At 43.1% G+C, this 72089-nt stretch overlaps 3 protein-coding genes across 3 annotated transcripts; all 3 read left to right on the top strand.

Annotated features, from left to right (window-relative positions):
- Positions 1–30776: 30776 nt before the first annotated feature.
- Positions 30777–35282, top strand: LOC109762436 (uncharacterized). The gene is made up of 6 exons (XM_020321288.4): positions 30777–31085; positions 31937–32179; positions 32854–33027; positions 33385–33491; positions 33933–34258; positions 34450–35282. The coding sequence occupies exons 1-6, from the start codon at positions 30939–30941 to the stop codon at positions 35046–35048; spliced, it is 1596 nt and encodes a 531-aa protein (XP_020176877.1). The 5' UTR covers positions 30777–30938; the 3' UTR covers positions 35049–35282.
- Positions 35283–39205: 3923 nt separating this feature from the next.
- On the top strand, positions 39206–39880 carry LOC109762444 (uncharacterized). Its single transcript, XM_020321306.4, has one exon. The coding sequence runs from the start codon at positions 39341–39343 to the stop codon at positions 39701–39703; it is 363 nt and encodes a 120-aa protein (XP_020176895.3). The 5' UTR covers positions 39206–39340; the 3' UTR covers positions 39704–39880.
- A 5340-nt stretch (positions 39881–45220) lies between these two features.
- On the top strand, positions 45221–64553 carry LOC109762438 (protein FAR1-RELATED SEQUENCE 5-like). Its single transcript, XM_020321290.2, has 8 exons — positions 45221–45353; positions 45469–45617; positions 45930–46423; positions 46561–46747; positions 46882–46942; positions 47082–47479; positions 63921–64182; positions 64285–64553. Exons 1-8 carry the CDS (start codon positions 45221–45223, stop codon positions 64551–64553), a joined length of 1953 nt encoding a protein of 650 aa, XP_020176879.2.
- Positions 64554–72089: the final 7536 nt, after the last annotated feature.

The raw sequence follows: 72089 nt of genomic DNA, 5'->3' as shown, positions 1-72089 counted from the left end.
AAGTGCCATCAAGATTTCTCTCAACCCGGTGCAACACTTCAAGACGAAGCATATTGAGATCCGGTATCACTTCATCCGAGATCATATTAGGCGAGGGGAGATCGAGCTCAACTATGTCAACACTCATGATAACCTTGCAGATATCTTCACGAAGCCTTTGGATGAAGCAAGATTTCGTGAGTTAAGGCATGAGCTAAATATCATTGATTCGAGCAATGTTGCTTGAACCCTTGCACACCCCACCATACTCAACTTGTTATCTTGTTTAGGTGTAGGCATGGACATAGGGGGAGTGTTGTTCTCTCAATGAACTCTCCCTCCCCCCATTATGCATAAATTGATCAACTCTTTCACATTAGCCATTTTTTATGGTACTTGTGCTTCAAAGACGAGTTTTGGTCATGGGCCCAAGGATAATTCTTTGCGGTGCCATACCAATTAACTCAAACATAGGTGGCTCCGGCCACCGCCCTCTCTTTGGAGAGGTTGTGTCTCGTGTTTGGTCCTTGTTGTCTTTTGCCTTTCTTTCTTCGAGCCGAGCTTGTGTTTGAGTTGCCTCATGTGTTAGCTCTTTGGTGTGTCCGTTCGCGTGAAGATTGCATTGCAAATGCCATTTTTCTCTCTTGTTTACGAAACTTGCATTTTCTTGGGTCTACGGTACTACCGTGGCTTGCCACGGTACTATCGCATGAGCTGTGCACGGTACTACCGCAACCAGCACGGCAGTAAAAATTTACTGCCGCTGGAAGAGCGGTACTTCCGCCCGGGAGGTACTACCGCGATGACCCGCGGTACTACCGCACAGTCGCGAGCGCGTCGGGGTTAAGAGCGGGTGGGGGAGTTCCAACTCCCCATACCCATTCAACTCCTTTTCCCCATGACGACGGCGCCGAGAACATCGACGGATCTCCGTCTCCGGCCGCTCTCCTCGCATTCTGTCCGGTGGGATCGTTCCCCACCCCGCCCTCTTGCCATGGAACAAGGTTTCTCCCCAAATCCTCCCTTTTTGCCCCTCCTTTTGCCTAGTTCTTTTGTCTTTAGGTTTTGGGGAGATGCATGTTGTTCTTGAGATTTTAGGCCAATTCTTTGCAAGAGTAGGTTGTAGGAGAGCAGTATTGCAGTAGAGATGCTATTTGGTATGTTGCTACTTGGCAGATTTGATCAACCGTAGTACCGCTCCTTTGTTGCGGATGTTCCCAGATCTGATTCATTTCGGATCTGACCCCGATCGGTACTACCGCACCTCCCGTACGGTACTACCGCTCTGGCCGCACTCGCCTCGTATGGTACTACCGCTCCTCCGGCGCGGTACTACCACGCGTGGCGCGGAAGTAAAATTTTACTTCCGCTCTAGGCGCGGTACTACCGTGCCATCCCGGCGCGGTACTACCGCGGCTAGAGCAGCAGTAAAAGTTTAGTTCCGTGTCATGGTGCAGTACTACCGTTGACTTCAAACCTTCCTCGTGGCCTCTACCCAATGTTGTTTCTACTTGTTTCATTTGTTCTTGATGTGGTCTTTGCATTGATCCTTCTCGCCTCGCTTGCGTGTTCTTGTGTTGTGTGTCATAGGTGGTGGCTCCGGTTCCAATGTCCGTCGTTCGAATCCCGTCCGCGACACGGGATCAAAGTGCCTGCGCAACCAAGATGAGGCTCCAGAGGGATCCAATGCTCCCCAACTCAGAAACAAGACCACCGCCACTAAGACCAGGGAGCCATCAATGGGCATGGATGAGATACCACTAGCTGAGTTTATCACTCGAAGGAGGATCAACCCCTATGTGAATCCCCGTGCAAACTTCAGAGGGAATGATTTGTTCTGGACCAAGCAGCAGAATCTTATCTTTCTGGATGTGATCAAGACCAAGCAGAACATCTACGTGGACGTGCACTGGATTGATATGGTTCATATGAGGCTGGATAAACACCGGGGTATTTTGGTGAGGCTCTGGACCTGGTGGAGCAGTTTGGCATTGAGCACCTGCTCACTTTCCACCTGGACTTTGACCCTGAGATTGTGGCCCAGTTCTTTGCTTCGGTCCACTTCCATACTGATGAGGAACGAACCATGACATGGATGACCAATGGACAACAGATGACTGCTAAGTGGAAGGAGTTCATGGATAAGCTACAGGTTCGTGATGAGGGGCTTAACAAGCCCATTGGTGTTCGCCCTCATGCCAACCCCGAGTCAGCCAGCAAGAACAAGCTTCAGCCCTAGTATGTTGAGAAGACGCTTCCCAGTGGCAAGAAGGTGTGGGTGCTGAACTCATTCCTTGACATCACGCATCGAATCTTTCGCAACTCCCTCTTTCCGCGCATTGGTGAGAAGTACAAGGTGCATGCCTATCTCGTGGATATGATGCTCATTTGTGAGGAGGCGCGTCATGCTCAGACGGAACCACTTGATGTCTCACATATCATGTGGTGTGAGCTACGGTTTGCGGTGTTCAACCGTAAGGTACCCATCTATGGACCTTAAATGTTTCTCTTGATCACGAGGACTTGGGAGAAGCTCTATCCCAATGATGAGTTTGTTGCCCCCGACTGGATTCGTCATGAGCACATCAAGCTCCGCATCAAGAGCCAGTGGGCTAACACCACTACCCGTGCTGAGGCAGCGGCTGCGCAGATGGATGTGGATGAGGATGAGATTGAGGAGGAGGAGGAAGCAATGAGGACAGCTCTGCCGGCTACTTGCCTTCATCTTCTGAGCCTTCTTGGGCTAAGAAGCTGAAGAACAAGATGAAGGCTCTATTCTGCATGCAGGCCAAGGGACAATACATGTCTCATGTTGCTCAGAAGGAGAGCCGCCATCACGACAAAAGGATCTTGAGGACGTTTGGCGAGGAGATATCAAGCGGGTCCGAGAAGCACATTACCCCAGAGGCAGAATGGATGGCGAAGCAGGGCAATCAGTGGACTAAATCTGAGGAGGAGCCCATCCCTGCTGCCGAGTCCGACGAGGAGCGTGACGAGTGATCACTTCAGCTTGGGCTACCACATGTGTCGTAGGTGTCCTCTCTTCCTTTTTGGTGTCTCGATGCCAAAGGGGGAAAGAGTGTAGGATTTGCGAGTCGTGTGTCGTCTTGTTTCGCTTTGTCGCTTTGCTTTCGTTCTGTTGGACCTCATTTGCTTTGGTTTGGCTTGTCCTCATGAGTCGTTTTTTCCTTATCTTATGGTGTAAGACATATGCACTCTCGCGTATCTTATTGTCTTTCGTGCTTAGTAGCCATGAGCTTATGCTATCTTGTGCCAGTTACTCTTTGCTCATGTTCATTATCTTGCCTCCTTGCTTAGTCTTAGTTATTTTATTGCAAGATATGCCGCGTCTATAAAATATAGGGGGAGTGTTGATCCTAGTATGTGTGCCATGCAGTCCAAAGCATTCCTCGAGAGTGCACACATCGAGGGGGGGGGCTCGTCTATATTTTATAGATGTTGGGTTTTCCTATGCTTCATTTTATATCCCTATGTGCAAATCCCATATTGTCATCAATCCACCAAAAAGGGGGAGATTGTAAGGGCATATTTATCCCTTAGTAGTTTTGGTGATTGATGACAATGCTTTTGCGGACTAGTCATGTGCATTGAGCATTTCAGATATATCATGCCTAAGCACAAGATGTTTTGGTGCCCCTCGAAGCTCATTAAAGACGGAGGTCCTCTACGTTTCTTTTCGATGGATTTGAGTCGTCGGAAAGTCGTACTATTAAGAGGGGGTCTGCGTTGGAAAGGTTTGGGTGGAATCATCACGTACACGTCTGTTTGTGTATGCACCACCTTTCCTTTGGCTCTTTGGAGCATCCTCCATTTCTCCGTGTCTCTGCAAAATGAAGGACTCCTAGTGTTGCTGAACTAGGGCATGCGGTAGCACTGCTCTTCGGAGTGGTAGTACCGCAGGTCCTTGTGGTAGTACCGGCCTCGGGCGCGGTAGTACCGTGGCCTCAGGCCAGGCACGGCTGCTCGAGCGGAAGTAGGGGCGGATGTAATTTTTTACATCCGCGCCCTACGCGGTAGTACCGCTCCAGGCTTGTGGTAGTACCGTGGCCTCAGGCCAGGCTCAGCAGCACGAGCGGATGTAATTTTTTACATCCGCGCCCTATGCGGTAGTACCGCTCCAGGCTTGCGGTAGTACCGTGTCGGATTTTTGCATAGATCCAAACTCAGTGGAAGTTGCCACAGATGTAATTTTATATGTCCGTGCCTTCCGAGCCTAGACTAACCCTGCCTTGCGGTAGTACCGCAAGGGGGAGCGGTAGTACCGCTCCAACGGTTCTACCGCTCTTTGCTTCAACGCAACAAGGCTGGTCTAGATCCTGTCGGGCCAACGGTAGTACCACAGAGCCATGCGGTAGTACCGCGGGCCTCTGCGATAGTACCGCTTGTCTGGCGCGGTAGTACCGCTTGTCGCAGGCTGAGTTAGTGGATAACGGTTGGATTTGTTCTATCACTATAAAAGGGGAGTCTTCTTCTCCGAGTTGACTACCTCTTCCACCCCCAAGCTCCATTGTTGCTCTAAGCTCCATTTTTGCCCGATCTCTCTCCCTAGCCAATCAAACTTGTTGATTTTCTAGGGATTGGTTGAGGAGGCCCCGATCTACACTTCCACCAAGAGAAATTTGATTCCCCCCACTAATCCCTTGCGAATCTTGTTACTCTTGGGTGTTTGAGCACCCTAGACGGTTGAGGTCACCGCGGAGCCATATTCCATTGTGGTGAAGCTTCGTGGTGTTGTTGGGATCCTCCAATTAAGTTGTGGAGATTGCCCCAACCTTGTTTGTAAAGGTTCGGTCGCCGCCTCCAAGGGCACCAATAGTGGAATCACGGCATCTCACATTGTGTGAGGGCGTGAGGAGAATACGGTGGCCCTAGTGGCTTCTTGGGGAGCATTGTGCCTCCACACCGCTCCAACAGAGACATACTTCCCCTCAAAAGGAAGGAACTTCGGTAACACATCCTCGTCTTCACCGGCTCCACTCTTTGTTATCTCGTACCTCTACTTGTGCAAGCTTACTTTGTGTTGCATCTCTTGCTTGCTTGTGTACTTGTTGTTGTTGCATCATATAGGTTGTTCACCTAGTTGCTTTTCTAGACAACCTACTTTGATGCAAAGTTTAAATTGGTAAAGAAAAGCCAAAAATTGTTAGTTGCCTATTCACCCCCCTCTAGTCAACTATATCGATCCTTTCACTCTAGTAAACCCTTTGGGTGTTGGTCACATGGCGGTGTGAACTATGGGTGTTAATCACATGGTGATGTGAACTATTGGTGTTTGAATCACATGGCGATGTGAACTAGATTATTGACTCTAGTGCAAGTGGGAGACTGAAGGAAATATGCCCTAGAGGCAATAATAAAGTTGTTATTTATATTTCCTTATATCATGATAAATGTTTATTATTCATGCTAGAATTGTATTAACCAGAAACTTAGTACATGTGTGAACACATAGAAAAAACAGAGTGTCCATAGTATGCGTCGACTTGACTAGCTCGTTAACCAAAGATGGTTATGTTTCCTAACCATAGACATGTGTTGTCATTTGATGAACGGGATCACATCATTAAAGAATGATGTGATGGACAAGACCCATCCGTTAGCTTAGCATAATGATCGTTAAGTTTTATTGCTATTGCTTTCTTCATGACTTATACACATTCCTCTGACAATGAGATTATGCAACTCCCGAATACCGGAGGAACACCTTGTGTGCTATCAAACGTCACAACATAACTGGGTGATTATAAAGATGCTCTACAGGTGTCTCAGAAGGTGTTTATTGGGTTGGCATAGATCAAGGTTAGGATTTGTCACTCCGAGTATCGGAGAGGTATCCCTGGGCCCTCTCGGTAATGCACATCACTATAAGCCCTGCAAGCGATGTGACTAATGAGTTAGTTGCGGGATGATGCATTACGGAACGAGTAAAGAGATTGAACTAGGTATGATGATACCGACGACCAAATCTCGGGCAAGTAACATACCGATGACAAAGGGAATGACGTATGTTGTTATGCGGTTTGACCGATAAAGATCTTCGTAGAATATGTAGGAACCAATATGAGCATCAAGGTTCCACTATTGGTTATTGACTGGAGATGTGTCTCGGTCATGTCTACATAGTTCTCGAACCCGTAGGGTCCGCACGCTTAACGTTCGATGACGATTTGAATTATGAGTTGTGTGTTTTCGTGACCGAAGTTTTGTTCAGAGTCCCGGATGATATCACGGACATGACGAGGAGTATCAAAATGGTCGAGAGGTAAAGATTGATATATTGGAATGTAGTATTCGGACACTGGAATGGTTCCTGAGTGTATCGGGTACATACCGGAGTACCGGATGGGTTACCGGAACCCCCCGGGGAAAGATATGGGCCATATGGGCCATAGGAGGGAGGCTAACCAGCCCACAAGAGGCTGATGCGCCCTCCACAAGAGAGGAGGCCAAATTGGTTTGGGGAAGGGGGCGCCACCCTGCTACCTCTTGAGCATGCGTTGGTTTTCCCTTGAAGAGGAAAGGGTGATGCAGCAAAGTAGCGTAAGTATTTCCCTCAGTTTTTGAGAACCAAGGTATCAATCCAGTAGGAGACTACACGCAAGTCCCTCATACCTGCACAAACAATCAAGAACCTCGCAACCAACACGATAAAGGGGTTGTCAATCCCTTCACGGCCACTTGCAAAAGTGAGATCTGACAAAGATAATAAGATAAATATTTTTGGTATTTTTGTTGTATAGATTGAAAAGTAAAGATTGCAAAATAAACGGCGACAGAAATAGCACGTTGGCAGGAGATTAATATGATGGAAAATAGACCCGGGGGCCATAGGTTTCACTAGTGGCTTCTCTCAAGATAGCATAATCTACGGTGGGTGAACAAATTACTGTCGAGCAATTGATAGAAAAGCGCATAGTTATGAGAATATCTAGGCATGATCATGTATATAGGCATCACATCCGCGACAAGTAGACCGAAACAATTCTGCATCTACTACTATTACTCCACACATCGACTGCTATCCAGCATGCATCTAGAGTATTAAGTTCATAAGAACAGAGTAACGCATTAGGCAAGATGACATGATGTAGAGGGACAAACTCAAGCAATATGATATAAACTCCATCTTTTTATCCTCAATGGAAAGAATACAATACGTGCCTTGCTGCCCCTGCTTTCACTAGGAAAGGACACCGCAAGATTGAACCCAAAGCTAAGCACTTCTCCCATTGCAAGAAAGATCAATCTAGTAGGCCAAACCAAACTGATAATTCAAAGAGACTTGCAAACATATCAAATCATGCATATAAGAATTCAGAGAAGAATCAAATATTGTTCATAGATAATCTAGATCATAAACCCACAATTCATCGGATCTCAAAAAACACACCGCAAAAAGAATTACATCGAATAGATCTCCAAGTGAATCGAGGAGAACTTTCTATTGAGATCGAAAGAGAGAGAAGAAGCCATCTAGCTAATAACTATGGACCCATAGGTCTGTGGTAAACTACTCGCACATCATCGGAGAGGCTATGGTGTTGATGTAGAAGCCCTCCGTGATCGATTCCCCCTCCGGTGGAGCGCCGGAAAAGGCCCCAAGATGGGATCTCACGGGTACAGAAGGTTGCGGCGGTGGAAATAGGGTTTCGTGGTGCTCCTGGATGTTTTCAGGGTATATGCGTATATATAGGTGAAAGAAGTAGGTCGGTGGTGAAGGAAATATGCCCTAGAGGCAATAATAAAGTTATTATTTATTTCCTTATTTCTTGATAAATGTTTATTATTCATGCTAGAATTGTATTAATCGGAAACAAAATACATATTTGAGTACATAGACAAACAGAGTGTAACTAGTATGCCTCTACTTGACTAGCTCGTTGATCAAAGATGGTTATGTTTCCTAGCCATAGACATGAGTTGTCATTTGATTAACGGGGTCACATCATTAGGAGAATGATGTGATTGACTTGACCTATTCCGTTAGCTTAGCACTGGATCGTTTAGTATGTTGCTATTGCTTTCTTCATGACTTATACATGTTCCTATGACTATGAGATTATGCAACTCCCGTTTACTGGAGGAACACTTTGTGTGCTACCAAACGTCACAACGTAACTGGGTGATTATAAAGGTGCTCTACAGGTGTCTCCGAAGGTACTTGTTGGGTTGGCGTATTTTGAGATTAGGATTTGTCACTCCGATTGTCGGAGAGGTATCTCTGGGCCCACTCGGTAATGCACATCACTTAAGCCTTGCAAGCATTGCAACTAATGAGTTAGTTGCGGGGTGATGTATTACAGAATGAGTAAAGAGACTTGCCGGTAACGAGATTGAACTAGGTATTGAGATACCGACGATCGAATCTCGGGCAAGTAACATACCGATGACAAAGGGAACAACGTATGTTGTTATGCGGTTTGACCGATAAAGATCTTCGTAGAATATGTGGGAGCCAATATGAGCATCCAGGTTCTGCTATTGGTTATTGACCGGAGACGTGTCTCGGTCATGTCTACATAGTTCTCGAACCCGTAGGGTCCGCATGCTTAAAGTTCGATGATGGTTATATTATGAGTTTATGTGTTTTGATGTAGCGAAGGTAGTTCGGAGTCCCGGATGTGATCACGGACATGACGAGGAGTCTCGAAATGGTCGAGACATGAAGATTGATATATCGGACGACTATATTCGGACACCGGAATGGTTCCGGGGGTTATCGGATATATACCGGAGTACCGGGGGGTTACCGGAACCCCCCAGAGGTTATTGGGCCTCATGGGCCCAAGTGGTGGAAGAGGAGAGGCGGCCAAGGGGCAGCTGCGCCCCCCCCCCCAAGTCCGAATTGGACAAGGAGGGGGGCGGCGCCCCTCCTTTCCTTTCCCCCTCTCTCTCCTTCCCTCTCCTCTCCTACTCCAACATGGAAGGGGGGGAGTCCTACTCCCGGTGGGAGTAGGACTCCTCATGGGGCGCGCCAAGGGTGGCCGGCCCCCTCCCCCTCCTCCACTCCTTTATATACGGGGAGGGAGGCACCCCCTAGAGAGACAACAATTGATCCCTTGGATCTCTTAGCCATGTGTGGTGCCCCCCTCCACCATAATCCACCTCGGTCATATCGTAGCGGTGCTTAGGCGAAGCCCTGCGACGGTAGAACATCATCATCGCCACCACGCCATCGTGCTGACGGAACTCTCCCTCAAAGCTCGGCCGGATAGGAGTTCGAGGGACGTCATCGAGTTGAACGTGTGCTGAACTCGGAGGTGCCGTGCGTTCGGTACTTGATCGGTCGGATCGTGAAGACGTACGACTACATCAACCGCGTTGTGCTAACGCTTCCGCTTTCGTTCTCCGAGGGTATGTGGACACACTCTCCCCTCTCGTTGCTATGCATCACCATGATCTTGCGTGTGCGTAGGAATTTTTTTGAAATTACTACGTTCCCCAACAGTGGCATCCGAGCCAGGTTTATGCGTAGATGTTATACGCACGAGTAGAACACAAGTGAGTTGTGGGCTATACAAGTCATACTGCTTACCAGCATGTCATACTTTGGTGGCGGTATTGTTGGATGAAGCGCCCCGGACCGACATTACGCGCACGCTTACGCGAGACTGGTTCTACCGACGTGCTTTGCACACAGGTGGCTGGCGGGTGTCTGTTTCTCCAACTTTAGTTGAACCGAGTGTGACTACGCCCGGTCCTTGTGAAGGTTAAAACAGCACTAACTTGACGAACTATCGTTGTGGTTTTGATGTGTAGGTAAGAACGGTTCTTGCTCAGCCCGTAGCAGCCACGTAAAACTTGCAACAACAAAGTAGAGGACGTCTAACTTGTTTTTGCAGGGCATGTTGTGATGTGATATGGTCAAGACATGATGCTAAATTTTATTGTATGAGATGATCATGTTTTGTAACCGAGTTATCGGCAACTGGCAGGAGCCATATGGTTGTCGCTTTATTGTATGCAATGCAATCGCCCTGTAATTGCTTTACTTTATCACTAAGCGGTAGCGATAGTCGTAGAAGCAATAGTTGGCGAGACGACAATGATGCTACGATGGAGATCAAGGTGTCGCGCCGGTGACGATGGTGATCATGACGGTGCTTCGGAGATGGAGATCACAAGCACAAGATGATGATGGCCATATCATATCACTTATATTGATTGCATGTGATGTTTATCTTTTATGCATCTTATTTTGCTTTGATTGACGGTAGCATTATAAGATGATCTCTCACTAAATTTCAAGATAAAAGTGTTCTCCCTGAGTATGCACCATTGCCAAAGTTCGTCGTGCCCAGACACCACGTGATGATCGGGTGTGATAAGTTCTACGTCCATCTACAACGGGTGCAAGCCAGTTTTGCACACGTAGAATACTTAGGTTAAACTTGACGAGCCTAACATATGCAGATATGGCCTCGGAACACTGAGACCGAAAGGTCGAGCGTGAATCATATAGTAGATATGATCAACATAGTGATGTTCACCATTGAAAACTACTCCATTTCACGTGATGATCGGTTATGGTTTAGTTGATTTGGATCACGTGATCACTTAGATGATTAGAGGGATGTCTATCTAAGTGGGAGTTCTTAAGTAATATGATTAATTGAACTTAAATTTATCATGAACTTAGTCCTGGTAGTATTAGCATATCTATGTTGTAGATCAATAGCTCGCGTTTAGCTCCCCTGTTTTATTTTGATATGTTCCTAGAGAAAACTAAGTTGAAAGATGTTAGTAACAATGATGCGGACTTGGTCCGTGATCTGAGGATTATCCTCATTGCTGCACAGAAGAATTATGTCCTTGATGCACCACTAGGTGACAGACCGATTGCAGGAGCAAATGCAGACGTTATGAACGTTTGGCAAGCTCGATATGATGACTAATTGATAGTTTAGTGCACCATGCTTTACGGCTTAGAATCAGGACTTCAAAGATGTTTTGAACGTCATAGACCATATGAGATGTTCCACTAGTTGAAGTTAATATTTCAAGCAAATACCCGAGTTGAGAGATATGAAGTCTCCAACAAGTTCTATAGCTAAAAGATGGAGGAGAATAGCTCAAGCAGTGAGCATGTCCTCATATTGTCTGGGTACTACAATCGCTTGAATCAAGTGGGAGTTAATCTTCCAGATAAGATAGTGATTGAGAGAATTCTCTAGTCACTATCACCAAGTTTCTGGAACTTCGTGATGAACTATAATATGCAAGGGATGACAAAATTGATTCCCGAGCTCTTCCTGATGCTAAAATCGGCGAAGGTAGAAATCAATAAAAAGCATCAAGTGTTGATGGTTAACAAAACCACTAGTTTCAAGAAAAGGGGCAAAGGAAAAGAAAGGGAACTTCAAGAAATAATGGCAAGCAAGTTGCCACTCCCGTGAAGAAACCCAAAGCTAGACCTAAGCCTGAAACTGAGTGCTTCAACTGCAAAGGAAATGGTCACTAGAAGTGGAACTGCCCTAGATACTTGGCGGATAAGAAGGATGGCACACTGAACAAAGGTATATTTGATATACATGTTATTGATGTGTACTTTACTAGTGTTTATAGCAACCCCTCGGTATTTGATATTGGTTCAGTTGCTAAGAGTAGTAACTCGAAACAAGAGTTGCAAAATAAACAGAGACTAGTTAAGGGCGAGGTGACAATGTGTGTTGGAAGTGATTCCAAGGTTGATAAGATCACCATCGCACACTCCCTTTACCTTCGGGATTAGTGTTGAACCTAAAATAAATGTTATTTGGTGTTTGCGTTGAGCATGAATATGATTGGATCATGTTTATTGCAATACAGTTATTCATTTAAGTCAAAGAATAATTGTTGTTCTATTTACATGAATAAAACCTTCTATGGTCATACACTCAGTATAAATGGTTTATTGAATCTCGATCATGGTGATACACATATTCATAATATTGATGCAAAACGATGCAAAGTTGATAATGATAGTGCAACATATTTGCGGCACTGCCGTTCAGGTCATATTGGTATAAAGTGCATGAAGAAACTCCATGCGGATGGACTTTTGGAATCACTTGATTATGAATCATTTGATGCTTGCGAACCATGCCTCATGGGCAAGATGACTAAGACTCCGTTCTCCGGAATAATGGAGCGAGCCACTGACTTATTGGAAATAATACATACCGATGTATGTCGTTCCATGAGTGTTGAGGCTCGCGGTAGGTATCGTTATTTTCTAACCTTCACAGATGATTTGAGCAGATATGGGTATATCTACTTAATGAAACATAAGTCTGAAACATTGAAAAGTTCAAAGAATTTCAGAGTTAAGTAGAAAATCATCGTAACAAGAAAATAAAGTTTCTACGATCTGATCGCAGAGGCAAATATTTGAGTTACGAGTTTGGCCTTCATTTAAAACAATGTGGAATAGTTCCACAACTCACGCCACCGGGAACACCACAACATAATGGTGTGTCCGAACGTCATAACCGTACTTTATTAGATATGGTACGATCTATGATGTCTCTTACCGATTTACCACTATCATTTTGGGGTTATGCATTAGAGACAGTTGCATTCACGTTAAATAGGGCACCATCTAAATCCGTTGAGACGACACCGTATGAACTATGGTTTGGCAAGAAACATAAGTTGTCGTTTCTTAAAATTTGGGGCTGCGATGCTTATGTGAAAAAACTTCAACCTGATAAGCTCAAACCCAAATCGGAGAAGTGCGTCTCATAGGATACCCAAAAGAAACTGTTGGGTACACCTTCTATCACAGATCCGAAGGCAAGATATTTGTTGCTAAGAATGGATCCTTTCTAGAAAAAGAGTTTCTCTCGAAAGAAGTGAGTGGGAGGAAAGTAGAACTTGATGAGGTAGTTGTACCTTCTCTCGAATTGGAAAATGGTTCATCACAGAAATCGGTTCCAGTGATGCCTACACCAATTAGTGAGGAAGTTAATGATGATGATCATGAAACTTCAGATCAAGTTACTACCGAACCTCGTAGGTCAACCAGAGTGCAGTCCGCACCATAGTGGTACGGTAATCCTGTTCTGGAAGTCATATTACTAGACCATGACGAACCTACGAACTATGAGGATACGATGATGAGCCCAGATTCCGCAAAATGGGTTGAGGCCATGAAATCTGAGATAGGATCCATGTATGAGAACAAAGTATGGACTTTGGTGGACTTGCCCAATGATCGGTAAGCCATTGAGAATAAATGGATCTTCAAGAGGAAGACGGACGCTGATGGTAGTGTTACTATCTACAAAGCTCGACTTGTCTCAAAAGGTTTTCGACAAGTTCAAGGTGTTGACTACGATGAGATTTTCTCACTCGTAGCAATGCTTAAGTCTGTCCGAATCATGTTAGCAATTGCCGCATTTTATGAAATCTGGCAAATGGATGTCAAAACTGTATTCCTTAATGGATTTCTTAAATAAGAGTTGTATATGATGCAACCAAAAGGTTTTGTTGATCCTAAAGGTGCTAACAAAGTGTGCAAACTCCAGCGGTTCATCTATGGACTGGTGCAAGCATCTCGGAGTTGGAATATACGCTTTGATAAGTTGATCAAAGCATATGGTTTTATACAGACTTTTGGAGAAGCCTGTATCTACAAGAAAGTGAGTGGGAGCTCTGTAGCTTTTCTAATATTATATGTGGATGAAATATTGCTGATTGGAAATGATATAGAAATTCTAGATAGCATAAAAGGATACTTGAATAAGAATTTTTCAATGGAAGACCTCGGTGAAGCTACTTACATATTGAGCATCAAGATCTATAGAGATAGATCAAGACACTTGATAAGACTTTCGATGAGTACATACCTTGATAATATTTTGAAGGAGTTCAAAATGGATCAGTCAAAGAAGGAGCTCTTGCCTGAGTTGTAAGGTATGAAGTTGAGTAAGACTCAAAACCCGACCACGGCAGAAGATAGAGAGAGAGAATGAAAGTCATTCCCTATGCCTCAGCCATAGGTTCTATAAAGTATGCCATGTTGTATACCAGATCTATTGTCTACCTTGCCATGAGTTTGGCAAAGGGGTACAATAGTGATACAGGAGTAGATGACTGGACAGCGGTCAAAATTATCTTTAGAGGACTAAGGAAATATTTCTCGGTTATGGAGGTGATAAAGAGTTCATCGTAAAGAGTTACGTCGATGCAAGCTTTAACACCGATCTAGATGACTCTGAGTCTCAATCTGGATACATATTGAAAGTGGGAGCAATTAGCTAGAGTAGCTCCATGCAGAGCATTGTAGACATAGAAATTTGCAAAATACATACAGATCTGAATGTGGCAGATCCGTTGACTAAACTTCTCTCACAAGCAAAACATGATCACACCTTAGTACTCTTTGGGTGTTAATCACATGACGATGTGAACTAGATTATTGACTCTATGTAAGGGCATATTTATCCCTTAGTAGTTTTGGTGATTGATGACAATGCTTTTGCGGACTAATCGTGTGCATTGAGCATTTCAGATATATCATGCCTAAGCCTGATACTGAGTGCTTCTACTGCAAAAGGACTGGTCACTGGAAGCGGAACTACCCCAAATAATTGGCGGATAACAAGGATGGCAAAGTGAACAAAAGTATATTTGATATACATGTTATTGATGTGTACTTTACTAGTGTTTATAGCAACCCCTCGGTACTTGATACTAGTTCAGTTGCTAAAGAGTAGTAACTCGAAATGGGAGTTGCATAATGAACAGAAACTAGTTAAGGATGAAGTGACGATGTGTATTGGAAGTGGTTCCAAGATTGATATGATCATCATCGCACACTCCCTATACTTTCGGGATTAGTGTTGAACCTAAATAAGTGTTATTTGGTGTTTGCATTGAGCATGAATATGATTTGATCATGTTTATTGCAATACAGTTATTCATTTAAGTTAGAGAATAATTTTTGTTCTGTTTACATGAATAAAACCTTCTATGGTCATACACCCAATGAAAATGGTTTGTTGGATCTCGATCGTAGTGATACACATATTCATAATATTGAAGCCAAAAGATGCAAAGTTAATAATGATAGTGCAACTTATTTGTGGCACTGCCGTTTAGGTCATATTGGTGTAAAGCGCATGAAGAAAATCCATGCTGATGGGCTTTTGGAATCTCTTGATTATGAATTAGTTGATGCTTGCGAACCATGCCTCATGGGCAAGATGACTAAGACTCCGTTCTCCGGAACAACGGAGCGAGCTACTGACTTATTGGAAATAATACATACCGATGTATGCGGTCCGATGAGTGTTGAGGCTCGCGGCGGGTACCGTTATTTCCTGGCCTTCACAGATGATTTGAGCAGATATGAGTATATCTACTTAATGAAACTGAAACAGTTGAAAAGTTCAAAGAATTTCAGAGTGAAGTGGAGAATCATTGTAACAAGAAAATAGAAGTTTTTCTGTGATTGATCGCGGAGACGAATATTTGAGTTATAAGTTTGGCCTTCAATTAAAACAATGTGGAATAGTTTCACAAACTCATGCCACCTGGAACACCACAGCATAATGGTGTGTCCGAACGTCATAACCGTACTTTATTGGATATAGTGCAATCTATGATGTCTCTTACCGATTTAGCACTATCGTTCTAGGGTTATGCATTAGAGACAGCTGCATTCACATTAAATAGGGCACCGTCTAATCCGTTGAGATGACACCGTATGAACTATGGTTTGGCAAGAAACCTAAGCTGTCGTTTCTTAAAGTTTGGGGTTGCGATGCTTATGTGAAAAAGTTTCATCCTGATAAGCTCAAACCCAAATCGGAAAAGTGCGTCTTCATAAGATACCCAAAATTTACTGTTGGGTACACCTTCTATCACAGATCCGAAGGCAAGATATTTGTTGCTAAGAATGGATCCTTTCTAGAGAAGGAGTTTCTCTCGGAAGAAGTGAGTGGGAGAAAGTAGAACTTGATGAGGTAACTATACCTGCTCCCTTATTGGAAAGTAGTTTATCACAGAAATCTGTTCCTGTGACTCCTACACCAATTAGTGAGGAAGCTAATGATGATGATCATGTAACTTCAGATCAAGTTACTACCGAACCTCGTAGATCAACCAGAGTGAGATCCGCACCAGAGTGGTACGGTAATCCTGTTCTGGAGGTCATGTTACTTGACCATGACGAACCTACAAACTATGAGGAAGCGATGATGAGCCCAGATTCTGCGAAATGGCTAGAGGCCATGAAATCCGAGATATGATCCATGTATGAGAACAAAGTATGGACTTTGATTGACTTGCCCGATGATTGGTGAGCCATTGAGATTAAATGGTTCCTCAAGAGGAAGACGGATGCTGATAGTAGTGTTACTATCTACAAAGCTAGAATTGTCGCAAAAAGGTTTTCGACAAGTTCAAAGTGTTGACTACGATGAGAGTTTCTCATTCGTATCTATGCTTAAGTCTGTCCGAATCATGTTAGCAATTGCCGCATTTTATGAAATCTGGCAAATGGATAAACAAAACTGCATTCCTTAATGGATTTATTAAAGAAGAGTTGTATGTGATGCAACAAGAAGGTTTTGTCAATCCTAAAGGTGCTAACAAAATATGCAAGCTCCAGCGATCCATCTATGGACTAGGGCAAGCATCTCGGAGTTGGAATATACGCTTTGATAAATTGATCAAAGCATATAGTTTTATACAGACTTGAGGTGAAGCCTGTATTTACAAGAAAGTGAGTGGGAGCACTACAACATTTTTGATAAGTATATGTGAATGACATATTGTTGATCGGAAATAATGTAGAATTATTCTGCAAAGCATAAAGGAGTGTTTGAAAGGAGTTTTTTCAAAGAAAGACCTCGGTGAAGCTGCTTACATATTGAGCATCAAGATCTATAGAGATAGATCAAGACGCTTGATAAGTTTTTTCAGTGAGTACATACCTTGACAAGATTTTGAAGTAGTTCAAAATAGAACAGTCAAAGAAAGAGTTCTTGCCTGTGTTACAAGGTGTGAAATTGAGTAAGACTCAAAGCCCGACCACGGCATAAGATAGAAAGAGAATGAAAGTCATTCCCTATGCCTCAACCATAGGTTCTATAAAGTATGCCATGCTGTGTATCGGATCTATTGTATACCCTACAATGATTTTAGCAAGGGAGTACAATAGTGATCAAGGAGTAGATCACTGAACAGCGGTCAAAATTATCCTTAGTGGAATAAGGATATGTTTCTCGATTATGGAGGTGACAAAAGGTTCATCGTAAAGGGTTGCGTCGATACAAGTTTTGGCACTGACCCAGATGACTCTAAGTCTTAATCTGGATACATATTGAAAGTGGGAGCAATTAGCTAAAGTAGCTCCATGCAGAGCATTGTAGACATAGAAATTTGCAAAATACATACGGATCTGAATATGGCAGGCCCGTTGACTAAACTTCTCTCACAAGCAAAACATGATCACACCTTAGTACTCTTTGGGTGTTAATCACATAGCGATGTGAACTAGATTATTGACTCTAGTAAACCCTTTGGGTGTTGGTCACATGACGATGTGAACTATGGGTGTTAATCACATGGTGATGTGAACTATTGATGTTAAATCACATGGCGATGTGATCTAGATTATTGACTCTAGTGCAAGTGGGAGACTGAAGGAAATATGCCCTAGAGGCAATAATAAAGTTATTATTTATTTCCTCATTTCATGATAAATGTTTATTATTCATGCTAGAATTGTATTAACCAGAAACATAATACATGTGTGAGTACATAGACAAACAGAGTGTCACTAGTATGCCTCTACTTGACTAGCTCGTTGATCAAAGATGGTGATGTTTCCTAGCCATAGACATGAGTTTTCATTTGATTAATGGGGTCGCATCATTAGGAGAATGATGTGATTGACTTTACCCATTCCGTTAGCTTAGCACTTGATCGTTTAGTATGTTGCTATTGCTTTCTTCATGACTTATACATGTTCCTATGACTATGAGATTATGCAACTCCCGTTTACCGGCGGAACACTTTGTGTGCTACCAAACGTCACAACGTAACTGGGTGATTATAAAGGTGCTCTACAGGTGTCTCCGAAGGTACTTGTTGGGTTGGCATATTTCGAGATTAGGATTTGTCACTCCGATTGTCGGAGAGGTATCTCTGGGCCCACTCGGTAATTCACATCACTTAAGCCTTGCAAGCATTGCAACTAATGAGTTAGTTGCGGGATGATGTATTACGGAACGAATAAAGAGACTTGCCGGTAACGAGATTGAACTAGGTATTGAGATACCGACGTTCGAATCTCGGGCAAGTAACATACCGATGACAAAGGGAACAACGTATGTTGTTATGCGGTTTGACCGATAAAGATCTTCGTAGAATATGTGGGAGCCAATATGAGCATCCAGGTTCTACTATTGGTTATTGACCGGAGACGTGTCTCGGTCATGTCTACATAGTTCTCGAACCCGTAGGGTCCGCACGCTTAAAGTTCGATGACGGTTATATTATGAGTTTTGATGTACCGAAGGTAGTTAGGAGTCCCGGATGTGATCACGGACATGACGAGGAGTCTTGAAATGGTCGAAACATGAAGATTGATATATTGGACGACTATATTCGGACACCGGAATGGTTCCGGGGGTTATCGGATATATACCGAAGTACCAGGGGTTACCGGAACCCCCCCCCCGGGGGGGGGGGGGTTATTGGGCCTCATGGGCCCAAGTGGTGGAAGAGGAGAGGCGGCTAAGGGGCAGCCGCGCGCCCCTCCCCTCCCCCCCCAAGTCCGAATTGGACAAGGAGGGGGGCGGCGCCCCCCCCCCCCTTTCCTTTCCCCCTCTCTCTCCTTCCCTCTCCTCTCCTACTCCAACATGGAAGGGGGGGACTCCTACTCCCGGTGGGAGTAGGACTCCTCATGGGGCGCGCCAAGGGTGGCCGGCCCCCTCCCCCTCCTCCACTCCTTTATATACGGGGAGGGAGGCACCCCCTAGAGAGACAACAATTGATCCCTTGGATCTCTTAGCCGTGTCCGGTGCCCCCTCCACCATAATCCACCTCGGTCATATCATAGCGGTGCTTAGGCGAAGCCCTGCGACGGTAGAACATCATCATCGTCACCACGCCGTCGTGCTGACAGAACACTCCCTCAAAGCTCGGCTGGATCGGAGTTCGAGGGACGTCATCGAGTTGAACGTGTGCTGAAAGGTGACGTGCGTTCGGTACTTGATCGGTCGGATCAAGAAGACGTACGACTACATCAACCGCGTTGTGCTAACGCTTCCGCTTTCGGTCTACGAGGGTACGTGGACACACTCTCCCCTCTCGTTGCTATGCATCACCATGATCTTGCGTGTGTGTAGGAATTTTTTTGAAATTACTACGTTCCCCAACAGGTGGAGCCACGAGGGGCCCACGAGGGTGGGGGGCGCGCCTCCCTACCTCGTGGCCGCCTCGTTGCTTCCTTGACGTCCACTCCAAGTCTCCTGGATTGCGTTTGTTCCAAAAACGATCCTCGCGAAGGTTTCATTCCGTTTGGATTCCGTTTGATATTCCTTTTTTGCGAAACACTGAAATAGGCAAAAAACATCAATATGCACTGGGCCTTCGGTTAATAGGTTAGTCCCAAAAATAATTTAAAAGTGCATAATAAAGCCCATTAAACATCCAAAACAGATAATATAATAGCATGGAATAATAAAAAATTATAGATACGTTGGAGACGTATCAAGCATCCCCAAGCTTAATTCCTGCTCGTCCTCGAGTAGGTAAATGATAAAAACAGAATTTTTGATGTGGAATGCTACCTAACATAATTTCCTAAATAATTCCCTTTATTGTGGCATGAATGTTCAGATCTGAAAGATTCAAGACAAAATTTTAATATTGACATAAAAAATAATACTTCAAGCATACTAACTAAGCAATTATGTCTTCTCAAAATAACATGGCCAAAGAAAGCTTATCCCTACAAAATCATATAGTTTGGCTATGCTTCATTTTCGTCACACAAAAATGCTCTCATCATGCACAACCCCGATGACAAGCCAAGCAATTGTTTCATACTTTAGTAATCTCAAACTTTTTTCAACTTTCACGCAATACATGAGCGTGAGCCATGGACATAGTACTATGGGTGGAATAGAATATAATGATGGGGGTTGTGCGGAGAAGACAAAAAAGGAGAAAGTCTCACATTGACGCGGCTAATCAACGGGCTAGGGAGATGCCCATCAATTGATGTCAATGCAAGGAGTAGGTATTGCCATGCAACAGATGCACTAGAGCTAAAAATGTATGAAAGCTCAACAAAAGAAACTAAGTGGGTGTGCATCCAACTTGCTTGCTCACGAAGACCTAGGGCATTTGAGGAAGCCCATTGTTGGAATATACAAGCCAAGTTCTATAATGAAAAATTCCCACTAGTATATGAAAGTGACAAAATAAGAGACTCTCTATCATAAAGATCATGGTGCTACTTTGAAGCACAAGTGTGGAAAAAAGGATAGTAGCATTGTCCCTTTTTTTCTTTTCTCTTTTTTTGGGCCTTTCTTTTTTTATTTGGCCTTTCTCTTTCTTTTTTTCTCTTTTTTTATTTGGGACAATGCTCTATTAATGATGATCATCACACTTCTATTTATTTACAACTCAATGATTACAACTCGATAATAGAACAAAATACGACTCTATATGAGTGCCTCCGGCGGTGTACCAGGATGGGCAATGAATCAAGAGTGACATGTATGAAAAATTATGCATGGTGGATTTGCCACAAATACGATGTCAATTACATGATCATGCAAGGCAATATGACAATGATGAGGCGTGTCATAATAAATGAAACGGTGGAAAGTTGCATGCTAATATATCTCGGAATGGCTATGGAAATGCCATAATAGGCAGGTATGGTGGCTGTTTTGAGGAAGATATAAGGAGGTTTATGTGTGATAGAGCGTATCGTATCACGGGGTTTGGATGCACCGGCGAAGTTTGCACCAACTCTCAAGGTGAGAAAGGGCAATGCATGGTACCGAAGAGGCTAGCAATGATGGAAAGGTGAGAGTGCGTATAATCCATGGACTCAACATTAGTCATAAAGAACTCACATACTTATTGCAAAAATCTACAAGTCATCAAAAACCAAGCATTAAGCGCATGCTCCTAGGGGGATAGATTGGTAGGAAAAGACCATCGCTCGTCCCCGACCGCCACTCATAAGGATGACAATCAAAGAACACCTCATGTTTCAAATTTGTCACACAACGGTTACCATACGTGCATGCTACGGGACTTGCAAACTTCAACACAAGTATTTCTAAAATTCACAACTACTCAACTAGCATGACTCTAATATTACCATCTTCATATCTCAAAACAATCATCAAGTATCAAACTTCTCATAGTATTCAATGCACTTTTTATGAAAGTTTTTATTATACCCGTCTTGGATGCCTATCATATTAGGACTAATTTTATAGCCAAAGAAAATTACCATGGTATTCTAAAGGACTCTCAAAATAATATAAGTGAAGCATGAGAGATCAATAATTTTTATAAAATAAAACAACCACCGTGCTCTAAAAGATACAAGTGAAGCACTAGAGCAAAATTATTGAGCTCAAAAGATATAAGTGAAGCACATAGAGTATTCTAATAAATTCTGATTCATGTGTGTCTCTCCAAAAGGTGTGTACAGCAAGGATGATTGTGGTAAACTAAAAAGCAAAGAATCAAATCATACAAGACGCTCCAAGCAAAACACATATCATGTGGTGAATAAAAATATAGCCTCAAGTAAAGTTACCGATGGACGAAGACGAAAGAGGGGATGCCTTCCGGGGCATCCCCAAGCTTAGGCTTTTGGTTGTACTTGAATTTTACCTTGGGGTGCCTTGGGCATCCCCAAGCTTAGGCTCTTGCCACTCCTTATTCCAAAATCCATCAAATCTTTACCCAAAATGTGAAAACTTCACAACACAAAACTCAACAGAAAATCTTATGAGCTCTGTTAGTATAAGAAAACAAATCACCACTTTAAGGTACTGTAATGAACTCATTATTTATTTATATTGGTGTTAAACCTACTGTATTCCAACTTCTCTATGGTTCATACCCCTCGATACTAGCCATAGATTCATCAAAATAAGCAAACAACACACGAAAAATAGAATCTGTCAAAAACAGAACAGTCTGTAGTAATCTGTATCAAACGTATACTTCTGTAACTCCAGAAATTCTTAAATAAATTAGTGGACGTTAGGAATTTGTCTATTAATCATCTGCAAAAAGAATAAACCTCAAATAACTCTCCAGTAAAAAATGGCAGCTAATCTCGTGAGCGCTAAAGTTTCTATTTTTTACAGCAAGATCATAAAGACTTCACCCAAGTCTTTCCAAAGGTTCTACTTGGCACAAACACTAATTAAAACATAAAAACACATCTAAACATAGGCTATATGAATTATTTATTACTAAACATAAACAAAAATCAAGAAACAAAAAAAAATTGGGTTGCCTCCCAACAAGCGCTATCGTTTAACGCCCCTAGCTAGGCATAAAAGCAAGAATAGATCTAGGTATTATCATCTTTGGTATGCAATCCATAAGTGGCTCTCATAATAGATTCATAAGGTAATTTAATTTTCTTCCTAGGAAAGTGTTCCATGCCTTTCCTTAATGGAAATTAGAATCTAATATTTCCTTCTTTCATATCAATAATTGCACCAATCGTTCTAAGGAAAGGTCTACCAAGAATAATAGGACATGTAGGATTGCAATCTATATCAAGAACAATGAAATCTACGGGCACATAATTCCTATTTGCACCAATAAGAACATCATTAATTATTCCCATAGGTTTCTTAATGGTGGAATCCGCAAGATGCAAATTTAAAGAACAATCATCAAATTCACGGAAACCTAACACAACACACAAAGTTTTTGGAATCGTAGAAACACTAGCACCCAAATCACACAAAGCATAGCATTCGTGATCTTTAATCTTAATTTTAATAGTAGGTTCCCACTCATCATAAAGTTTTCTAGGGATATAAACTTCTAATTCAAGCTTTTCTTCATAGGATTGCATTAAAGCATCAACGATATGTTTGGCAAAAGCTTTATTTTGACTATAAGCATGAGGAGAATTTAACACGGATTGTAACAAGGAAATACAATCTATCAAAGAACAATTATCATAATTAAATTCCTTGAAATCCAAAATAGTGGGTTCATTGCTATGTAAAGTTTTGACCTCTTCAATCCCACTTTTACCAATTTTTGCATCAAGATCTAAAAACTCTGAATCATTGGGACGCCTTTTAACTAAAGTTGACTCATCTCCAGTCCCATCTTTATCAAGATTCATATTGGAAAACAAAGATTTAATAGGAGACACATCAATCACTTTTAGATCTTCATTATTATTATCATGAAAACTAGAAGAACACGCTTTCACAAAGCAATCTTTTTTAGCACGCATCCTGGCGGTTCTTTCTTTGCACTCATAAATGGAAATTCTCATAGATTTGAGAGACTCATTGATATCATGCTTAGGAGAAATAGATCTAAGTTTCAAAGAATCAACATCAAGAGAAATTCTATCCACGTTCCTAGCCAACTCATCAATCTTAGGCAATTTTTCTTCAAGCAAAGCATTGAAATTCTTTTGCGAAATCATAAACTCTTTAACACTAGTCTCAAAATCAGAGGGCATCTTATTAAAATTTCCATAAGAGTTGTTGCACGAATTACCATAATTGTTAGAGGAATTACTAGGGAACGGCCTAGAATTAAAGTTTCCTCTATACGCATTGTTACCAAAATTGTTCCTACCAACAAAATTCACATCGATAGATTCATTATTATTCTCAATCAAAGTAGACAAAGGCATATCATTAGGATCAGAAGAAACACTCTTATTAGCAAACAATTTCATAAGTTCATCCATCTTTCGACTCAAAACATTAATCTCTTCTATCGCATGAACTTTTTTACTAGTAGATCTTTCGGTGTGCCATTGAGAATAATTAATCATAATATTATCTAGGAGTTTAGTAGCTTCTCCTAAAGTGATTTCCATAAAAGTGCCTCCCGCGGCCGAATCTAAAAGATTTCTAGAAGCAAAATTCAACCGGGCACAAATTTTTTGTATAATCATCCATAAATTCAAACCATGTGTAGGGAAATTACGTATCATTAATTTCATCCTCTCCCAAGATTGTGCAACATGCTCATGATCAAGTTTCTTAAAATTCATAATATCGTTTCTAAGAGAGATGATCTTAGCGGGAGGAAAATACTTAGAGATAAAAGCATCTTTGCACTTATTCCATGAATCAATACTATTTTTAGGCAAAGAAGAAAACCAAGTTTTAGCACGATCTCTAAGCGAAAACGGAAATACCTTCAATTTAACAATATCATTGTCCACATCTTTCTTCTTTTGCATATCGCACAAATCAACAAAGTTGTTAGATGGGTAGCGGCATCTTCACTAGGAAGGCCAGAAAATTGATCTTTCATAACAAGATTCAACAAAGCAGCATTAATTTCACAAGATTCAGCATCGGTAATAGGAGCAATCAGAGTGCTAATAAAATCATTGTTGCTGGTATTGGAAAAGTCACACAATTTAGTATTGTCTTGAGCCATCGTGACAATCAATCCAACACACAAGCAAACAAGAAGAAAGCGGAAAGAGACGGGCAGAAAAAGAGGGCGAATAAAACTGCAAAGGTGAAATGGGGGAGAGGAAAACGAGAGGCAAATGGCAAATAATGTAATGCGAGGGAGAAGAGTTTGTGATGGGTACTTGGTATGTCTTGACTTGTGCGTAGATCTCCCCGGCAACGGCGCCAGAAATCCTTCTTGCTACCTCTTGAGCATGCGTTGGTTTTCCCTTGAAGAGGAAAGGGTAATGCAGCAAAGTAGCGTAAGTATTTCCCTCAGTTTTTGAGAACCAAGGTATCAATCGAGTACGAGACTACACATAAGTCCCTCGTACCTGCACAAACAATCAAGAACCTAGCAACCAAAGCGATAAAGGGGTTGTCAATCCCTTCACGGCCACTTGCAAAAGTGAGATCTGATAAAGATAATAAGATAAATATTTTTGGTATTTTTGTTGTATAGATTGAAAAGTAAAGATTGCAAAATAAACGGCGACAGAAATAGCACGTTGGCGGGAGATTAATATGATGGAAAATAGACCCGGGGGCCATAGGTTTCACTGGTGGCTTCTCTCAAGATAGCATAATCTACGGTGGGTGAACAAATTACTGTCGAGCAATTGATAGAAAAGCGCATAGTTATGAGAATATCTAGGCATGATCATGTATATAGGCATCACGTCTGCGACAAGTAGACCGAAACGTTTCTGCATCTACTACTATTACTCCACACATCAACTGCTACCAGTATGCATCTAGAGTATTAAGTTCATAAGAACGGAGTAATGCATTAGGCAAGATGACATGATGTAGAGGGATAAACTCAAGCAATATGATATAAACCCCATCTTTTTATCCTCGATGGCAACAATACAATACCTGCCTTGCTGCTCCTGCTGTCATTGGGAAAGGACACCGCAAGATTGAACCCAAAGCTAAGCACTTCTCCCATTGCAAGAAAGATCAATCTAGTAGGCCAAACCAAACTAATAATTCGAAGAGACTTGCAAAGATATCAAATCATGCATATAAGAATTCAGAGAAGAATCAAATATTGTTCATAGATAATCTTGATCATAAACCCACAATTCATCGAATCTCGACAAACACACCGCAAAAAGAATTACATCGAATAGATCTCCAAGTGAATCGAGGAGAACTTTGTATTGAGATCCAAAGAGAGAGAAGAAGCCATCTAGCTAATAACTATGGACCCGAAGGTCTGTGGTAAATTACTCACACATCATCGGAGAGGCTATGGTGTTGATGTAGAAGCCCTCCATGATCGATTCCCCCTCCGGCGGAGCGCCGGAAAAGGCCCCAAGATGGGATCTCACGGGTACAGAAGGTTGCGGCGGTGGAAATAGGGTTTCGTGGTGCTCCTGAATGTTTTCAGGGTATATGAGTATATGTAGGCGAAAGAAGTAGGTCGGTGGAGCCATGAGGGGCCCACGAGGGTGGGGGGCGGGCCTACCCCCTGGGCGCGCCTCCCTACCTCGTGGACGCCTCGTTGCTTCCTTGACGTCCACTCCAAGTCTTCTGGATTGCGTTTGTTCCAAAAACGATCCTCGCAAAGGTTTCATTTCGTTTGGGTTCCGTTTGATATTCCTTTTCCGCGAAACACTGAAATAGGCAAAAAAACAGGAATTTGCACTGGGCCTTCGGTTAATAGGTTAGTCCCAAAAATAATATAAAAGTGCATAATAAAGCCCATTAAACATCCAAAACAGATAATATAATAGCATGGAACAATAAAAAAATTATAGATACGTTGGAGACGTATCACACCCCCTTTCCTTCTCCTACTTCCTCTCCTTCCCCCTTTCCACCTCCATGAGAAGGAAAAGAAGGGGGGCCGAATCCTACTAGGACTAGGAGTCCTAGTAGGACTCCCCCCTTATGGCGCGCCTCCTAGGGCCGGCCTCCTCCCTATCCCTCCTTTATATACGTGTGCAGGGCACCCCTTGGAGACACAACAATTGTTCCAAGCCGTGTGCGGCGTCTTTTCCCACAGTTCGCTCCTCCGGTCATATTCACGTAGTGCTTAGGCGAAGCCCTGCACGGATCACATCACCATCATCGTCACCACGTCGTCGTGCTGACGAAACTCTCCCTCGACCCTCTGCTAGATCAAGAGTTCGAGGGACATCATCGAGCTGAACGTGTGCTGAACACGGAGGTGCCGTACGTTTGGTACTTGGATCGGTTGGATCGTGAAGACGTTCGACTACATCAACCGCGTTAATATAACGCTTCCGCTTTCGGTCTACGAGGGTACGTGGATACACTCTCCCCTCTCGTTGCTATGCATCTCCTAGATAGATCTTGCGTGATCGTAGGAATTTTTTTGAAATTGCATGCTACGTTCCCCAACAAGAGAAAGCTACAACCATACACTGCATAATCATAAAAGTTGCATCCGTTGTAGAGAAAGCTTCAACCATATGTGCGAAAAGCTTCAACCGGCGTGTGTTGCCACCGGAGCTGCAATCACAGTTGATGGCCTGGTAGCCGTCGTCGACGCAATTTCGTGCAGCGATGAGCATCAATGGCGAGCCGTCGCGGCGGAGCTACAACCGGGGAGAGCTACAACGTCGCCGCTGCAAGCTGCAACCGCAGATGTAGTTGTTTCATGCGTCGCGGCGATGATGAGGACAATCGGCGAGGGTTGGAAGCGGCGACGGGGAGGGGCAGCGAGGGTGGGGACGGGCGACGGGGATGGCCGGCGAGGGTGTGGACGGGTGACGAGGACAGCTACCGAAAGGGATAGGAGGCGCGGCGCCGCGCAACCCGAGCGAGGGGATCGAGCCCGAGGAAGAAGAAGCTGGGGTGATTTTTTTTCTCTAGATCCAACCGCCACGCGGCTAGGGCTGGACCGGCCGAAATTTTCGGCTGGTGCGCAGGCGCCTAGCGGTGCCCTATCCTAATCCAGTCGGTATGGGCCGTTATGCGATTTGTGAAGTGCTGTATCCAAATACGGGGTGACTGAAACCAGCCCAGGTGAGCCAAACATGTGTATGGTATTCGCAAGACGATGTAGACAGCGAAAATTTCGGAAACCAAACTCGTCGACAATTCAGTGAATGGCTCAATCAATATTTTTTTCTTCTCGTTTTTAAGCATTTGTCTTATTTACTGATTCTTACCCATCCTTGTAATTTTTATTTTTTAAATCAATATAGGAAATATTGTGAGGATTTTCCGCACTATTCGGCCAAAAAGGCGAGTTCACCGTGTGAGGAGTTTCACTAAAGGTTTTGCTGAGAAAGCAAAGAAAGACTAGTAAATCTGCTAAAATTCGGTATTGCAAAACGATTTTGCGAGAACGTGAAGGCCCTGACAGAACAGATCCGATAAATCTCGTACTTCAAAGTTAAAAGCATCTCCCAACTAGAAAATAGTTCATCACAACCATAATGCATACATAGCAAATTAAACATCTTCGCGCTACAAATTCAACATAAAGTCGACGGTCACTCATTGACGCCGAGATAGAACTTGGCGGCGGACTTGCGGAGCACGTTAACAAGGCCGACCTCCTCCTTGGCGGCGGCGAGACGATCGGCGGCACCTTCTTCTCCAGCCGCCCCAAGCCTTCTCCGTGGCTACGAGCTTCGCATCGGCCTCCCGGCACCTCTGGAAATGTGGAAAGAGTTATCCATGGAGCTCGTGGAAGTCTGCCCAAGGGCTCCGCCCGCCGCTTCGGGAGAGCCTCCCGCAGTCGCGCGCTTGCTTCGAGTGCCATGGCTCGATGGCGGGTCGGCTGGAGCTGTCGGCCTTCGCGTCGTGTCGTGGGAGCTTGCGTGGAGGCTTCCCGCCACGCCCGACACGCCCGCCAGCACCACCGGCCATCGAGGAGAAGAAAAAACAAAGGAGATGCGACAGGATTTGTCGTTGGAGTTGGGGAGGGCTAGCGGCACAGGCGGTTGCGGCGGAGGGGATAGTGTTTGCTAACCCTAAAACCCGCCCAACCCCGTACATATAGCGCATATGCGGCCGCCTGTAAAAAAATTCACACGTCGCGCTTTGTTTACCGAATCAGTTTGGGTCAAAAAAATGTAGATCCTGCAAAACACCCGGAATTTTAAGGGCTGACCAGCTTTTGTAGGATCCGCTAGAGATGCTCTTATAACATATACCGCGGTCCCTAAAATTCTCCTCGAACGTCTATGGACATGTACCGAACATAAAATAGTAGGAAAAAAAGTGACCCAATCGGACCCTTCATGTCATCCATATATGTCCTAGCTTTGCGCAAATCCTTATATTGACACCAAATATGAGGAGGATATTAGAGCTCGCTGATGCATACAGATGCGCCTGGCCAGTCCGCCACGTATGATGCGGCCCACCCGGACCACCTTTCTCTTTTTTTCTTTTTTTTCTTTCTATCTCTTTATCTACACCAATCACATACAATTGACCGGCCATATAAGGGACAAAATGAGGAGCATGACTGCTTGCACGGACAAATATAGGCTCAAATCGAAGACATCCGGACACTGACAGAGCGCGACCGCTGATGTTTAGGGGGACCGAAATTAAGTCCGGCGGTAGATGCTCTTAGTTTGCAAGAATGAAAAAACGTTCGATATTTTAATGGATTGTCCTGTATTCTTGCACATCAAAACCCGACAAAAAATGGTCTTGTCAACTTAAAATTCTAAATGAGGTGAAACTTACATGTAAGCCATATATATTATCATCATTTTACATTTTTTCGAACCATGTTCCATTTTTTTAGAAAATACGAAATCCTGAATTATAGTTAATTTTTTTGTCCGCGGCGACCCAAACGAACGTGGGCGGATGAAATGGGTCGCTCGGTTGGAGTTGCTCTTATACACCATAGCTTTGTGCAAATCCTTATATTGACACCAAACATGAGGAGGATATGACGCTCGCGGATGCATCCAGACGCCCCCGGTTAGTCCGCTACATAGGACGCGGCCCACCCGGACCACCTTTTCTCTTTTTTTTCTTTCTCTCTTTTTACCTACACCAATCACATACAAATGATCGGGCATACAAGGGAAAAAATGAGGATCAAGAATGGAAAAAACGTCCTTTATTTGAATGGATGTCCCGTATTCTTGCACACTAAAACCTGACAACAAATGGTTTTGTCAACTTAAAAGGTTTTCTGAATGAGGTGAAACTTACATGTAAGCCATATATATTATCATCATTTTACATTTTTCTGGAACCATGTTCTTCTATTTTTTTAGAAAAGACGAAATCCAAAATTATTGTTAACTTTTTAGAAGGTATACTATTTTGAACCATTTTCCTAATAATTTAATAACATTTCTATTGACATTTCAATTTTTTGTGTTCTTGCGAACCAATCTGTGATTCGATGGTTATGAGGATAGTGGTATTTCCAGCCCACCAGCGTCTAAGTCCTGGTGCTCGCAGTTATTCTGATCTATTTTAAGGATTTTTGGCGATGCACTCTCAGTGGGAGGAGACATTCCCGTCGACTACGAGGCATCTATGGTGACTTCGTAAAATCTTAAGATGATATGTTTGCTAAGTTCCTCGGAGGTGTTCATAGGGGTAGGGTGTGGGTGTGTGAGGTCATATATATATATCAATTTTCTGAAGCGAGAGACTGGAAGCAGGCTCTATAGGTCCATCCAAAGTCCAAGTCTTGTTCCTCCCCCACAATAATTTTGTCACTTTTACGGGTGGTGGTGCGCTGTGCGTGCTCGCCGGCCAGCCACGACCTTATCCACAAGCACAGAGAGCGACAAAGGCCGATGCTGATGCGAACGGATAGCGTCGGCACAATGGACTGGACGGGGACGGGCCGGCGTGTCCAGGTCACACGCGCACCAACCACGTCACGCCTCCCGCCGCTTCGCCCTTTCCCCCCTCCCGCACCGTGGACACGTGTCGACCGTCCGGGGCGTGACCCAGGTGCCGCCGCTGGCCGCTGGGGAAGGGGAAGCCCAGCGCACCGTTGCCGTGGGCAGGGCACGCCTGCCGACCGTCCCTCCTGACGATTCTACCCCCGCCCGACCACCGCGCATCAGGGGTAGATGCGAGAACTCCTCTGGCTCGCCACGGTGGCCTCTGATCCGGATCCAGTTGGCACGTGCGCCGAGCAAAAACAAACAGAGGAGATCTAATCCTGCTTCCTCCTCCTCCCCGCCCCCGCCGAGATATTTATTTCCCTCCTCCACCCCCCATCCGTCCTCGCTTGCTTGTTCAAACAGCTCTTCTCCTCCGTACAACAACCACCTCAACGGTGTCCTCCCTCACCTTCGGCTCGAACTGCAGAGGATGGTTCACCTGCCGCACATGGGGAAGCTGCGGCGGGGGGTGAAGGAGGAGGCGGTGGACGACGACGGCGGCGCCGCGGGGGCGGCCGGGGCTGAGGCGTCGCCGTTCCATAAGAGGTCCCGCCTCGCCCAGCAGCAGCAGCCGCAGGTGGCTTTCCCGTCCTCGTCCCGCTTCGTTCCTCGCAAAAATACGACGCGAGCGTTCCGATATGATTTTTGCTTGCTTGTTTGTAGTATGTTTTTGCATCGTACTATCCGGACTGATCGTTTCATGTGGCGGGCCCGAAGCAGCCGAGCGAAGCGTCCTGAAGTAATCTAGAAAGTGTTACTACCGATCAAATTTCGTTCGTCTGCGACCTTTTTGCTTTGGTTCAAATTTATCAAAAAAAAAAAATCATTCTATTTACTTCGATATCTAACGTTTTGGGGCAATTGTAGTGATTCTCCGTGCTTGTAGTGCGTTTCTCATTGCCCGTGTTAATATGATTATAAGATTCTAAATTAGTAAATTACTACACCAGCATGAAAGTGTTTCTGTGCAAAAGGCATGCAAGTTGTCGAGGATAGATATGGCACCGGCACGTATAAATGAAAAAGGAAAATAAATCTTGTGCAGTCAAGTCACTGGAATCTTTTCTGCCCCCAAGATATTATTACTACTAACATACTAGTACTATATCCGTTCTCTTCTTTAGTCTTGGAAATGAACAATATAGACTTCTGGAATTGTACTCTCGAAGTACTGATCCGCCAAGAATCCGAGCTGTCCGCACTTACATGTTAATCCCCTCTGGTGTTAGTTCTTAATTAATCCTGCAAGATTCTACTTCTCCATTGCACAAAAGCAAATGGGCGTGCTCTCTGTACACTCACCGTTTTCCAATTTTCATCACAGATTTGGAATGCAAATATTATCCTGATTGGTAATATTTATAAAATCTTGTTTCACAGTACTTTATTTAATCCTTGTTTGTTGTGTTCTGGGGTTGTGTCATGCAGCAATGGAGCACAGGTGGTGCTAGCGTGTCAAATCAGCAGTCGACGCAACATGATTTCCTTGAGGAGCCTAGTCCACTTGGCTTGCGGCTTAAGAAGAGCCCCTCTCTCGTGGATTTGATCCAAATGAAGCTTGTGCAAGCCGGTAAGGCCAAAGATGCCCAGCATGGTGGCACTGCTAGTGCCTCGGAGAAATTAAAAGCCTCCAACTTCCCTGGCTCTGTTCTAAGAATCGGATCTTGGGAGGTTAGCTGCTTTTTCATGTGCTCATTCATGCTGTCACATTGCCCTGTTATGTCATTCATAGTCCTTGGATCTGGATGATGCTTGTTTTTAGTAGAAATTAACATAATTGACTGGGTGTAACTTACATCCTCCGGTCATAACAACAATCCCATGTTCAGTACCCTCCTGCAGTATTAACTGAATATAAATGCAGACACGTCTCTGTGACAATAAGCTCTTGTTGCTTGTATTGTTGACATTCAGGTTGATCCATTCCATTGTCTCTAACTCGGTTTGGTATTACTGTTAGCCCGTGTTACTTCGGAAGATCAGAACAATCTGTTCTATGTGAATGCCACGTGTAATCCTTTTTAGCTCATAATCATGGTGGATCTCATGATGAGAGCATGGTACCTTTGGTTTCTGGCCTGCTGTAGTGGCAATGGCAGCAAATTTTGGGTTTGAAGCATAATCTTTGTGACATGAGTTTATTTATAGATTGATACCCCATATAGCACGAGAAGTTATGAAATGAGCTTCCGATTTTGCAAAGCACTCGTGGGGGAAACATGTAGTAGGAGAGACCTATGCTTGCGTATACCTATTTAGTTAGTGCCATTTGTTCATTGTTTGTTTTCTTATCTGTGTTTCAACTGATTCATTTATGTTAAGCTTTATATTTCGTATATGAACAGTGGGTATCAAGGTACGAAGGTGATCTTGTTGTGAAATGCTATTTTGCAAAGCACAAACTCGTGTGGGAAGTACTGGATGGTGGTCTCAAGAGTAAAATTGAGATACAGTGGTCTGATATCTGTGCACTTAAGGTGGTTTGTCCAGAAACGGAACCTGGCACCCTGGAAATCGCGGTAAGTACCTGTATATACATGGAGTCAGTAATGCAAATTACTGCAAAGTTAACTATTTCTTATGGATCACATCATCATACTATATCAATAGGAGGGTTAAGGATGTACTCCATCCATTCCTAAATATAAGACCTTTTAGAGATTTCAATATGTACTACATACAGAGTAAAGTGAGTGAATCTACACTCTAAAATATGTCTATATACATCTGTATGTAGTCTGTATTGAAATATCTAAAAGGGCTTATATTTAGAAACGGAGGGGGTAGTTAAGTATTATTCCTGTCAATTTTGCCTTTTTGGGACCGTTGTTACATATTCTTCCTGTTGCTAATTTTCTTTTTCTTGTTTTTTCCAGTTGTCCAGGCAACCACTTTTCTTTAGAGAAACGAATCCACAGCCAAGGAAGCACACTTTGTGGCAGGCCACTTCTGATTTTACTGCTGGACAGGCAAGCAGGCACAGGTACATGTTCATGTATTGTGGCAGATGTTTATTAAATCTTAAAATATATGCAGTGAACTTCTATTGTTGTTTTGCTTCCTCTGTTCTATTAGGTGGGCTAATTAGGCTTTTGCTAGTTTCTTCCTAGCTTTTGTAGCCTGGTTTCTTTGTCCTTCTGTGGTTTTCTTCATTTTACTGGTTGTACTTTGCGTCATTTCGGCCCCTTCTTCTAATACAAATGAGACATTTTCATGCGGAGAGAAAGAAAAAGAATATGCTGTGAACTTCACATTCAAATATGCCGCTCTATGGGACATTCCATGACATGGCATGGTGGATTTTAGTGCTGTTTCTCGAGAAACCGTTGTGAAAGACAGATTCAGGCCTACATCACAATCAAGTAGGTTCTCTATACACGAAGTTACACTGGTGCCTGAACTTCCGAAAATCCTTTATTTTCAGGAGGCACTTTCTTCAGTGTGCGCCCGGAATGATGAATAAGCATGTAGAGAAGCTTGTTCACTGTGACCCACGTCTATGCTCGCTAAGCCAGCAAAATGATATCACGTTGGAGAATCCGTACTTTGAATCAAGATCTTCCATATTTGAAGACCCAGATGATGTAAAGTGCCAAAATTTTGTGCATAATAAAGATGATGACGATCAGTTAACCCCTCAAAGATTTAGAGAACTATTACAGCATCATTCTGCATCTGGTAGGATAGATGCTGAAGAAAGACAGGAAGCTGGAACATCAGATGGCTTGGCTCGAGATTTCTCTAATTCAGGTGAACATAATTATTATAATAACATTTTTCATTGACGATGTCTTAGGTCATGCTATGCTACTGAATCATGGTCACTGTTCAGAATAATTATTTGAATTTGTTTTCTGTTTTTTTTTTCACAAATTACAACTAGGATCTTTGTAACCTGTAACTGTGAATGACTTTACTCATCATCTTTTTTTCCATTCCAGTTGCTGACGGTCAAGTGATTAAACAAGACGATGGTTCCAGTGTGGGTGAACCACATACAAGCATCCTTCTTAGTTGGAACGGTTTTAAGTTGCCAGGGATCCAGCGCTCCATGTCCAAGAGTGAGATAGCAAACCACATTGGGCACCACATCTACAGACATATGTATTCAGGGGACCTACCCGCAGCTGATGGTGGTGCTGGCACATCAGGTAAACTGGCCATAGATGACATCACCCGGTACCTCCTGAACGACTCTCAGATCCTCGACAGTGGTAATGACTCAACGGGTAAACTAGCATTTGATGAGATGACCCGGCAACTTCTGAACGACTCCCAAATCACTATTGCTGCTGATGAGAGGATGCTCATGTCAAGGGTCAATTCTCTGTGCTCATTGATCCACAGAGATTCATGCACAGGCCAGGTAAACCCTGGTGTTCATAGTGATAATAATGAGATTTATGAGAGAAAGCCCCAAGCTTATGCGCCTCCTGTTGAAGGAGACAGTGGCAATGGCTCATTGCCTCCAAGGCAAGAACCATTTGGGGACCTGCTTACGCATCTGCCGCGCATCTCATCATTTCCTCATTTCTTGTGAGTTGAGTTTGGTTCCTAGGGAGTGAAAATGTGCAGTGGGGCCTGTAGGTTGATGAACTGTTGTGTGTAGAAATTTTTGCCGGGAATCAACATGACTCCTTTATTCTTCTTTCTTGTATGTACAGTATCAGGTAGGATAATTTTAGGCAAGCCCTTTTGGCTCCATAACATGACTGTCCTATGTTCTATGCTGTGTTTTTGGTTGTTTGAAGTGTCTATATGATGTCCTATGTTCTATGCTGTGTTTTTGGTTGTTTGAAGTGTCTATATGATCCAAGTTTGTATAAAATATCCTGATATTCTTACTCGTATACAAATTATAGTGCTCTAAAACCTTTTAGGGCAAGTGGAATAAGTACCAGATAAAAGTGTGCAGGTATATCTTTCTCCTTAAATTCGTCCCACTAGCTCCATTCATTGGGGCGAACCGTCGAGAAGGTGGGACGCCTTTCTATGATATGGGTGTGTTTGGTTTGATGGATATGTTTGAGTGGTTGTGGGTATCCCCAGCCACTCAGCTAGGGATAGCCTCTTTTTCTGTTTGGTTGGGAGGGATTTCAAGTAGTTGAAGATAGCCAAATTGGTGTTTGGTTTGAAGGATAAGGGATGGGTATATTGTTGAGATGACCTATTTCCCATGAGATGTGTGATAACCCGAATAGATGCACTTATTTCTGTTTTTTCTAATTCAACTCTTGCAGAAGAAAATATAAAAATATGCAGTGGTTCAACAAAAAAAAAACACACCATTCTAAACAAACTATTATAAACCAAATTGCACGAGAAAATATGAAAAATTGCAGTAGTTCATAAGAAAAGTACACACTTGTCTAAAAGGTACTATAAACCAAATACTTGGGATTCTTTTCTAAAACGAAATATACAATCTAGTTTTCCGGTCGGGTTGTCTTTGTTTTTTCCTTATGTGTTTTTTGCTGGTCTCAATTGATTTTATTCAGATTCATTTTTATGCTTTCATTTAAAAGAATAATCATGAATATTTTCCCCCGACCAATAGATTAAGCTATCCAATGTGTTAGGAACCCTTTTTCTTACCCCATCCCTGCTCTGCTTTGCTCTGTTACTTCTTTTGTAGATGATTGGTCATCACTCTTAGGCTTTTTATTCTCTGCTTGTGGTGGGTCTCCAATCTTCATCCGGTGCTGACTTAATAGGGAAATCCATCCAGAAACTTCCCCCTTTATACACCTACCGGTCCCTTTTTTAGAACATTCTCCAGATCCGTGAACTTTTCTAAAAATGCACAAAAAAAATAAATTCACATTTTATTAAATTAGTAAATACTATTCGATTTCATGGATAGTTTTCAAATTCTAGAACACTTCTATTTTTTTTGTAAATCTCTTAAAAACTGGTGGTGGTCTTTTGGAAGTTAACACACTGACAGTTTTTTTTAAGGGAACGAGCAACAACGATTTTTCACTGCATGTATCAGCGGTTTTTTTGGTAACGAATGAGCTAAGAGGGGCTAAATTGGGCCGGCCCAGTTGTGCGTTTTAACATTGAATGGGAGGGAGGAGCTCGCAAATACTTGATCGAAATCACTAGTTAGGGAGTACATCTTATAAAGGTCACTCCCACTTTTCGTCGTGCTGATAAACGGCGCATTGCTTTCGCGGCACTTGTCACAAGTTTGGAGTTCTCTGCCTTTTTTTTCTTTCTGTTTATTCATTTTTTGAAACTTTTTATCTCTATGAATCGTATGTCCAAATCATGGACGATTTTCATCGTTGCGTTACTCGTGCAGAGATCTTCAAAACTATATCTCATGTTAATAGGTTTGGACAAAACCCCAGAAAAATACCAAAAATACAGAAAACGGTAAAAAGAAAACAGGATAACCGAAGAAACATGGACCCCCCCCCCCCCTAACATAACCACAAAAAATGGAAGCACAATGGTGTTTTTAAATCTTCCGAAAGCACAACACAACTATGCCTTTCACTTTTCAAGAAGCATGGTTCTGCTTTTCACTTCTTGAAAAGCACAACTTTATGTGCTTTTCCCGTTGAAGCACAGAGTTATGCTTTTCACAACTGTGCTTCACGGAGAAGCATATTTGTTCTTTTCGCAAGGTGTGCCTCACGCGAGAAAAAAAGCATACTCTTCTTCTTTAAAAAACCTAGAAAATCAGCAAAAACTCAAAACACGTGCAAAAAAAAGACCATGCGGATGTGCCCAACACGTGACGCATGACGGCTGAAGATGATCCCCGTATCTTTGCAACTGTCAGCTGGAAAGCTTGCGACTACGAAGGGCTACCCGTTAATTAGTCCATCCCATAGTTAACATCTTCTCTCTAGTTCAACAAAGGCTCAAGACCGGTCTTTTAGTTTTCCTCTTTCGTCCTCCGCCTCGTTATATATTTTCCTTTTTCTTTCCTTTGTTCATTTTTATTTTTTTATATTTCAAAAAATTTAAATACATATATTTCAAAACATAAAAAAATAAAAATTCGAAAAAATGTGAATGTAATGTAAAATAATTGTTATCTTAATTCAAAACAATGTTGATGGCATATTAAAAAAATATTTTTTATTTTAAAATTGATCACGTGTTTCAAAACATTTATGTGGCATTATAAAAAATGTTAAGCATATATTGGAAAAGAAAATAAAGGAATATAAAATAAATGTTACAATTGTATATGAAAAAATGTTGATATCATATAAAAAAATGTTTGTGACATTTTTAAAATGTTCATCCGTTTCATAAAAATGCACGTGGCATTATAAAAAAATGTTAATCATTTATTTAGAAAATATTAAATATATATCAAATAAATGTTTCAGATGTATATGAAAAAAATAGACATCAAACATGCCTATAATGTTCAGAACCAAAGAAAGAAACGAAGAAAACCAGAAAATAAATAAAATAAAATGTTAATTATGTATTTGAAAAATGTTACAAATTATATAAAAAATGTTTTTATGTATATGGAAATTATATGATGTGTATGAAAAAATAGACATCAAATCATGTAATTAATAGAAAATTTTTAATCGTGTTTTTAAGAAGTGCACGACGTGCATATTTTTTCCATGTGTACAGTAAAAAGGTACATGTGTACTAAAAAAGACATGTGTTAAAAAATAAAACCAAAGAAAACCGATAAGGAACCAAAGAAAACAAGAAAACACTAAAAAACGACGCATAACATTGAAACACAGTGGAAATCAGGAAAAAAAAACCCCAAAAAACCTACTAAAAACCAAGGGAAAAAAGTAAAAGCAAAAAAAAGAGGAAAAAAAAGTAAAAAACATAAAAAAGAAAGAAGACAGATAAAAGAAAAAAACAAATAACCCCAAAATATTGACAAAACCCACACATAAAACGTACCTTCTACATGAGATACTATTACAGGACTCAAAAACCTGTTGTACAACAAACCAACTTGTGGTTGGATGGGTAGAGGGACAGTGGTAGTCCCAGTCCACTAGGGTTTAAGTCCTGGTGCTTGTATTATTTCTGAATTTATTTCAGTATTTTCAACGATGCGCTTTCAGCGGGAGGAGACGTTCCCGTCGACGACGAGGTGCTTACGATGACTTCATAAATCTCAAGATTATATGCCGGCTCAGTCTTTCGAAGGTGCTCATAAGGGTAAGGTACGTATGTGTTGATAGAGGTGAGTGTATGCGTGTATGTATGAACGCTTGTGTCTGTATTGTGTTAAAAATAAACCGTTGTACAATAATCTGGATATGATATACGAAAACCCGGGAGGAGCTTCTCTAAGAGAGATATAGGTCTCGCGGGCCAGCACAAACTCAGACCCCCGCCGAACGTGAAATTAAACCGAAAAGGCGAACTCTATTGAAAAGGAAAAAGATTTAAAATGCAAGCAGACGGGGTGTCACAGTTTCGTTTTACTCTACTGCTTTTTTTTTTTGCGAATAGTTTTACTCTACTGCTTGATTGGGAGTACGCTCGATTCAGGCGTTCCGACGCTGCTAGGTTGCCCATGCGCTGTACTTCCCGTTACGGTTTTAACAACTCGCCACCGAACGGAGAGCTCACATGTGCATCTCCCCGTACCGCACGCGGCAGCAGCTGGCGCCGCCTCGTCGAGCTTGCAACACCTGCCCCTTCTACGTGTTGCATTCTTTACACCACCTCACGAGTCATGACACACTTCACGAAGCTCTCGCTTACATACATCAGCCCTCGCACGAGCCTCAGACAGAACCACCCACGCAGAAGACAGATTCACGCTACACACCACACGCACGCACGTACGCCGGTGACAAGCGGAAGGAGGACGCCGGCATGGCGAAGAGCGGCACGGAGGAGTGGCGTCGCAACGCCGACACGCACAAGATGAGTCCGGAGGAGGTCCGGGCCGCGGGGGTGGAGGCGTCCATGCGCCCGCCGGGCCGTGGCGGCGCCGGGGAGGTCCTGCACCAGCGAGGCGGCCGCCTGCCGTACGGGCCCGGGACGATGGCGCTGATGGGGTTCGGCATCGTCGGCGCCATCGGCTACCTGGTGCTGTACCAGAAGGCGAGGCCAGGCACGCCGGCCACGGAGGTCGCCAAGGTGGCCGTCGGACACGGCGACCCTGCCGTCGGCCGCGAGGTCCAGAAGCGCCAAGACGAAGCGCAGCCGCCGCCACCGCCACGCGAAGGGAAGTAGACTAGTTAGTGGCAGAAGAGATAGAGGATTTGCGGCGTTTGTGCTTCGAGTTCTGACTCGATTTGATCTGCTAGCCGCGCTTCTCAGCTTCGAGTTCTGACTCGATTTGATCTGCACGCGTGTGACTTTTTATCAGAAATGGCACAGCAGAAATAAATAATCGTACATTCGTACTGATGTATTAGTTGCTTTTAATTTTCGACAAACCGGCAGTGAGGAGTAAAGATGTGAAATCAGTATGTGGGGCAGAGTCACCATCTTTCATCTTTCGGTCCATAAGTCCAAGTCCAGGCGTCCGGTCTAAACGTAAGCTGGTTTTGTGGTTTTGTCTGTTTTTTTGACCGTTTGGTTTGTCAGTTAGTCGGTGTTGGCCTCATGTCTGTGTTGGTGTTAAACTAGTACAAATGCCCGTTGTAACTATAAACGTTTGTGCGTTGCAACGGGCAAAAAATGCAAAGCCTGGTCGTGTGCCATCGCGTGCCATTTTTTATAGCCAATAAATGTGTTCGTGCGTTGCAACAGACAGAAAATGCTCGTGTGCCATCACGTGCCATTTCTTATAGCCAATAAATGTGTTCGTGCGTGGCAACGGGCAGAAAATGCAAAGCCTGCTCGTGTGCCATCACGTGCCATTTCTTATAGCCAGTAAGAGCATCTTCAACAGCCGTGCTAAACAAGCGTCGCGCCGTAAATTTGGCTATTTTAGCACGCGCGCAACCGGTAGAGTGGCTCTAGCGGACGCGCAATAACCGCGTGCGCGCGGCATATGGAGTTAGGCGCGCGGTCTGAATCGCGAACTCGCGCTATTTGGGACGCCCGCTTCCGCGCGCGGCACACACGAGCGCTCGCACCGCATTCTCTCCTCCCGCCACCTTCGCCCCACGCGCGCCGACGAACTTGACCCGATGGACGCACGTGCCGGCACCCCGCTCACCCCATCCTACAACCGCGACCCCTCCACCGCCGCCGCAAACCCTAGCACGGGGAGCGTTGGCCTTAGCTCCTCCGAGCATCGGCCTCGCGCGCGGCCTCTTCATGCCGCCGTAGATGACCTCGGCGGCGGGTGGCGTCGCGCCGGCGCCGCCCCGTGCCGCCGCCCCTCCTCGAAGCTCCCCAATGCGGCGCGGCCGAAGAAGGGCAAGACATCCGCGAAGAAGAACAAGGCGTCGGACGGCTCCGGCACCTCGAAGGCGAGGAGGAAGAAGCTTGCAGGGCGTGTGACGGGCGCGGCGGCTACCGAAGCGCCGGCGAGCTCACTCGTTGAGCCGGCGGCCGACGCGCACAACGTGTTCAACGATATGCCCCAAAGGTAGAAATTTTTTCCAAATTTTCTTTTCTTGTTATTTTTTGAATGCATTCATATAGATAGCTTATTTGCATTGTTCTATATATTTTGTAGTCTCAACAATGGTGCATACATGTCAATTATGGGTGTTGGCTCCAACAATTCGCATTGGTCTCAAATCAATGACATGCATTTCGAAGACCATGAGTTCGAGGTGGACGAGGATGGTGAGGGCATTGTCGACGCGCCGAAAGGAAGAGCGGGCAATTACACCAACGCCGAAGACATCTTACTATGCAATACTTAGTTGCAAGTGTCGAGGGATCCATCCGTTGGAGGTGATCAAAGTAGAGATGCTTATTGGGGGCGGATGAAAGAACACTTTGATGTTCGCAACATGAGTGGAATTGATCGCTCCAAGCGATCACTTCGGTCCCAGTGGTCGACAATCAACAAGGATTGTCAAAAGTGGGCGGCCGCACAAAAGGCGGTTGACAAATCGAACCCAAATGGCACCAATGAGGACGATAGAGTAAGTGGCATTTCATCCATATTCATCATACTTGTTGTTGGTGTTTGAAGTGCTAACTTGTTTTGTTTTCATGTAGTACAACATTGCACAAAACTTGTTCAAAGGAGAAGAGAAGAGGACCAAGAAGGGGAAGATCAAGAAAGGAAGGCCATTTACCTTGCCTCATTGCTATGACATGTTGAAGGATGATGAGAAATGAAAGAAGCGTGATGATTTGGATGATTTGGATTTGAGCAACAAACGCAAGCGAACAATTGAGTTGGATGATGATGATGATGAGGAGGATGATGTATCAAGTGATGACGGCAAGAGAAGCCCCACACCCAACTCGGTTTCATACTCGAAGCCAAAACGACCGGATGGGTGCAAGAAAGACGCAAAAGAAAAGAAGAAGACGAAAGGAGATGATGAGCTAAAAAATGCTATGGAAGCTATTGTGAAGGCAAGAAAAGAAGCCAACGAGGTGAGGAAAATGGCAAGGAATCAAGATGTCGCAACCGAGGAGAGGAGGCTGGCGGCCAAGGAGAGGAAGTTGGCTTTGGAGGAGAGGAAAGTGAGCAATGAGGAGCGAACTAGATTGTTGGAATGGGAGAAGCACTTGTTCTTCTTGGACACATCTATCCTCAATGAGGCGCAAAAGGAGTATGTCAATCTTGCCCGTGAAGAAGTCTTGATCCAAAAAAGAGCCATGATTCGCGCAATGGGTGTCGGTGGCCTTGGTGCCATGGGAGGCATGGGTGGCTTCGGAGCTACCGTGGGCGGCTTAGGTGCCATGGGTGGCTTTGGAGCTACCATGGAGACCATGGGAGCCATGGGTGGCTTTGGAGCACCGCCCGGCGCCATGGCCGCCATAGGAGGCATGAGTTTTGCTTCTCTCATGGGAGACATGGGTGCACCTCCGGCCGCCATGGGCGGAATGTCTTCCGGTGTGCCTCACACATCTTTCCATGAAGATGCCGTTGAAGATCTTGCCAACACCGTTCGAGCTTCACGTGATGCGGTGCGCGACAATGATGATGAGGAGGAGGAAAAATCATCTTCGGAGGATGAAGAATCGTCTTCCGAAGATGAGGACGAAGACGAGGATGAGGCTTGATGTGTCTTTCGTTTGTGTCATGAACTTGGTTTGCATTTTGAACTTGGTTGGATGAACTTGTGGGCATGATTTTGAACTTATGGGCATGAACTTTTATTCATCAACTTGTTTGTGTCAAATTTATATGCCATGTTCATTGTATTTTGAATGTTCGAAATTCATTTTATGTCCAAAATGCAATATATGGCAATGCCCCGGTGAGTCGCGCACACTGCAATTTTACGCACCGCTGGAGCGGCGCACGCGCGCTGTATTTTAGCGCGGCTGTGGGAGCCAGCGCTGCCGACCGTGCAAAACCAAGCGAAGGGCGCATGGGAAAGTGGTTTTTAGCGTGCGGTGCGTTGGACGGCTATTGAAGATGCTCTAAGGTTACACTCTTATTGTTATTCAGCAACGCACAAAAAATGCAAGGCCTGGTCCGTTGGCGCAAAGCCTGGTCGTGTGCCATCACGTGCCATTTCTTATAGCCAGTAATAAGGTTACACTCTTACAGTTGTTCAGCAACGCACAGAAAATGCAAGGCCTGGTCCGTGTGCCATCACGTGCCATTTCTTATAGCCGGTAATAAGGTTACACTCTTATTGTTGTTGCCATTTCTTATAGCCGGTAATAAGGTTACACTCTTATTGTTGTTCAGAGCATGAAGTGTGGACTAGCCTGGCTTTCTTCATCTATTGAAATAGTACACTAGTAAAAAATAGGACATTAGTTCCGGTTTGTAAGCTTTAGTCCCGGTTGAGTAATCGGGACTAAAGGCCATCCTTTTCAGTGCTGATTATGTTAGGAACCGAGACTAAAGAGGCTTCACGTGGCCGTTGTGGAGCGCTCAAGCAGGAGGACCTTTAGTCCTGGTTGGCGACACCAACTGTGACTAAAAGGCCGCCACACGTTGAGTGCTGGGGTGTAGGTCTTTTTTAATGAGGGGTTTAGGGTTTCATTTTGTGTTTCCTTTTTCCTTTTGTGTTTACCGTTCAATTCTTTTTTATTTAGGGTTTTCATTTTCATTTTATGTTTTCAATTCAACTCGACGCTAGCTACTATATATAAAAATGAAGGAACCATTATACAACATCATCATGAATATAGAGAAGTGACCTCTTTCTTCGTGCTTGATCAAACAACAAGTTTTCATATATATAGGCGCGACGCGCAGACCACCGTAGAATCCCCCCGACCCAGCTTGAACCCAACCCGCCTTCTTCCGCCGGAGGCAGCCGTCGTGGGCGAGCGAGCGACGGCGGCAGCCGGAGCGAGGGAGCCCGCGGCGCCGTGACTGGCCGGCGACGGATCCACCGCCGCCATCCCCTTCCTCCATCGTCGGGTCTCCTTCGCCGGGCCCGTGGTCCCCGCCTCCTGCCTTCCTCCGTCGCCGGGTCTCCTTCGCCGGGCCCGTGGTCCCCGCCTCCTGCCTCCCTCCGTCGCCGGGGCTCCTTCGCCGGGCCCGTGGTCCTCGCCTCCTGCCTCCCTCCGTCGCAGGGGTTCCTTCGCCGGGCCCGTTGTCCCCTCCAGCCGCTGCCTCCCCGGACCTCGTCGCCGGACGTCCACCACAAGCAGCAGCACCCTCGTCTCCCCAAGCTCCTTGCCTGCATCAATGGCGCCGCCTCCCAAGAACATGCGAGTACGCCGCCCATGTGAGGAAGAAGAAGAAGTCAGATCCAAAAACATGCCAATGGAGGTGATGTCTGCTTCCCACCCTAATTTTCCTCAAAAATTGAATCAGTTCATCAGTCCTGCTATGAAAGAAGATTCGGTTTAAAAAATGCACACACTATGCTCTGCCTACATGTTACACTATCAGATTCATCAGTACTACATGTGTGCTGCATCAGTGGCACATGTTACTATGAAGAAGAACCTGATAGTACATTGCAAATGCTTGATCAGTTCATTACAACCCTGCCACCTGATGCGCAATTTGGATGTCGAGGTTACTGTCAGTACCTCTAATATGATAGCTTCAGTTCAAGCCAAAAAACACAAACTTATGCATCAGTCCAAGTAGCTACTAGGCTTTATATAAGGTTCAGCTACCACTGCAAGTTGTATGATGTTATTTCTAATAGTCCATGGCGTGTAGTTGCGTCAGTTCGAACTAGTGAAAGAATGTTGTTGAAAAAAATATACACTTGTTACACAGTAAGTTCAATGATACATAAACTAGGAGTACTTCTAGTGTAGTTGCATAAGTTATAGATGAACAAAACAGAAGACATGCATCAGTTATATATATATGCATATCCATACATCTCTGAAGTTCAATGTTCAATTTGCAAGCAGTGCACCAAAATGTTTATGCATCAGTTATAGGGAAAAAAAGATAAAAAACTTTCCATAACAGATGAAGTTTAATGTTCAGATTACAAGCAGTGCCAAAAAAATATATCAATACATCAGTGTTGAACATGTACGTTCATCAGTTCGACTGAAAACTAAACCATATACAAAACAGAGAACAAAGTTTAAATAACGGCCAGCGATGCAAGTTCAACTTGTACATTGCCTTCAGTGCATGACATGTTACCCATAGCATGTATACGAGAAAAATGCAGAAAAGATTAATCCCAAAATTGTTGAATGTCATTGCAGAAGCATGCAAGGCGGCACATGCAGCGAGAGTTTGATGAGCCAAGCAGATATGGGGCACCGCCTGGTTGGGTAACACCAGAAATTGCACCTGGATACTTCAACAATACAGGCAGATTTCAAGATACACCGGAATCATCAGAAGCACAGACAGGTTCTTCTATGCAGCAAACACCAATATCTGGGAATACAAGCTTTGTCACTGCTGGGTTGCAAGAAGGCCAACAATATCCCCAACAACAAATGTTCTCCTTCCCTAGCGCATGCAGAAAGCCAAGGACATGAAGCCGTGGATGGGTTGCAACAAGGCTTCTACCAGTCGCTCCGTCAACATCAATCATCCGTGCTGCAAAAGCGGTTGCGACGGGAAGACCAGTCCAAAGAGACAGAAATTTTGGCCGCTCTAGCAGGTTCCAAAGTACAAGATATGAGCCATATAGACAGGAGCAACATCACAACGAATCTGAGGGGAGACAACCGTACAATGAGAGACGGAGATCTTGGTCAACATTGCTCCCTCCAAGAGATGCATTGCTGCATGTGCCAAGGGTGACACCACCTGCGCCCATACACCAGGGTGAACAGCAAACACCGGAGGCAGCACAGAGCTATACACATGTAAGTATCCATTCAGAAAAAAACATACAAGCACAGTCCATACCATGGTACTGTGACCACCCCATCTAACATTTTCATAACTGTGTTTTTGTTTGCTCACTGTTGCGTGCAGCCACCTAACATTGAAGCTTACGTTCTGCCAAGGCTAGAGATGCGCTTTGAAACTTTCCAAGAGGCAAAGAACTTCTACAACGTCTATGCAAAGCACACGGGTTTTGCTATCAGGGAAGGCTCAAAGTTTAAGACTAGAGCCTACCTTTATTGCACGTGCTATGGAGTCTATGAGTCGAAGGTGTCAGAAGCAAATAGACAGCGGAACAAGACGACCGCCAGGACTAACTGCGGGGCTAAAATGAGGCTGAAGAGGGAAAAGGATGGAACACTTGTCGTAAAAGAGATAGTCTGGGAACACAACCACATGCTACAGCTCACCCCCCAAATGCTTGTCTTCTTGCACTCCCACAAAAACTTTGACAAAACAATCTTGGAGTACGTCAAGTACCTGCAGTTCAAAGGCATTGAACACGCGCAAATCATGAGCATACTGGGCGGCGATGACCCCGGTAGCTACTTCCTCGAAATGAATGCCAAAGACCTGATTAACCTGTAAGTACTAACTTGTTCTCCTCCCATAAACCGCCACCGTCTTTTTTCCTTTGTCAGTACAAACATATTACGCAACGTATGACCTGACGCCAGTTCAACATGCATTTTTTGAATGACTGTTCGCTTTTAATATGCAGCAAAGCAAAGAATTCAAGGATGGATGATGTGGACGATGTCCTAAAGACTGCCAACTTCTTCAGGGAGATGAAAGCTATAAATAGGGAATTCTTCTGTGACATGCAACTCGATGAGTACGACAGAGTTAAGAACATATTCTGGGCGAACGCAAGCTGCCGAGGGGCGTGTCAGGACTTTGGTGACTGCGTAACGTTTGACACCACGTATAAGACCAACAAGTACCATATGCCACTTGGGGTGTTTGTCGGTACTAACAACCACTTACATACTACATTCTTTGGTTTCGCTCTGATAAGAGATGAGGATGCAAATTCATTCAGGTGGCTGTTCAAGACATTTTAAGGTGCATGAGAGGGAAGGCTCCTACATGCATCCTCACAGGTACAACCGCCAAAACCACCCCCAACCACCACCCCCATCCAAAAAAGGAAAATGACATAGTAAAAATGTTGTGCCAGTTCTATTGGTATATATGCACTACCATCTGCTGACCACTCCACGTCTCTTTTCTCATTACCAGACCAGTACCCGGCAATGGCTTTGGCAATCCCAGATGCTTTCAAGAACACAGTACACAAGCTGTGCAGCTGGCACATTATGAAGAAGTACAGGGAATACCTCGCATACCTGTACTACCTGCACGAAGACTTTAAGGATGAATTCACATCAATCCTCAACTGGCCCCTCATGCCAACTGAGTTTGAGGCTGCCTGGAAAAGACTCATGGATAAGTACAACCTCCACGATGATGCCACGATGGTGGCCATGTGGAACGAGCGTGAGAGATGGATATCAACCTACTTCAAAGAAATTTTCTGTGCCAAAATGACATCCACACAACAAAATGAGAGCATGAACTATGTGCTCAAGAAGAACTTCGTAAGTGAGAGACAAAACCTACACCGGTTTGTCAGCCAGGTAAACTCCTGCGTCAAAACCAGGAGGTGATACGTCCATTTTGCATCATGCTTTTATATCAATATTTATTGCATTATGGGCTGTTATTACACATTATGTCACAATACTTGTGCCTATTCTCTCTTATTTTACAAGGTTTACATAAGGAGGGAGAATGCCGGCAGCTGGAATTCTGGGCTGGAAAAGGAGCAAATATTAGAGACCTATTCTGCACAACTCCAAAAGTCCTGAAACTCCACGAAAGTTATTTTTGGAAATAATAAAAAATACTGAGCGGAAGAAATACCTGAGGGGGCCCACACCCTGGCCACGAGGGTGGGGGGCGCGCCCTACCCCCCTGGGTGCGCCCCCTGCCTCGTGGGCCCCCTGTTGGCCCTCCGGTGCCCATCTTCTGCTATATGAAGTCTTTCGTCCGAAGAAAAATAAGAAGCAAGCTTTCGGGACGAGACTCCGCCGCCACGAGGCGGAACCTTGGCGGAACCAATCTAGGGCTCCGACAGAGCTGTTCTGCTGGGGACACTTCCCTCCGGGAGGGGGAAATCATCGCCATCGCCATCACCAACGCTCCTCTCATCGGGAGAGGGCAATCTCCATCAACATCTTCACCAGCACCATCTCCTCTCAAACCCTAGTTCATCTCTTGTATCCAATTCTTGTCTCTTAAGTCCGGGATTGGTACCTGTAGGTTGCTAGTAGTGTTGATTACTCCTTGTAGTTGATGCTAGTTGGCTTATTTGGTGGAAGATCATATGTTCAGATCCTATATGCATATTAATACTCCTCTTATTATGAACATGAATATGCTTTGTGAGTAGTTACGTTTGTTCCTGAGGACATGGGAGAAGTCTTGCTATTAGTAGTCATGTGAATTTGGTATTCGTTCGATATTTTGATGAGATGTATGTTGTCTCTCCTCTAGTGGTGTTATGTGAACGTCGACTACATGACACTTCACCATTATTTGGGCCTAGAGGAAGGCATTGGGAAGTAATAAGTAGATGATGGGTTGCTAGAGTGACAGAAGCTTAAACCCTAGTTTATGTGTTGCTTCGTAAGGGGCTGATTTGGATCCACATGTTTCATGCTATGGTTAGGTTTACCTTAATACTTCTTTTGTAGTTGCGGATGCTTGCAATAGGGGTTAATCATAAGTGGGATGCTTGTTCAAGTAAGGACAGCACCCAAGCACCGGTCCACCCACATATCAAATTATCAAAGTACCGAACGCGAATCATATGAACGTGATGAAAACTAGCATCGTGGGATGAAGCGGCCCGGACCGACCTTACACGTACACTTACGTGAGACAGGTTCCACCGACTGACATGCACTAGTTGCATAAGGTGGCTAGCGGGTGTCTGTCTCTCCCACTTTAGTCGGATCGGATTCGATGAAAAGGGTCCTTATGAAGGGTAAATAGAAATTGGCATATCACGTTGTGGCTTTTGCGTAGGTAAGAAACGTTCTTGCTAGAAACCCATAGCAGCCACGTAAAACATGCAACAACAATTAGAGGACGTCTAACTTGTTTTTGCAGGGTATGCTATGTGATGTGATATGGCCAAAAGGATGTGATGAATGATATATGTGATGTATGAGATTGATCATGTTCTTGTAATAGGAATCACGACTTGCATGTCGATGAGTATGACAACCGGCAGGAGCCATAGGAGTTGTCTTAATTTATTGTATGACCTGCGTGTCAATGAAAACGCCATGTAATTACTTTACTTTATTGCTAACCGTTAGCCATAGTAGTAGAAGTAATAGTTGGCGAGACAACTTCATGAAGACACGATGATGGAGATCATGATGATGGAGATCATGGTGTCATGCCGGTGACGAAGGTGATCATGCAGCGCCTCAAAGATGGAGATCAAAGGTGCAAGATGATATTGGCCATATCACGTCACTTTATGATTTGCATGTGATGTTTGTCATGTTTACATCTTATTTGCTTAGAACGACGGTAGCATAAATAAGATGATCCCTCACTAAAATTTCAAGAGACGTGTTCCCCCTAACTGTGCACCGTTGCGAAGGTTCGTTGTTTCGAAGCACCACGTGATGATCGGGTGTGATAGATTCTAACGTTCGAATACAACGGGTGTTGATGAGCCTAGCATGTACAGACATGGCCTCGGAACACATGCGAAACACTTAGGTTGACTTGACGAGCCTAGCATGTACAGACATGGCCTCGGAACACAAGAGATCGAAAGGTCGAACATGAGTCGTATAGTAGATGCGATCAACATGGAGATGTTCACCGATGATGACTAGTCCGTCTCACGTGATGATCGGACACGGCCTAGTTTGACTCGGATCATGTATCACTTAGATGACTAGAGGGATGTCTATCTGAGTGGGAGTTCATTAAATAATCAGATGAACTTAATTATCATGAACATAGTCAAAAGGTCTTTGCAAATTATGTCATAGCTTACGCTTTAGTTCTACTGTTTAAGATATGTTCCTAGAGAAAAATTTAGTTGAAAGTTGATTGTAGCAATTATGCGGACTGGGTCCGTAAACTGAGGATTGTCCTCATTGCTGCACAGAAGGCTTATGTCCTTAATGCACCGCTCGGTGTGCTGTACCTCGAGCGTCGTCTGTAGATGTTGCGAAACATCTGACATACACGTTTTGATGACTACGTGATAGTTCAGTGCGTGATGCTAACGGTTTAGAATTGTGGCACCAAAGACGTTTTGAAACGTCACAGAACATATGAGATGTTCCGAAGACTGAAATTGGGATTTCAAACTAGTGCCCACGTCAAGAGGTATGAGACCTCTGACAAGTTTCTTAAGCCTGCAGACTAAGGGAGAAAAGCTCAATCGTTGAGCATGTGCTCAGATTGTCTGAGTACCACAATCACTTGAATCAAGTGGGAGTTAATCTTCCAGATGAGATAGTGATGGTTCTCCATAGTCACTGCCACCAAGCTATTAGAGCTTCGTGATGAACTATAACATATCAGGGATAGACATGATGATCCTTGAGCAACTCGCGATGTTTGACACTGCGAAAGTAGAAATCAAGAAGGAGCATCAATTGTTGATGGTTAGTAAAACCACTAGTTTCTAGAAGGGCAAGGGCAAAAGGGATACTTCATGAAACAACAAATCATTTGCTGCTCTAGTGAAGAATCCCAAGGTTGAACCCAAACCCGAGACTAAGTGCTTCAGTAATGAGGGGAACGGTCACTGAAGCAGGACTACCCTAGATACTTGGTAGATGAGAAGGCAGGCAAGGTCGACAGAAGTATATTGGATATACATTATATGAATGTGTACTTTACTAGTACTCCTAGCAGCACCAGGGTATTAGATACCGGTTCGGTTGCTAAGTGTTAGTAACTCGAAATAAAAGCTGCGGAATAAACGGAGACTAGCTAAAGGTGAGATGACGATATGTGTTGGAAGTGTTTCCAAGGTTGATGTGATCAAGCATCGCATGCTCCCTCTACCATCGAGATTGGTGTTAAACCTAAATAATTGTTATTTGGCGTTTGCGTTGGGCATAAACATGATTGGATTATGTTTATCGCAATACGGTTATTCATTTAAGGAGAATAATGGTTACTCTGTTTATTTGAATAATACCTTCAATGGTCTTGCACCTAAAATGAATCTCGATCGCAGTGATACACATGTTCGTGCCAAAAGATATAAAATAGTGATGATAGTACCACATACTTGTGGCACTGCCATTTGAGTCATATTGGTATAGAACGCATGAAGAAGCTCCATGTAGATGGATCTTTGGACTCACTCGTTTTTGAAAGGATTGAGACATGCGAACCATGTCTATTGGTATATATGCGTGAAGAAACTCCATGCAGATGGATCGTTTGGACTCACTTGATTTTGAATCACTTGAGACATGCAAATCATACCACATGGGCAAGATGACTGAAGAGCCTCGGTTTCAGTAAGATGGAACAAGAGAGAAACTTGTTGGAAGTAATACATTTGATGTGTGCAGTCCAATGAGTGCTGAGGCATGCAGTGGATATCGATGTGTTCTTACTTCACAGATGATTTGAGTGGATGCTGAGAATATTTACTTGATGAAACACAAGTCTGAATTATTGAAAGGTTCAAGTAATTTCAGAGTGAAGTTGAAGATCGTCGTGACAAGAGGATAAAATGTCTATGATATGATCACAGAGATATCTGAGTTACGAGTTTGGCACACAATTAAGACATTGTGGAAAGTGTTTCACAATTAATACCGCCTGGAACACCACAGTGTGATGGTGTGTCCGAACATCATAACTGCACCCTATTGGATATGGTGCACACCATGATGTCTCATATCGAATTACCACTATCGTTTATGGGTTAGGCATTAGAGACAACCGCATTCACTTTAAATAGGGCACCATGCAATTCCGTTGAGACGACACCGTTTAGAGAAACCTAAGTTGTCGTTTCTTAAAAGTTTGGGGCTGCGATGCTTATGTGAAAAAAGTTTCAGGCTGATAAGCTCGAACCCAAAGCGGATAAATGCATCTTCATAGAATACCCAAAACAGTTGGGTATACCTCCTATTTCAGATCTGGAAGCAAAAGTAATTGCTTCTAGAAACGAGTCCTTTCTCGAGGAAAAGTTCTCTCGAAAGAATTGAGTGGGAGGATGGTGGAGACTTGATGAGCTTATTGAACCATAACTTCAACTAATGTGTAGCAGGGCACAGGAAGTTGTTCCTGTGGCACCTACACCAATTGAAGTGGAAGCTTATGATATGATCATGAAACTTCGGATCAAGTCACTACCAAACCTCGTAGGTTGATGAGGATGCATACTACTTCAGAGTGGTACGTAATCCTGCCTTGGAAGTCATGTTGCTAGACAACAATGAACCTACGAGCTATGGAGAAGCGATGGTGGGCCCAGATTCCGACGAATGGCTCGAGGCCATGAAACCCGAGAGAGGATCCATGTATAAAAGCAAAGTGTAGACTTTGGAAGAAATACTTGATGGTCGTAAGGCTGTTGGGTGCAGATGGATTTTAAAAGGAAGACAGACAATGATGGTAAGTGTCACCATTAAGAAAGCTCGGCTTGTCGTTAAGATGTTTTCCGACAAGTTCAAGGAGTTGACTACGATGAGACTTTCTCACTCGTAGCGATGCTAAGAGTCTGTTGGAATTGTATTAGCAGTCTTGCAGATAGGATGTCAAAACATTGTTTCCTCGACGATTTTCTTGAGGAAAGGTTGTATGTGATACAACCAGAAGGTTTTTGTCAATCCTAAAAGATGCTAACAAGTGTGCAAAGCTCCAGCAATCCCTCTAAGGATTGGAGTAAGCATCTCTGAGATGGAATGTACGCTTTGATGAGATGATCAAAGATTTTGGGTTTATACAGAGTTTGTGAGAAACTTGTATTTCCAAAGAAGTGAGTGGGAGCACTATAGAATTTCTGATGTAAAATTTCTGGAAAGCATAAAGGGTTGTTTGAAAGGAGTTTTTTCAAAGGAAGACCTGGATAAAGCTGCTTACATATTGGGCATCAAGATCTATAGAGATAGATCAAGACGCCTGATGATACTGTCAAAGAACACACACCTTGACATGATTTTGAAAGAGTTCAAAATAGATCAGCAAAGAAGGAGTTCTTGGCTGTGTTACAACGTGTGAGTATTGAGTAAGACTCAAGACCTGACCACAGCAGAAGAGAGAGAAAGGACGAAGGTCGTCCCCTATGCTTTAGACGTAGGCTCTACAATATGCTATGCTGTGTACCGCACTTGAAGTGTGCCTTGCCATGAGTTGGTCAAGGGGTACAATAGTGATCCGGGAATGGATCACATGACAGCAGTCGAACTTATCCTTAGTATCTAGTGGACTAAGGAATTTTCTCGATTATGGAGGTGAAAAGGAGTTCGTCGTAAAGGGTTACGTCGATGCGAACTTTGACACTAATCCGGATGACTCTGAGTAGTAAACCGGATTCATATAGTAGAGCAGTTATTTGAAAGGGCTCCAAGTAGCGTGTGGTAGCATCCACAAGATGACATAGATATTCGTAAAGCACACACGGATCTGAAAGGTTTAGACCCGTTGACTAATAACCTCTCTCACAAGCATAACATGATCAAACCAGAACTCATTGAGTGTTAATCACATAGTGACTAGATTGTTGACTCTAGTAAACTCTTTGGATGTTGGTCACATGGTGATGTGACCTGTGAGTGTTAATCACATGGTGATGTGAACTAGATTATTGACTCTAGTGCAAGTGGGAGACTGTTGGAAATATGCCCTAGAGGCAATTATAAATTGGTTATTATTATTATATTTCCTTGTTCATGATAATCGTTTATTATCCATGCTAGAATTGTATTGATAGGAAACTCAGATACATGTGTGGATACATAGACAACACCATGTCCCTAGTAAGCCTCTAGTTGACTAGCTCGTTGATCAATAGATGGTTACGGTTTCCTGACCATGGACATTGGATGTCGTTGATAACGGGATCACATCATTAGGAGAATGATGTGATGGACAAGACCCAATCCTAAGCCTAGCACAAGATCGTGTAGTTCGTTTGCTAAGAGATTTTCTAATGTCAAGTATAATTTCCTTAGACCATGAGATTGTGCAACTCCCGGATACCGTAGGAATGCTTTTGGTGTACCGAACGTCACAATGTAACTGGGTGGCTATAAAGGTGCACTACAGGTATCTCCGAAAGTGTCTGTTGGGTTGGCACGAATCGAGACTGGGATTTGTCACTCCGTGTAAACGGAGAGGTATCTCTGGGCCCACTCGGTAGGACATCATCATAATGTGCACAATGTGACCAAGGAGTTGATCACGGGATGATGTGTTACGGAACGAGTAAAGAGACTTGCCGGTAACGAGATTGAACAAGGTATCGGGATACCGACGATCGAATCTCGGGCAAGTAACATACCGATAGACAAAGGGAATTGTATACGGGATTGATTGAATCCCCGACATCGTGGTTCATCCGATGAGATCATCGTGGAACATGTGGGACCCAACATGGGTATCTAGATCCTACTGTTGGTTATTGGCCGGAGAACGTCTCGGTCATGTCTGCATGGTTCCCGAACCCGTAGGGTCTACACACTTAAGGTTCGATGATGCTAGGGTTATAGGGAATAGATATACGTGGTTACCGAATGTTGTTCGGAGTCCCGGATGAGATCCCGGACATCACGAGGAGTTCCGGAATGGTCCGGAGGTAAAGATTTATATATGGGAAGTCCCGTTTTGGCCACCGGAAGAGTTTCGGGCGTCACCGGTAATGTACCGGGACCACCGGAGGGTTCCGGGGGTCCACCGGGAGGGGCCACCAGCCCCGGAGGGCCCTATGGGCTGTATGTGGAGAGGGACCAGCCCCTTAGTGGGCTGGGCGCCTTCCCTCCCAGGGCCCATGCGCCTGGGGGTTTGGGGGAACCCTAAGGGGAGGCGCCCCCCTTGCCTTGGGGGGCAAGGCAACCCCCCTGGCCGCCGCCCCCTCCTCAGATTGGATCTGAGGGGGCCGGCCCCCCTCTCCCTTGCCCCTATATATATGTGGGGGGTGGGAGGGCAGCCGCAACCAAGTTCTGGCGCAGCCCTTCCCCTCTTCCATGTCCTCCTCCTCTCCCGCGGTGCTTGGCGAAGCCCTGCAGGATTGCCACGCTCCTCCATCACCACCACGCCGTCGTGCTGCTGCTGGACGGAGTCTTCCCCAACCTCTCCCTCTCTCCTTGCTGGATCAAGGCGTGGGAGACGTCTCCGGACTGCACGTGTGTTGAACGCGGAGGCGCCGTGGTTCGGCGCTTAGATCGGAATCAACCGCGATCTGAATTGCTACGAGTACGACTCCTTCATCCGCGTTCTTGCAACGCTTGCGCATCGCGATCTACAAGGGTATGTAGATGCACTCCCCTTCCCCTCGTTGCTAGATTACTCCATAGATTGATCTTGGTGATGCGTAGAAAATTTTGAATTTCCGTTACGTTCCCCAACAGATATGGGATCATGGAACTACAAACGATTGAAATTGGAATTTCATCAGAAGTTTTATCCTATGCATCTTATTCATCGTGATCACAATTATATATATAATTTTTGGCCTCGCGAAGGAGAAAGCATCGCTCAAGCTTGGGGGAGGCTTAAATCAATGTTATATTCATGCCCCAATCATGAGCTCCCAAGAGAAATAATTATTTAATTTTTTTATGCTCGGCTTTCTGATAACAATCGCACCATGGTCGATACTTCTTGTGCTGGCTCTTTTATGATGAAGACTATTGAATTCAAATGGGATTTATTGGAAAGAATTAAACGCAACTCTGAGGATTGGGATCTCGACGAAGGTAAGGAGTCAGGTATGACACCTAAGTTTGATTGTGTTAAATCTTTTATGGATACCGATGTTTTCCGTAAATTTAACACTAAATATGGACTTGATTCTGAGATAGTAGCTTCTTTCTGTGAATCTTTTGCTGCTCAGATTGATCTCCCTAAGGAGAAGTGGTTTAAATATCATCCTCCCATAGAAGTAAAAATAGCTGCACCTATTAAAGTTGAAGAAAATACTATCACTTATAATGATCCTATTGTTCCTACTGCGTATGTTGAAAAACCACCTTTCCCTGTTAGAATAAAGGATCATGCTAAAGCTTCAACTGTGGTTCGTAAAAGCAATATTAGAACCTATACACCTCCTGAGCAAGTTAAAGTTGAACCTAATATTGCTATTGTTAAAGATCTCTTGGCTGATAATATTGATGGGCATGTTATTTATTTCCGTGAAGAGACTGCTAGAATTGCTAAACCTTGTGCTAAAGATAAACATAGACCTGTGGTAGGCATGCCTGTTATTTCTGTTAAAATAGGAAATCACTATTATCATGGCTTATGTGATATGGGTGCTAGTGCTAGTGCAATACCTATTGACTTATACAAAGAAATTATGCATGATATTGCACCTACTGAGTTAGAAGATATTGATGTCACAATTAAACTTGCCAATAGAGATACTATTTCACCCATGGGAATTGTTAGAGATGTTGAAGTCTTGTGTGGGAAAACTAAATATCCTGCTGATTTTCTTGTTCTTGGTTCCCCACAAGATAGTTTTTGTCCCATTATATTTGGTAGACCCTTCTTGAACACTGTTAATGCTAAGATAGACTGCGAAAAGGATGTTGTTACTATTGGTTTGGGTGATATGTCTCATGAGTTTAATTTCTCTAAATTTCATAGACAACACCGTGAAGAGGAATTGCCTAGTAAGGATGAAATTATTGGTCTTGCTTCTATTGCCGTACCTCCTAATGATCCTTTAGAACAATATTTGCTAGACCATGAAAATGATATGTTTATGAATGAAAGGAGGGAAATAGATGAAGTATTCTTCAAACAGGAGCCCATCCTGAAACACAATTTGCCTGTTGAAATCCTAGGGGATCCTCCTCCACCAAAGGGTGATCCCGTGTTTGAGCTTAAACCGTTACCTGATACTCTTAAATATGCTTATCTTGATGAGAAAAGATATATCCTGTTATTATTAGTGCTAACCTTTCAGAGCATGAAGAAGAGAGATTATTGAAAACTCTGAAGAAGCACCGTGCTGCTATTGGATATACTCTTGATGATCTTAAGAGTATTAGTCCCACTCTATGTCAACACAAAATAAATTTGGAGAAAGATGCCAAACCAGTTCGTGATCACCAACGACGGCTGAATCCTAAGATGAAAGAAGTGGTAAGAAAGGAAATACTAAAGCTCCTTGAGGCAGGTATAATTTATCCCGTTGCTGATAGTCAGTGGGTAAGTCCTGTCCATTGTGTCCCTAAGAAGGGAGGTATTACTGTTGTTCCTAATGATAAAGATGAATTGATTCCGCAAAGAATTATTACAGGTTATAGGATGGTAATTGATTTCCGCAAATTAAATAAGGCTACTAAAAAGATCATTACCCCTTACCTTTTATTGATCAAATGCTAGAAAGATTATCCAAACATACACATTTTTGCTTTCTAGATGGTTATTCTGGTTTCTCTCAAATACCTGTGTCAGCCGATGATCAATCAAAGACCACTTTTACTTGCCCTTTTGGTACTTTTGCTTATAGACGTATGCCTTTTGGTTTATGTAATGCACCTGCTACCTTCCAAAGATGCATGATGGCTATATTCTCTAACTTTTGTGAAAAGATTTGTGAGGTTTTCATGGACGATTTCTCCGTCTATGGATCCTGTTTTGATGATTTCCTAAGCAACCTTGATCGAGTTTTGCAGAGATGTGAAGAAACCAACCTTGTCTTGAATTGGGAGAAGTGCCACTTTATGGTTAATGAAGGTATTGTCTTGGGGCATAAAGTTTCTGAAAGAGGTATTGAGGTTGATAAAGCCAAGGTTGATGCTATTGAAAAGATGCCATGTCCCAAGGACATCAAAGGTATAAGAAGTTTCCTTGGTCACGCCGGTTTTTATAGGAGGTTCATTAAAGACTTCTCAAAATCTCTCGGCCTCTGACTAATTTATTGCAAAAGGATATACCATTTGTCTTTGATAATGATTGTGTAGAAGCATTTGAAATACTTAAGAAAGCATTGATCTCTGCACCTATTGTTCAGCCACCTGATTGGAATTTATCTTTTGAAATCATGTGTGATGCTAGTGATTATGCTGTAGGTGCTGTTCTAGGGTAAAGAGTTGATAAGAAATTAAATGTTATTAAATATGCTAGTAAAACTCTAGAAAATGCTCAGAGAAATTATGCTACAACTGAAAATGAATTCTTAGCAGTTGTATTTGCGTGTGATAAGTTCAGGCCTTATATTGTTGATTCTAAAGTAACTATTCACACTGATCATGCTGCTATTAAATATCTTATGGAAACGAAAGATGCTAAACCTAGACTTATTAGATGGGTTCTCCTGCTACAAGAATTTGATTTACATATTATTGATAGAAAGGGAGCTGAGAACCCCGTTGCAGACAACTTGTCTAGATTGGAAAATGTTCTTGATGACCCACTACCTATTGATGATAGCTTTCCTGATGAACAATTAAATGTCATAAACGCTTCTCGTACTGCTCCATGGTATGCTGATTATGCTAATTACATCGTTGCTAAATTCATACCACCTAGTTTCACATACCAACAAAAGAAAAAGTTTTTCTATGATTTAAGACATTACTTCTGGGATGACCCACATCTTTATAAAGAAGGAGTAGATGGTGTTATTAGACGTTGCGTACCTGAGCATGAACAGGAACAGGTCCTACGCAAGTGTCACTCCGAGGCTTATGGAGGACACCACGCTGGAGACATAACTGCACATAAGGTATTGCAATCCGGTTTTTATTGGCCTACTCTCTTCAAGGATGCCCGTAAGTTTGTCTTATCTTGTGATGAATGTCAAAGAATTGGTAATATTAGTAGACGTCAAGAAATGCCTATGAATTATTCACTTGTTATTGAACCATTTGATGTTTGGGGCTTTGATTATATGGGACCTTTTCCTGCCTCTAATGGATACACACATATTTTAGTTGCTGTTGATTATGTTACTAAGTGGGTAGAAGCTATTCCAACTAGTAGTGCTGATCATAACACTTCTATTAAAATGCTTAAAGAAGTTATTTTTCCGAGGTTTGGAGTCCCTAGATATTTAATGACTGATGGTGGTTCACATTTTATTCATGGTGCTTTCCGCAAAATGCTTGCTAAATATGATGGTAATCATAGAATTGCATCTCCTTATCACCCGCAGTCTAGTGGTCAAGTAGAATTGAGTAATAGAGAGCTCAAATTAATTTTGCAAAAGACTATTAATAGATCTAGAAAGAATTGGTCCAAGAAACTTGATGATGCATTATGGGCCTATAGAACTGCATATAAAAATCTTATGGGTATGTCTCCGTATAAAATGGTTTATGGAAAAGCATGCCACTTACCTCTCGAACTAGAACATAAGGCTTATTGGGCTATTAAGGAGCTCAACTATGATTTCAAACTTGCCGGTGAGAAGAGGTTATTTGACATTAGCTCACTAGATGAATGGAGAACCCAAGCCTATGAGAATGCCAAATTGTTTAAAGAAAAGGTTAAAAGATGGCATGACAAAAGGATACAAAAGCGTGAGTTTAATGTAGGTGATTATGTATTATTATACAACTCTCATTTAAGATTTTTGCAGGGAAACTTCTCTCTAAATGGGAAGGTCCTTACGTTATCAAGGAGGTCTATCGTTCCGGTGCCATAAAAATCAACAACTTCGAAGGCACAAATCCGAAGGTGGTGAACGGTCAAAGAATTAAACATTATATCTCAGGTAATCCTATAAATGTTGAAACCAATGTTATTGAAGCCGTAACCCCGGAGGAGTACATAAGGGACACTTTCCGGAACGTTTCAGACTCCGAAAAGGAATAGGTATGTGGTACGGTAAGTAAACCGACTCCAAAACAGTTCTAATGGCAAATTTTCTCCGTTTTGGAATATTTAGAAAAATAGAAAAATAAGAAGCAGTCCGGGAAGGACACGAGGCTTCCACGAGGGTGGAGGGCGCGCCCTACCCTACTGGGCGCCCCCACCTCGTGGGCACCTTGTGTGCTCTCAGGACTCCATTTTCTTGCATGATACGTATTTTGGTAGGTAAAAATTCATTATATAATCTCCCAAAGGTTTTGACCTCCGTATCACGTAATTATCCTCTGTTTGTGTTTCGAGCTATTGCTGCTGCAGATTAGAGCAAGATGTCTTCTCAAGAGTCAGTCGGGGAGAGCCGGGTGTCTCATCCGGCATCGAGATTAAGGACAAACAGCGATGCTGACCACTTTGGGCTCGCAACGGAGGAAGAGATGGAGGCTGATTTGAAGAGGATAGATGCCATGGAGGAGGATCAAGAAGTCACTTCTCGCTTCCGAGCTGGATTCACGATGGGGGAACTACAGAGCTCAACTATTCCAAACTCGGTTATCCCTTCCAATGTTAGATTTCTTTCTTATGAAAATATGAAGAAGAGTGTCACTTGTTCTCCCGCAGCTATGCAACACCCTTGGGTGCAAGGAGCTTTAGCCGTTACAGGAAAGCTTCGTAAGGAAATAATGGACCTCAAGCAGCAAGTCAATAAGCTCGAGGAGGAGAATCGTATCCTGAGGGGCATCATCGCTAAGAATATTACACCATCACCGAAAAAGGAGACATAATCACATGGGTATGGGCACTCCCCTTGGCAACTGCCAAGCTTGGGGGAGATGCCCCGGTATCGTATCACCACCACATCTCCTATCTTTACCGTTTTTTCTTAGTTCGGTCCTTTTAGTAATATCTTGATTTAGTAGAATAAGGTTTTTAGTGTGATCTAGTTTTGAGTTTTGCTTTATGATCCCTCTATGTAATCGAGTCCGCGAGCTATATAATAAAGATTAGTGTTGAGTCAAGGGCTTGATTATCTTGCTGTGATCTTGAGTGAATAAAAGAAAAGAGAAAAGAATAAAAAGAAACAAAGAGATCATATTTATTTTATGGAGAGTAATGACTTCACATAGAAAGAGTATGATGATTAAAAGTTGTTGAGAGTTGACAAACATAGCTTTGGTCATCGTTGCAATTAATAGGAAGTAATAAAGAAAGAGAGGTTTCACATATAAATATACTATCTTGGACATCTTTTATGATTGTGAGCACTCATTAAAATATGACATGCTAAAGAGTTGATGTTGGACAAGGAAGACAACGTAATGGGTTATGTTTTCTTATATCTGAGATAAAGTATATTGTCATGGATCATCCAACATGTTGAGCTTGCCTTTCCCCCTCATGCTAGCCAAATTCTTTGCACCAAGTAGAGATACTACTTGTGCTTCCAAAAACCCCTAAACCCAGTTTTGCCATGAGAGTCCACCATATCTACCTATGGATTGAGTAAGATCCTTCAAGTAAGTTGTCATCGGTGCAAGCAATAAAAATTGCTCTCTAAATATGTATGATTGATTGGTGTGGAGGAAATAAGCTTTATACGATCTTGTGATGTGGAAGAAATAAAAGTGACGGACTGCATAATAAAGGTTCATATCACAAGTGGCAATATAAAGTGACGTTCTTTCGCATTAAGATTTTGTGCATCCAACCGTGAAAGCACATGGCAACCTCTGCTTCCCTCTGCGAAGGGCCTATCTTTTATGTTTATCTTCTACCTTATGCAAGAGTCATGGTGATCTTCACCTTTCCTTTTTACATTTTATCCTTTGGCAAGCACAGTATGTTGGAAAGATCCTGATATATATATCTAATTGGATGTAAGTTAGCATGAGTTATTATTGTTGATATTACCCTTGAGGTAAAAGGTTGGGAGGCGAAACTATAAGCCCCTATCTTTCTCTGTGTCCGATTAAAACTCCGTAACCACAAGTATTGCGTGAGTGTTAGCAATTATGAAAGACTAAATGATAGTTGAGTATGTGGGCTTGCTAAAAGGCTCTGACATAGACTCTTTCTGATGTTATGATAAATTGCAATTGCTTCAATGACTGAGATTATAGTTTGTTAGTTTTCAATAAAGTTTCTGATTCATACTTGACATTGTGGATAGATTATTACTTGAGCATAGGAAATCATATGACAATATCCATATATGTTGCTGTTATGAGAATAATCATGATGCCCTCATGTCCGTATTTTATTTTATCGACACCTCTATCTCTAAACATGTGGACATATTTATCGTTATCGGCTTCCGCTTGAGGACAAGCGAGGTCTAAGCTTTGGGGAGTTGATACGTCCATTTTCCATCATGCTTTTATATCAATATTTATTGCATTATTGGATGTTATTACACATTATGTCACAATACTTATGCCTATTCTCTCTTATTTTACAAGGTTTACATAAGGAGGGAGAATGCCGGCAGCTGGAATTCTGGGCTGGAAAAGGAGCAAATATTAGAGACCTATTCTGCACAACTCCAAAAGTCCTGAAACTCCACGAAAGTTATTTTTGGAAATAATAAAAAATACTGAGCGGAAGAAATACCTGAGGGGGCCCACACCCTGGCCACGAGGGTGGGGGGCGCGCCCTACCCCCCTGGGCGCGCCCCCTGCCTCGTGGGCCCCCTGTTGGCCCTCCGGTGCCCATCTTCTGCTATATGAAGTCTTTCGTCCGAAGAAAAATAAGAAGCAAGCTTTCGGGACGAGACTCCGCCGCCACGAGGCGGAACCTTGGCGGAACCAATCTAGGGCTCCGACAGAGCTGTTCTGCTGGGGACACTTCCCTCCGGGAGGGGGAAATCATCGCCATCGCCATCACCAACGCTCCTCTCATCGGGAGAGGGCAATCTCCATCAACATCTTCACCAGCACCATCTCCTCTCAAACCCTAGTTCATCTCTTGTATCCAATTCTTGTCTCTAAGTCTGGGATTGGTACCTGTAGGTTGCTAGTAGTGTTGATTACTCCTTGTAGTTGATGCTAGTTGGTTTATTTGGTGGAAGATCATATGTTCAGATCCTATATGCATATTAATACTCCTCTTATTATGAACATGAATATGCTTTGTGAGTAGTTACGTTTGTTCCTGAGGACATGGGAGAAGTCTTGCTATTAGTAGTCATGTGAATTTGGTATTCGTTCGATATTTTGATGAGATGTATGTTGTCTCTCCTCTAGTGGTGTTATGTGAACGTCGACTACATGACACTTCACCATTATTTGGGCCTAGAGGAAGGCATTGGGAAGTAATAAGTAGATGATGGGTTGCTAGAGTGACAGAAGCTTAAACCCTAGTTTATGCGTTGCTTCGTAAGGGGCTGATTTGGATCCACATGTTTCATGCTATGGTTAGGTTTACCTTAATACTTCTTTTGTAGTTGCGGATGCTTGCAATAGGGGTTAATCATAAGTGGGATGCTTGTTCAAGTAAGGACAGCACCCAAGCACCGGTCCACCCACATATCAAATTATCAAAGTACCGAACGCGAATCATATGAACGTGATGAAAACTAGCTTGACGACAATTCCCATGTGTCCTCGGGAGAGCTTTCCTTTATATAAGAGTTTTTCCAGGATTGTCCTTTGCTACAAAAAGGATTGGGCCACCTTGCTGCACTTTATTTACTTTTGTTACCTGTTGCTCGTTACAAATTATCCTATCACAAAACTATCTGTTACCTATAATTTCAGTGCTTGCAGAGAATACCTTGCTGAAAACCGCTTATCATTTCCTTCTGCTCCTCGTTGGGTTCGACACTCTTACTTATCGAAAGGACTACGATAGATCCGCTATACTTGTGGGTCATCAGGAGGCAGACAGAGAACCAGGAGACAATGGGTAACCGGGTATAGGTCTATCACCTGTTGTAAGACAAAAAATAACATGCTTACTAAAGTAAAACTTTATTAGTTAGACAAGTTTTTGCTAAAAAAACTAACAATTTGGTCATCATTCTTGCATGTGCAGAAGGAACAAAACACGCTGACCTTCTATGGGATTGACACCCAGATGGCAAAGGTTTACTCACGAGCTGTTTACAGCAAGATCAGAAATAGGCTAAAACTGAGCACACTCTTCACGGCGACAGAGACGGAAGAGCCCACAAAGTACCTCGTGCGCTACAACCACCCGCAAAAAATGTCTGTGTGGGCTCAGCACGCGTTCCAGGTGGTTGCAGACCCCGTCGGAGAAACATATGAGTGCGAGTGCAGGCTATGGGACCACACAGGTGAGGACTAAAAAAAGATGTTACATACTGTACTACTTTTTTTGCAAACTTTTTGTTCGAATGAAATGACAAAAAACATGCACCTCTTCCAAAACAATACAGGTCTTTTCTGCGTGCATGTCCTGTGCATGATGCAGACAATTAAGGCTGCCAGCGTTCCAGAGAAATACATCCTCAGGAGATACACCAAACGACCGAACATCCAGCCAACATTCAACAGAAATGACTTGAGTACAGTAGCGTCAAACAAGGCATCCCAATACTGCATTGAAAGCTCACTGCTGACGCTGAACATGAGGGTGCACAGAAAAAGCTTGAGAAGCCAAGAGCAAATGGCGAGGTCACGGGTCATCATGGACAAACTTGAATAAGAACTCGACGCCATGCATTCTGCTGAAAATGGAGGTGCACGGACAATGAAGCCATTGAGCAGGATATTGCTACAATGTTATCCGAGATGAACCATCTGGGAGCTATTGACCCGTTCAACAACGAGGAAGAGGAGCAACAACAACCAGAGCTTGCCCATGTGCACACTCAAGAGCACCAACATGCTCACATGCGAGATCATGAGCTTGATGGTGCTGTAGGCGAACGACATGACAACAACACATCCTACCAGTAGCAGCAGGAAAGGGTGATTAAACCACCCATATTATCAAACACAAAGGGGAGGAAGAGCAAGACGCAAGCAGCGAAAGCAGCAGCCAAAAAGCCACCACGCCCCATTAAGCGCGTGGAATTTGGCCCGGACGGCAAACCTCTCGGGATAAGGGCATGCGGATTTTGCAATGTCGTGAGCAACCATAACTACCACACATGCCCACTCCGCACAGATGGCACTATCAACAAGCAAACGCTGCACAAGCAGATTGGAGCTGCCCAGGTTTCTACCAATGGACACGACACACATAACAGCTACACTTGGCGCAAGTGTGGGGGAAACTGACGGACATAATGCCCGCACATGCAAAGTGGGCAAGGAGGTCAATGGTGCTGAACAGAAACAGGGCAAGGTACAGAGTTCCAAAAAATCAAATGAAGACGATGAAGAAGAAGAGTTTGACGAGAATGACGACCAATCAGACGAAGACAATGAAGATGACAGTGTCGGGGACGAGGAAACTGAAACTGACGATGAAGCTGCCAAGGCTCAACCAGGAAAGGGCACCGACAAGGCACAACATTCGGGGCCAGTTAGGAGAAGCTCAAGACTGAACAATACATAGTGATTATGCTGCACATCATTTGCTTATGTCATTCAACAATCTCAAGTTTGCCTATGTCTATCAAGTACATCGTTTGCTTATGTCGTTCAACAAGTTTGCTAGCTTCCTATTTTGTTCATCCATCATTTGAAGTTGAAGTAGGTTGAAGTTGAAACTTGATGGTTGCCACGCAACACTAGTCATGGAGAAACAAAAATCACACATGGATATTTTCACAAAAAAGAACAATGGCAGACTAACTAAGGACAACAGCAAATAGTAGACTTGGACGCTCAGTACAGCTTATACATGTACGGTAGTACTATCACACTAAAAATCAGTTTTTAGTTTCAGAAGAACACTAAAAAGACTAAGTTTCAGCCGAGGACAACATTCAGTACTAACAGCATCGTGCTAATAGTAGTTAGAAATTTACTAAGTACTGCAACAGGAAAAGCAAAGAACCATCAGTACGTATTTCCTAGTCACTAGCATGCTAGGACTGGCAGTTCTGGTACACTTGAACAAACGGTACATTCATTCTACAAAAATATAAAAAGGAACGGGAAGCTTCAGTTCACATTCCATAAAACATTGACACACTAAGAATAACAGTAATAGTACAACTGAAATCTTAGTACAACTTAGTCTATAAGGCAAGTACTATGATCATACCAAACATTGCCTTGAGAAGAACCACAACCTAGAAAAAAGAAGGCCAAAACTAAATCAAAAAGATATTAGTTCGACCAAGGAGAAAAATCACAAGAAAGACAACAGAAGTATCAGCCAACATTGACCAGCGAGGTACTAATTTCAAACAACACAAGAAAATAAAATGATCAAAGTACTAGCACAATTGAAATCTCAGTACAACTTAGTTTATTCGGTAAGTGCTATGATGATACCAATTAATGCCTTGAGAAAGAAGGCCAAGACTCAACCAAATAGATTACAGTTCAACCAAGGACAAAAATTAACAAAAACAAACAACAGAAGCATCAGTCCATATTGACTAGTGAAGTAGTTATGAACTTTATACGGCTACCTGTTAAATGTAGCTAATTTAAACCAGTGCTTTAACTTTTACTATGAAGTTCAACTACTAAAATTCAAGAAGTTCAAACAAAAATTTGGCTCTCAAATTTTGCCAAATCTCTTATACTTAAATAAAATCTGGCTAGAGATCACATAGCAACATCGTCGTAAATAATTTCAATCCAAAAAAAAACTTCACTTCTAATACATTATATGAAATCAGTTCTACATAACAAGGATGCGTCACTCCACTCACGCTAGATCCACAAGTGCTATCATGACACCAAATTTTAAATGCCTTACGCTGAATGAGATTACAATTCAGTACTAACAGATCTATACCATAACTACAAGAAAAGGGGGTACATAACCTATAAAGGTCCAACTTAGGTTGGGATAGATGAAAATAAAATAAATCTCACTTTTCCAGCAACAACTCGCAATGCACTTGAAAAAAAAATCCCGATGAAAAAGGTGTTTTCAGTTCAACTAGTGTATAAGACTTCAGTACAAAAAATAAAACTTAACCAAAACAAATTCCCGATGAAACATACACAAATGAAACAACTATTCAACCACACTATCATCATGGAAAAAAAGTTTGTTAAACATTCTGCCACACTTACACACAACACAAAATATACCAGTTATTACATAGTACTTGACAAGACATCCAAAAACCACAAACAAAACCTACAGTGCTTTCAAGAGATATATCACACAACTATCCCATTCACTACGCAAATGATGACCATTTCTTCTATGCATCAGGAGCCAAAGCATGAACCTCCTTGGGAAGCTCCGTCACCACAAGCTGGTTATTCCGGTTGAACACAACTCTATATAGATCCTCAGCGTTCCAATCAACAATACATGGCTGCAAAACAATAAAACAAATTATCAAAAATCATGACACATAAAAAAAAGGATACACAATAAGCCAAACACTGAAAGTGAAAGCTCAACTAGAACCCACGTCATTATCTCGAATGTTCTCAACGATCTTTTCACCATCATAGGATCCCGCATACTTCAGAGTATAATGGCCACATTCATTCGGCCCTTGAAGTGGAACCTTGACAAACGTTGGTTTCTTTGCAAAAAGCTCCCATTTGGGCTGCTTGCTCGCATTGTATTGAGCATCACCATACACAGCCTTCATTACTTGGACCAATCTAGAAATCTATAAAAAAACAAAAGAAACCACACATTTTTAGGTCTCAGAAAAGCAGAAACAAAGATGCAGAAAAATTAATCCAGTACAGATAATAAATGTCACTCACAATCTTCTCGCAGTCTTTATGATAGGTGTTCTTTGAAGGACGGTGGTTCTTTGGATAAGGTAAAGAGTCAAGGATGTCAACGCTACTTTGGTATCGATTCATGACATATAAGGAAAAGTGGTCCACTTTCTTATGCTTTGCTAAAATCATAGGCTTGAATAGAGGCATCATGATCTAAAAACAAATGACCAAAAAACAGATGTTAAATATTCAAAATAAAAACTAGCATGACAACAAACAAATAAAACCAAAAATCAGCTACTAGATCTCACAAGGTCGGCACTGAGCAAGTCTTCCTTATCTTTAACATAGCTCTTGAAATCTCTCACTGCACTCTCCACATTAAACACTTTAGTTTCATCACCGTAAAACGTACAGTCGAGCACAACCTGCAAAAAAACCAAAAAAGAAATAGACAGGGGAAAAGGATCAACAAGCAAAGTATTATTAAAACTCGTAAAACAATAGGCAGTCTTGTTTAATAGAAACAAACGATCTGATTCATTACCGTGATGAAATATGGACTCAGCAATACCCTTTTTCCAGATGCGAAATCAGCATTTCTCTCGGGATCTTGCTTCCAATCATCAATGAGGAAGTCCATTACATCACCCTCCATCATTTGCCTAGGTGCAAAAATTTCCCAGATGCGTTTCCCAGTGAAGCTAGTTACGTTATCACCAGGTTGAGGTATCATTGAGAATGTATTCCTGCAGCACAGACAAGAACAAAAAGCAAGGGAAGCAAGATAAGGCATTCATAGCAGTTCAAGTTGTATAAAAAGTAACAGTTCAGCTCATATTTATCTAGCAGTTACAAACAACAGAAGAAAAGAAGAGGAAAAATAATGAGAGATACTCACTCGGCATACTTCTCACATGCTTCATCGCTAAGCAACATATTATACAACTTGCGAGCCTTGTCCAGGTGAGGGAATTTATGAGGGTGAAGCTGCTGCACAGGGGAGCAAAACTTTATAGGAGCTCTGGGTGCACGCTTCGTGCTTGTAACATTGCCAGAATCCAAAGCAGGATCCTTCCTAGCATGACCAGCTCTACGGGCCACTATTCCAGCAAGTGGGGATAAACCCTTGGCAGTAGCGCTCCTGGTGACTCTTCCCATGCCAGCAATCTTGTCAAATGCATCATCATCGCTGTCTATCAATTCCACAATGGGATTCTTGGGTGTAGAGGGGCTCTCTGCACAAGCAGCCATAGAACCTTTCAGAGCTCACAACCGCCCGTTAATAACACCAGATCTTGTCTTTTCTGGAGAACGCCCCTGGCTAAGATCAATAGATACGTGCTCGAGCTCTGAGAACTGGCTGCCAAAGATCCTGTAGTCATGCTCATCAAGATCCAGCCACTCACCTGCAAAAATAAAAAAAGAAAAGACCGCATCAAGGGTAAAGTTCAAATACATAATTCATGACAGTACTAATCAAGAAGTACAAGCTGCAAAAAATACAAAAGGTCATGCATTACGTACAGGGTTCGATGCCAAACAAACCACGGACGTCAACATCAAACACATCGCGAGTTGCGCAGGTATACAGAAAAGTCTTCCTAATGTCAAGAATGTCTTCGTGGCTGTAATCCAACATTTCAATCACACCATCCTCCCGGCAATGATAGGTCTTGCAGCTTTGTAGCATAAAGAATCCACAATCATGCCTGTTAACAAAAGAAAAAACAAATGGGTACATCACAAATCCGAAAATACAGGAACACCAACCTCCCAGCAACAAAAATAACTAACAAAAAATCATTAAAAATGGATACTCACGTGTTTTTCTGCTGCGGCACCCGCACAAACTCGCAAGAGAAACCATCAATATGCACCGGCGAGAACGGTTTGGCCCTGTCTACACTGGACTCCCTCCAAAGCTTCTTTATGTTATCTGTCATAGTCCTTAAGAATCTAACTGCATCACTCCAGGTTTCATCACGCAGTGAATCAAGACACTTGAAACGACAGAACCTCAAATTCAGAACAATCAAGCACCAATGCCCAGATTCGTCGCTAGGCTTCATGGTAGCCGCAAATGACGGCGGATCAAAAGTAGGGAAAAGAAGCTGAAAAAAATCGCAGAGGAAAAATGAATTTAACAAATCATAATGAAACAAAAAATTCAGCCTCCAAACAATAAAATAAAAGAAGGAAATTGAAATTCAGAAGTACAAACAAAAATCAGATAATCATAAGTTCTAATTGAGTAAGCAAAACACTACAAAAAATGCTACTCAAGTTTATATCACACCACCCAAAATTGCAACAAACATATCAGTTCAATTTCCTTGCGACAATAAGTTCAGCTTAAAAAAAAGAAGCACACATCATTCATAAGTACAGGGGTAAAAGCAGGCTACTCAAGTTCATTCCCCCACCTCCCAAACTTGCAAGAAAACATGACAGTTCTAGTTCATGACTACAAAAAGTTCAAGTTCACCTACTTGGTCAAAACCATCAGCACTTGATCTCGTGAACCAATTTAGCACATTGGAATCAATATTTCCATCACGGATCTTAGTCTGTTGTACAAAAAGAACAACAACAGTTAGAAAATTGGCAAAACAAGTTATCATCCTATCTACAAAGCAAAATACTAACCGTCACCCATCTGGGAACTATCAACTTGTCAGTGTCTCGGTACTTCTGACGTAGAGAATATAAAACAACGTCAGCACTGTCTGAGTTGAGCATGCCAATGGGGACAAAAGCTTTAGCAATAGAACCAACACTGGCATCACATTCTTTATTTTGAAACATCGGCTTGTGACTAGGAAAACACAAAAGATTACATGAATTAAAACTACTGCTATAACAACAATAATCATATGAGAGAAATAAAAAGAGACAAAAATGGTACGGGCAAAATCCCAAACTAACCATTTCGTACGGTTCGTGCGCAACCTCGTAACAGCGAAGAAAAACATATCAACCTTAACAACATTACCACTTTCTGCTTGCAGAAAAAGAAGAAAGATAATAAGTTCAAGCACTACAAGTGAACATGTCCAAAATGCCAAAATTGAGAAGTACGCCTCATTTACAAGTCCTTACCTGCACTATCAGCGTTTGACGACGACGGTAGTTCCTGTGATGAGACAAATATGCCTCCAGTTTCAGGGTTTGACGATGGGACATCTTGAGAGGACACCAATATTGCTGCGCTTTCAGGTTATGTAGAAAGAAAATCCTGGGACGACACGAGCGCCTCCTGCGTCAAGGGGCCAGAAGAAATCGACATAAGTAAATCATCATCCTCGGATGGCACCTCCTCCACGCTAGAGGCATCTTTCAATGCATCACCGTAATCAAGACCTCCAGGCGGGAAATTCTCCGGCGGCAAATCTTCACAATCAAGAACATTTTCATTCCCAGCAATACCAACACCAGACGATTTGGCATCAAGTATGCTGGCAACACCAACATCCTCATCAGCAACTTTGGTACCAACATCACGCCCACTACTCAATGGAACACCACGAGCATCATCTCCACCACTAACGACAACCTCACACTCAACATCAATCATCTGAAGAAATAAAAATTCAGAAAAAGTGAATAATATGAGTAAAACTAACAATCAAAAATAAGCTACCAAGAGGTGCATAGAAAAACAAACCTTAGAAGCATTCACAGCAACATCATCGATCTTGCTACTGCTAACATTCAAAGGAACATCACCAACGGGCGAACAAGGCTGGTCGCCAACAACAGGACCTTGATTCACATGTAATGAAGCAAAAAAACAGTGCTATTATTAGCAACAATAAACATAAGGAATTAAAACACAGTAACAAAAAAGGTAGGTATCACCTACAAACTCTTAACGGCGTGGGATAGAAAAATGAACAAGCAAGGCACATTGGTGCGCATGAAAATTCAAGAAATATGAATAAACACAATAAAAATAAAAATAACCTTGCACTTATCAGTAGATGGATCATTAACTCCACGATCAACAGCAGCCTCAACATTATGACTGGTCTCCTGCATGAAAAGAAAAATGAATAAACATATGAAGATGAGGAAGTTCAACTACAATACTGACAGCAGAACAACATAGTAAAAACATACAAACACCGAGGACTGACTCACATCAACAACAGGGTGCTCCAAGCCAACATCATTCGTATGGTGATCAGAAACATTAGCCTTAGTACCATCATCAGCCCTGCTGTTGGTGGCAGCAGCCTCATCCTGCTCAATCTGCATGGAAGAAAAATTAATAAATAGATGAAGATGAGAAAGTTCAACTACAATACTGACAGCAGAGCAACATAGTAAAAATTGCAAACACCGAGGACCGACTCACATCAACAACGGGGCGCTCCAAGCCAACATCTCGTTTCGTGATCAGAAACATTAGCCT

Source organism: Aegilops tauschii, chromosome 5, assembly GCF_002575655.3.
Source record: "Aegilops tauschii subsp. strangulata cultivar AL8/78 chromosome 5, Aet v6.0, whole genome shotgun sequence".
NCBI lineage: Eukaryota > Viridiplantae > Streptophyta > Magnoliopsida > Poales > Poaceae > Aegilops > Aegilops tauschii.
The sequence above is the reverse complement of the archived record's forward strand: the minus strand, read 5'-3'. Positions and strand labels throughout refer to the sequence as shown.

Excerpts from the sequence above, each read along its gene's own strand:
- LOC109762444 (XM_020321306.4), top strand. The coding sequence starts at position 39,341 with ATGGCGAAGAGCGGCACGGAGGAGTGGCGTCGCAACGCCGACACGCAC.
- LOC109762436 (XM_020321288.4), top strand. The coding sequence starts at position 30,939 with ATGGTTCACCTGCCGCACATGGGGAAGCTGCGGCGGGGGGTGAAGGAG. Across the intron at positions 32,180-32,853 it reads TAAGAATCGGATCTTGGGAG|TGGGTATCAAGGTACGAAGG; the intron begins GTTAGCTGCTTT and ends GTATATGAACAG. Across the intron at positions 33,492-33,932 it reads GGACAGGCAAGCAGGCACAG|GAGGCACTTTCTTCAGTGTG; the intron begins GTACATGTTCAT and ends CTTTATTTTCAG.
- LOC109762438 (XM_020321290.2), top strand. The coding sequence starts at position 45,221 with ATGCAGCGAGAGTTTGATGAGCCAAGCAGATATGGGGCACCGCCTGGT. Across the intron at positions 46,748-46,881 it reads GTCAGGACTTTGGTGACTGC|GTGGCTGTTCAAGACATTTT; the intron begins GTAACGTTTGAC and ends AAATTCATTCAG. Across the intron at positions 47,480-63,920 it reads TACACCGGTTTGTCAGCCAG|AAGGAACAAAACACGCTGAC; the intron begins GTAAACTCCTGC and ends TTGCATGTGCAG.